The sequence below is a fragment of the Lagopus muta genome, chromosome 13 (genome assembly GCF_023343835.1).
Source record: "Lagopus muta isolate bLagMut1 chromosome 13, bLagMut1 primary, whole genome shotgun sequence".
NCBI classification, from domain to species: Eukaryota; Metazoa; Chordata; class Aves; order Galliformes; family Phasianidae; genus Lagopus; species Lagopus muta.
Window position 1 is genome coordinate 18,959,512 of NC_064445.1, and position 72,089 is coordinate 19,031,600.

Below are 72,089 nucleotides of genomic sequence, written 5' to 3' on the forward strand. Positions count from 1 at the left end.
ACAATTCCATGGTCTCCCTGCCCAAGACGGTCCCCAACCTTCACTTCTCCCACCAGTCCTTCTCTCTTAGCAAAACCCAGGTCTAGTAGGGCACCACCCCTCGTAGGCTCTCCTACCAGTTGCATAAGGAAGCTATCTTCCACGCAGTCTAGAAACTTCCTGGACTGCTTCCTCTGCGCTATATCATATTTCCAACATTTATCAGGGAAATTGAAGTCTCCCATCAGAACAAATGCTGGCGATTGCGTGACTTCTGCAAGCTGCTCATAGAATGCCTCATCCAACTCTTTATCTGATTAGGCAGTCTATAACAGTCCCCCACCAAGATGTCCCACCTACAGGCCTTCCCCCTGGTCCTTACCCATAGACACTCCACTCTGTCATTCCCAACCCAAAGCTCTTCGACATCAAAACGGTCTTTAATATATATATCTAAATACACCACCACCCTTCTTCCCTTGTCTATCCCTTCTGAAGAGCTCGTAGCCATCTATCTCAGCACTCCAGTCATGGGAGTGGTCCCACCATGTTTCCGTAATAGCAACAAGGTCATAATTAGCCTGACTCACAATCACTTCCAACTCTTCCTGCTTGTTGCTCGTGCTGTGTGCATCGGTATAGATGCACTTCAGTCAAGTCATCTGCCTCACCCCCAGTTCAAGCATTGATCCCCTAGGCTCATCTCTTGAGAGGCCTGTTTTGTCCCCCTCCTCCTTTGTAGCTAGTTTAAAGCTCTTTCAATAAGCCCCGCTAGTTCCTGCACCAGTATTCGCTGTCCCCTTTGAGATAGGTGGGTTCCACAGGCTGACAACAGGCCAAGGGCCAAGTAAACTGCCCCATGATCAAATAACTGAAAGTTTCTGGCTCGACACTAGCCTCTGAGCCAATTATTCATTGCCTGTGCTTTCCGATCCTGCTCAGTGTCCCTTACTGCACCTGAAGGTATAAAGCAGAAGATCACTTAAGCTCCTGCTCCTTGAACTAAACGCCCTAAACTCCTGAATTTTTTTATCATTGTTCATAGGCTTGTCTGAGCAGTTTCATCACTTCCCAACTGAACTATGAATAATGGAAAGTAGTCAGATGACCTAACCATATTAGGGAGTTTCCTGGTTATGTCCCTGACCCGAGCCCCAGGAAGGCAGCACACTTCCCAACGGTCAGGGTCAGGTGTGCATATGGGGCCCTCTGTTCTTCTGAGAAGGGAGTCACCCACCACAACCACCCTTCTTTCTTTCCTGTCAGAGGCAGTCTCAAGGCGTGGGTGTGACCACCTCACCCTAGGCTCTCTCCTAGGCAGATCCTCCATCACCTCTCCACTCACCTCCCCTTCAACTTCCAGTAACTGGAACCCGTTACTAAGAGGGAGCTGGGGAAGTGGGCTGGGCAGGCAGGGGTGTCTCCTGTGACACCAAGTTGAGACTCTCTTCCAACCTTCCCCATCAGTCAGGTCTGTCTGACTGTGACTGGGCAGAGGGTCCACCACCTTTCTGGGGTTTTTTTCCCAGAACTCTTCCCTCTGGTGAGGCAGTGAGTTATTCCACCAGTCAATCTCCCGCTCACACTCCCTGATGGTCCTAAGTCTCTGCACCTAATCCTTGAGATCCAGCACCAGGATTTCCTATCTTTTCTATTTCCTACCTTCCCTTCTCAATGTCCCTAAATGACTAGGATTTGTAATAAACTGGTTGGGCTAACATTTGACCCATTGTGTCTTAATTTTGCCATCCGATATACATATATTAAAGGAACCAACTTTCCCTCCTATAAATTGGAGTGAGACACAAATTCTGTCAAAAAACTTTATAAACACTTAGCAGCATCGACCTTACTTCCAGTGGGTCATTAGGATTCATGTCCATCCTCCTCTTGGTGGAGGACAATGGATCAAAGAAACAACATACGTGCTTGTGCTAGAACAAAAATCCATCCCTTTTAATCTTTTCTCAGAGACTGAAAGCTGCAGTTCAAATCTTGTCAATGTCAGCCAAGCATTGATCTTCTAGAGGTTGAAGTAATAGCACTCAGGTACTACTAATTCAGCTTTCCTAGTAGCTCAGTTTTCTTTCTTTCTAGCATTTAAAAATCTCCAAATACAGTATTTTTCCATCATAAAGAAAATAAGTTAGACAAGTATAAATAATGAGTGCCCATGCACTTCTCTACAATGACGAAAGTAATAGAAAGTACTTGGGCTTCTGTGTCTTCATCTACACCCCTTTACACAAAGACATTTCAAAAAGAATTTCTTCACATTCCTAGAGCTCATTCCATCAGAAATGATTCATGGAGCTCTGCAGAGCTCTCTCTGGTACCCCATTAGGTAATACAACAGAAAGCACACTTGAATGATATTGATATTCATAGCCATGGATGTCTGCTGCAGAAAGCCTACTGGAAATTGAGAGTTCATGCTAATGAGCTCTTCTGTGCTATCCCTTAAGGGAACTTCAGGTCTGATTTAAGTGTGCTATACATTTCAGAGACAGAATGCATAGCATATGTCCTAATCTTAAGTACATAGCTTCCATTGGCCATTGTTTCCTTAGTCATGTTAGTGCATAAAATCAATGAAAGTGATATTTTGTATTAAGTATTGATTCACATACAAATTCAGTATTTAATTTTCTGCAGTACTCAGGTTTTCCCAGATAGAACACTAAGTTATACCACCTACTAACAAATTGATGTGAATATGTCTGCTTTCACAGATAAGTAGTAGATTACAATTGATCAGGTATACCTTCTACTTTCTGCTAACAGAAATGAAAATCCTCAAAAATAATTTCGCTATAATGCTTGCCTTACACTGGCAAAGTACACTTGGAAATTTCATAGCTATGCTGGATTTTAATCTTTACAAGTAAAATTCATCCTACTTGAGTGAACCTAACAGAAAATCTAAGTTTAAAAAAAATGGAATTAAAAGCTTGGGTAATAATTTTGAACTTCACCCCAGGTTACTGATATTTTATCAAAATCTGTGGAAGTTAAATAATCCATATAACTCTTAAAAACATGTAACTGTAAAAACTTCGCTTTTATTATAAATTCTAATACGCGCTACAGATGTTTCTAAACAGATTATTGCAGATCCCTGGAAACAAAGTAGAAATTGCTAAGTTGAGGAAAAAAAAAAAAAAAGAAAAGAAAAAAGAAAAGAATAAGGCCAGTTTATTAAGCAAATCTTAAACACGGTTGTTGATTTGTGTTTGTTTTTGTTTTTTTTTTTTCATCTCCATAATGTCTGAACAATTCAATTCACATAACTTTATTTTAAATACAGGGCTTTTTTACCTCTTCCTTCTTCCTACATACCAGCTCCTCAGAATGCAGTAAATATGAATTATATTCTTTACTCAAACTTGCATGTGGAAGCAGTGCATATGTACCTATTATACTGTAATGTCACAGTAATCCAAGCTCACAGCCTTTGATTCTGTGTTTCTGGTTGTGCCTGTTGTCTCTTATTTTCTCACTGGGCGCCACTGATTAAAGTGGCTCCATCTTCTCTTCTCCTTTCATTAGATATTTATGCACATAGAAAAAATCCCCCAGGCATCCTCTTCTCTAGGCTGAACAGTATGAACTCCCTCAGTCTCTCCTGTGACATGTTCCAGTCCCTTAATCATCTTAATGGCTTTTTGCCACTCTGTTATATACAGTCCCAAGTTCAAATTCAACCCATTTTCTCTATCAAGTTTGTCATGACATTCTTGTTCAATTATTCCCAAGAGTGAACTAAAACTGTCCCTATCAGCATCTTCTATCTTCATTGCCTTCATTTACTGTTTTGCCTTTTTATAATCATATGTTCCCATACACACAGTTTTGATTGCATTAGGCTCTCTGGCTTCAAGGTCACTGATGAAAAAGGCAGTAAACTGTTTCAGCTGTCTAGAATGATAACAGAGAAAGGGTGCAGCATCAGATGCACAGACTCAGATATGAGTCCTTTTTCCCCCTTTTTGTTTATTCACAAATTATTACCATACTATAAAAGAATAACACTAAATATATTAATAACATAATCATTATAACTCAATCAAGGCCTTGATCAACAATACCCTGAAGGTAAGAAAAGAGACAAGGCAAACATAGTATAATGACAAGAAATACACTTAAACCCATTAAAAAGAACAAACACATGTTTGGCCTGCAGCCTGTTTTTGCAACCTGGAAAAGAATCCCTGAAGGTCCCAGTCTGTATTAGTCTATAACTGGTTAGAAAAATACTTCAACTTTCGTATACTCTGATATACTGATTTTGAATCATCACTAAAATTTGTACAATAAATGCTTTTAGAGTGTTCACAACCATGCCTCTGGGCTAATAGAAAATTAATCCTTGCACAACTTTATGAAGTTGCATGTCAGATAAGATCAAAATTAGTGCTGGAGTATCACTAGGGGCATTACATTTTTAGCTGGCTGTTTAATTTAACTTGCTGAATGTGGCTAGAGTTGAGCAGTACTTTTTCAATATAAATTTGGATCTGAGAGACAGGATGTCTCAGATGAGCAGAGAGGCAAGCAAACTATGCATTCAGAGTAGCACAGAGGGTTGTGAGTCTTAGTCAACATATGCACACTCGCGCGCACACACACACACACACACATAGACATCCATTTTAGACAATCCCATAAGTGAGAAGCAGAAACTCCCTAAGCTAGTGCATTATTACTTATTGACCCTTGAGAAATGGCAAACTGCGGAAAAGGAAAGAGAAGGAACATACTGGTGGTGGATGCGATAGGCAGTGCCAGAAGGGCATCCCCTGCTTCAAAGTGCACTTCTCTCTCATCTATCACAGATTCTCTCCTGCTTTTATTCTTCTTAGGGTCTGAAGAGTTTTTTCCATTTGTAGACCTCATTTATGTGGCCAGTGCATGATACAGAGCCCAAGTGGAACACCTGCCTGCAAAACAGAATAAAGTACCGAAGTTAGCTTTCTTTATGAAACAAGGTATTTGCAGCTATAGCCACAAATATCAGTTCCCTTAAAACTGTCAGAATACTGTTTCATTTCAATATCATTCCTCAATGAGAGGCCCTTAGGTCTGTGACATAGGTGCCAGTTGAAGGGATTAGTGAACTAAAAAGTATGCTGGGCAGTATACCAGAATCCTACAACAGAATCATATGATGAATCAAAGTAATCTAGCACGCGCCTTTGTCTCAAGTGATGCAAGGCCATGTTTTAAAAATCCTGATTAGTGGAATGAAAGAGAGTTACTCATTCTATAATACAGAGTCATCCCTTTGTCCGAGATTCCTTTCGAGGTTTTGTCTTTGCAAATTAAGAAAAGGCTAATTGATAGGCTAATAGCGTCATAATACATCATCACTAATACACTAAAAGAGCTATTCCTGTAGATTCCAGAATTGGTAACATCAAACCCTGTTTAATTCACATTAGATCTACTGCTAAAATAGAAGAAGCACACAAATAATTAGATAATGCCTAATAATCCTAATTCTTGAGATTGCATTTGTAACACAGGAAAATCACCCACTATGTCATACTAATATTGTTATTTGCATTACCACAAGTTACAAGACAATATCAGTAATTAAGGAACACACAATCCCAGTTATTATAAGGGCTGGATGCTTTTCTGGACTTTTCTGCCTTGAGATAAGGCCAAACATATAATGCTGGAACCCATGTAGGGCCAGTCCCCACAACCCCAAAGTTTTCAATGATAAGGGACCTTCCCAATGTCCCATGGCCATATTTTGAATGCTAACCATTTGCTGTTCCTCCCTGGGGAGGCCCCAAATGATGATCCACATTAGTTGTATATCTATGATCATGATTCAAAAAATTCAGCACAAGCAAAATTTTACATTATCTCTCTTGTGGTGTGTCTCCTGTATTCCCCCTTTTTTTGTGTATTAAGAATAGATTTCAATGTTTGATAAGTACGCTCAATGAAAGCTTGTCCAGGGGAAGAGTGAGGAATGCCTGTAATATGTCTAACCCCCCATTCTTGGAGGGGGCCAAGAAGTTCGAGTGGCCGTAGAAGTATAAGCAGGTCCATTGTCTGTTTTTTTACTATGTGGGATCCCCATATCAGCATGAACAGATAACCAGTGCTTACGGGCATCACAACTGCTTTCACCTGTATGTGCTGTGACAAATACATAAGAAGAACGAGTATTTATTATTACATGTACATATTTTAGATGGCCAAATTTGGGAACATGAGTGACATCTGTCTGCCACAGTTGAAGAGGTGCTATGCCTAGGGGATTTGTCCCTATTTGAGGCAAAGGGACAATTGCCCAACAGTCTGGGCATGTTAGAATAACGTTCCAGGCTTGATCCACTGTCAGTTGAAATTTTTATGCAAGACTCTCCTATTCTAATGGAAAAATTGATGTGAGAGTCATGCTTGCTGAAAAAGCAAAAAAATAGCAAAGGTGACTGTGGCTTGATTAGTCTTGCGGTTGCCCTCAGTTAAAGGACCAGGCAACATAGTGTATGATCGAATATGCATAATAAAACAAGGAAGAGTACAGTGAGAGACATAATGCAAAATTCGCTTGAGCTATGCAAACAAGGCAGGGTTGTTAACTTCCTTAAGAAAAGATCCTTCAACCTGTTGAATGATACCTGTAACATACAAAGACTCAGTTATTATATCAAGCTTTTTTCTGAAAAAAAAAATGGAAAAGCTCAAGCTACCTCAGTGAGTTCTACAATTTGAGGTGATCCATAAATAACATGTACGTCTGACCGCCATTGTGTAGCAGTCGCACGCCAGAGACACTACTGCTCTATGTGTCTTGCCAGAGCCATCTGTAAATACAGTAACAGCATTAAGTATTGAAACGTGTGAAAATAAAATATTAGTAGTAAGGGACAGATCACTCAAATTATGCAGCAACTTATGTTTGGGGGGATGAGTGGAGATTTGTCCAGTATAATCTGCCATAGCAGTTTGTAAAGAGAGCGACTGTGCAAGTATCTGCAAGTACCCAATCTAAACCTTTTTTAGAAGCAGGTATGTAGATGCAATCAGGGTCAAGAGCTCATAGAATTTGTAGACGATGTCAACCTTGCTGCATTAGCATTGCAAATATCTCCACTCGTGACGTAATGGTTTTTGAAAATATATGCAGTAAGAATAGCCATTCAAGGATAATGAGAGGATCTTTTCTTGAGGTATCCCATTGATATAACAAGCTATATGGCTGATAGCAGTTTGATATTATTATAAGATATACTGGAAGTTATAAACAAACATGATGGCTATATCAATGTTGCAATGATGTTTTTACAGAGTCTAAGCATTGTAGCTTTAAACGTTGTAGCTTTTCTGGAGTTAATTCACTTTTAGAAGTTAGATCTGGGCCTCCTTCGAGTAGCTGGAATGGAGGGTGCAATTCTTGAGTAGTAATACCCAAAAACAGTCACAACCAGTTCCTAATAATTTTTGCAGATCATTTAATGTCTGTACGTGAGGTTCTATTTTGAGGATTTGTGGCTGAATGATGTGAGATGCAGCATTTCCGTGGAGAAATGAGTTGCATCTTTTCTTCTGCTATTTCAAATCATCAGATTGGACTGCCTGTTGGATGAGCAATATACTGTCCTTTTGACCCTCTTCTTGTTCTGCTGCTATTAATATATCGTCCATGTAATGATGCATAAGAACATGAGGTCTAGCTTTTCGTACTGATTGTAATGCATTTGCTACAATCAACTGACATACTGTTGGATTATTAAGCATTCCTTGTGGCAACACAGTCCAATGATACTGCTGAGCAGGGCTTTGTTGTTGATGGAGGGCACTGAGAAAGCAAATTGTGGTGCATCTTTTGGATGAAGTTGAATGGTAAAAAATCAGTCTTTAAAATCAATGACTGCTGTAGTCCAATTCGAAGTTAACATTGAAGATGAAGGAAGATCAGACTGCAACACCCTCACGGGCTCAATTACTGCATTGACAGTGCACAGGTCCTGTAAAAGCTTCCACTTTCCACTCTTCTTGAGGGCAACAAAGACTGGAATATTCCAAGGGCTGGTATAGTCACTTTGTGACCAACAGCTAGCTGTTCTCGAACTAGCTCACACAAATGCAACAACTTTTCCTTTGTTAAAGGCCACTGATCTACCCAAATAGGTTGTTCTGTATTCTAAGCTAGGGGTATAGGTTGCTGCTGATCAATGGCCCTCACTGAAGATTTGTCTGTAAAATCATGCCCCACCAACTTAAAAGATCATGACTCCACAAAGTACAGGGAACTGGCAAGATGTAAGGAGCAGTATGAACAGCGCAACCATCAGGCCCTTCAAAAGATAAAATTTGGGCACTTTGTTTGGGTTGCTGCAAGCCCCCAATTCCTACAGTAGCAGAATGAGTCTTTTAGTGGCCATTCAGAGGACAATTCATTTGATTTAATGATGGTAACATCAGCTCTGATATCCACTAGGCCTTATAACTGTTGGCCATTTACTGAGCATGGTTATGGTTTGTCTTTTGCCACTTGTGTAGTCCATAGTTTATATTGGCAGTCTCTCTTTCATTGTAGACCCCTCCTGCACCAGGAACAGGGTCGAGCACAAGAATTCTTATTTGCTTGCTTAGGCTTTTTACGGTCCCTTTGTGCACGACCAGGTTCCCTACAGTAGTAACACTTCATTTCTTTAGCTGTCCCTGCATCGAGTCAGGCTGCCAGCACGTCTGCTAACAAGGCCATTTTGTGACTTTCTGTGCCCACATCTTGACAGGTTTTAATCATGTCAGTAATTACCAAATTTGCATTCTTCAAGGATTGTAAAACCTTTCAACAGTCCACATTTGCATTTTCTATTGCTAATTGCTTAAGCAAATCATCCAGGCGGCTTGATTTTCTACTTATTTCTATTTTGTAAATGGTCAAGAAATTTAATGTAGGTCTCGGCAGCCTCCTGCTTAATTGATGTAAATGAGGCATTAGATGAATTAGAATCAGGTATCCAATGGATAGCTTGCAACACGGAAGTGTTCACTTGCTCAAGGCATTGCCTATCTATCTGTGCCTGGGCCTGATGTGTTGCTGGATCCCCTCCCCCATGAGTTCCTCCATGCCAATACAATTTAAATTATTCAAATTATTTATAGCCTGGATGATAGTCTGCTCTTTGTATTCTGTCATAAACAAGGTGTATTGCATGGGAGACAAGGTCGTTTGTAACAAAGTTTTCCAATCATGAGGGGCCATAACATAACTGTCACCAATCGCAACCGAAAGATTATATGTAAAGGCACACTGAATTCCATAATCTCTCACTGGCTTCCTTAGCTCCGTCACTGCCTCATAAGGCAGGGATTCCCATTGAGGGGGGGGTGGGAGGGCGATTGCGTAATACAACACAGGAAAGGCTTGCAACGTATCAGCATCACCCCACGATATTTCTTTTCTGCACTACTCTAAAACACTGTAAAATGGTGTAGAAAATTTTTTTTTTCCTGCTCCCTTCAAATTATCATCCTCTGGATCTACAGGACCAAGATCAAAAAGATCCTCTGTTTCCTGTGCCTCCTTGTCGTTAACCAAGTTAAATGCGGCCAGAAGAGACGCAACAGCAGGCAACATGGTTGGGGCAGAGATGAGAGCATCATGGCAAGCGTCGGGGTCGGAGCGGAGGACAGCAGCGCAGTTGCAATTTCTCTCCTTGCTGGTTGGAGCGGGCCAGAGCCATGGATTGAATTTGGGCAGGGTCTGCTTTCTGCACAAGAGGCAGCGGTGCGGGTGGGAGGGAGGGCAATGGGATATTTCAGAAGAAATTCTTCCTTGTTGAATTTGTTTAGGCTCTTCCATTATTTGGTGCTTAACAGTAAAAGTTTAGCAGCCATTCTGTCTTTAGTAATAGAAACCTCCCAGAGTTTTGTACCAATATTTGTCCCAAATCTCTCCATCAAGAGAGAAATTTAGAGACATTTTTGCTTATCCATTTAAGAAAAGTAGCTAATGCTGAAGTAGGTAGAGGCTGATTCTGAAACTTGAAAACAATCAGTAATACTTTGAGATTTACTTGTTGCTCTTTCATTAGTGAACTCCCCATAGTTCCCAACTGCTCACCTTCTGTCTTGCAGAACACCGCGGGCACCAAACAATCTCTCCCCAGTTCAGTCATGCGGTGCTGCTGATCCAGGCTCGCTCAGCCTTGGCTTGATTTGCTCCACACAGTACATGCACCATTTGCAGCATCTGATGCATGGACTCAGATGTTTAATCATTTATTACAAGCTCTCACATTGCCTATATACCTTCACAAGTTTCCTTTTTCTTAGTTTTCCCATCTCCCCTTACAAAGTTCCCATCCACCTTTACATGTCGACAGAATATTCTACAAACACTCCTTAACCGTGCATGGAGATACTTATCCAATCAGAGCCATGAGCCATTCCTTTTGCTTTTTCTCTTCTTCTAGAGGTGTCCTTGGTTCTCATGTTGTTTATCTTGCTCTACAGCTGCTGCTCTGAATAGTTTTTCTTATATTCCCACAGAAGGACTTCTCCATTCCTTTATTTTAATTTCAATAATAATTAGACTGCAATATTTTGGGGACATTACATGCAACAGAGGTACTATCTTAAGAGTGATTACTTGTTGTCAATTTGATCACTTGAAGATGTTGCTTGTCGCTTTTTTTAAGCAGCCTCAGCACTTGATTCCCATAGAGCAAAATGCTGAACTTGCACAGTCCGAAAAATATGCAACCAATTAGGCTAAAATATTGCAGGAAAATTAATAAGTCCCTTGAGTTATAATGTCCATATGTGCCCATATGCTTCTTTCAGAATAAATATTTTTATGAGCTTACCAAATCTGTTCTTTCCTTACTTTAAAATCTTGATATTTAATAGTACCATGTTAATTCAATTTCTTTCTACCGTGTTTGCAGGAGTACTTATACCCTCTGAACTGCACAATCTACTGGGAACTTCCTTGACTTACACATTTGCATATGGGTAGCTGAGGGAGAATATCTACCCTCCTAGGTCATTACATTAAGTTTTGATATCTATTCATTCAAGTGGTTTTACATCTTGGTTTCTCCCTCAGGAGTAGTAGTGCTGTCTATCTGTTTTTATCTGTTTTTTAATTATCACTTGAGTAGTGAAAAATACTCCAGTAATGTCTTTGCTTTCACGGATTTTGGGAGTTGTCCACTGGCAACTGAGTAGTGCTGGGTAAGGAAGGAAAACCAAGTTTTTTACTTCTAATAAGCAAGATATTCTACCGTGTGTAGTACAGTATCACAACAACAGCTATAGTCACAGACAAAAACACCTACTTCATGCCACAATAGGGCTTATGATACTAGTATAGGGAAAGAACAAACAGGTATAGAGAGAAGCGATCATAAGAGTCATCTCTGTCTTATTGTAATGAATTCCAGTTCTTACTTCAGATACACTGCCGAAGTAATTTGTCCTGCTCTTTATACTTCAAAAGTAAACTGGAAAACATGCAGAGACATGATGTTGAAAGATCTGGGTGTTTGAAATATTTTTAAGTAGAAGAAATTTTACCTTTCTGTTTCTGACTGTGAGAAACATGAGAACATATGCTCAAGATAAAAATTTTTAATCAGGTAAAGATCTCCGTGAAGAGCAGTTTACTCATTATTGCCACACACCCCTTAATGACAAGGGAGAAATTGCACACCTGATCAATGAAATCCATTCCATTATATACCTTGAGTATGGAGCAGGTAAAGCCTCTCCTGGCACTCATTGGTTAAGTGCTTAGGCTCACCATCTTCCAGCACTGTTGCTACATTTCCATACAATGTCTGTTACCACCCCATTGTTTTTAGGTATGTTCTGTATTTTTTATGGCAACAGGTGGACATAACATTTCAACAGTCTGCAAACTAGTTGTGTTCTGTACCAGACTCTCCTCTACCCTATATAATTACCTTATATAGTGTCTGTGACAATTCTATCCATGTTGGAGTGCCCCAGTCTCAACTTAACTCTGTTCAGCAGCTTTCTTTGTGAAAAACAACTTACCCAATGCTACATACAGAAATACTGGAAATTTCCACTGCAAAAACACAATCTACTTCTTACATGATTTCTGGCTTCTGATACTGCAAGGAAATGCATCTGATGCACACTGCTTTAACTTAGTAAAAAGATGAGCTCAGTAAATGAGTACACATTCCTTTGTATTATGCACACAAAATAGGCATATATATACATTTCGTTGTGTGCTTCATTAATTTTAATTCATAGTAACAGCTATTTAATCTTAAAAGAAACAAATACATGCACCTTAGTCTTAAACAATTAACTTTACAACAAGGAATAGGGTTTAACTACTAAGAATAGCACAACAAGATCATCTTGTGGTTTCATTTGCTTCTCCAAATTATCTGCAATGTTTAATGCCTTACTATATCCAAGTTTCCTTCCTAAAATACCTTTGTGCTGAAGCAGTAAGTTATCTGAAAAGTACTAAGTAAATCCAATTCTGTTTCATCAGACAAAAATGCAGAAAGATTAAATTAAATGAGTTCTATGTTGCAAAAGAGAAGCAAGAAGAATTTACAATAAACAGAACAATAAATACGTAAAATTGTATGTAAACTTTCCGACATATTAGGTCTCCCTCCTACCACCACTCACTGTTCTGCATGTCCATGAAATAAAGCCAGACTTTTCCTTTTAAAATTCATTTTAAAATTGTTTTTCTACTATGTTCTATGCAGTGAATATGATTTTGCCTGTTTTGCTTCTGTCTCTTTTTTTCTTTTGCCTCAGAGATAAAAGACAATGGCATCTGCATTAATACTGAGATAAGAAAGTCAACACAACCTAATACAAAATTGTGACAGTAATGAAAAAACAGGCGACATTTCAGTCTAACATTTTGTGACATTTACTAGCATTTGAGATTAAAAATGTGTTGAACAAAGATTTTTCAAAACTTGGGCCCCAATCAGAATTTATTTATACTGGATTACCCATGTACCATTTAACTGAGATTCTGGAGTAAATGATATGACCAGAGCTAACTTCCTAGTCGATGATTCTCAAACTGTGGCTGACCCACTTTTGTTCTAAACAAATAATGCCCAGTGTCATATCTCATAAGCATTTGTGGAAGCTAAGGATTAATACAACAGTATAGTCTATATGCAGCTGAATGCAGCTTCAGGATATATCCTGAAAAATGAAACAAAGCCATATGCAAAAGACTGACACTCTTACCTGAAAGAACTGAAAGCAGAAATTTAATGCTAACATAATTTGAAAGATGAAAATCATTCTTCCTGCTTTCTTTCCACAGATGTTTGGGTGAGTTCAAAGTCTTGATCCTAATTTTTATGTGCTCCACTTTTTTATTTTTCAGATTCTTGACTCTTTTCAAGCCCTTTACAGAATTGACATAGTTTTGAAACTAGGAAACCACGGCCATTTGAAAAGGAAATCAGAGTAGAAGGAGTAGAGGTAAATCTGCAGTGAGATATTCTCCTAAAAACTCCATTCCTTGCAAATATTTCCATCTTCTGCATGAACTTTAATATGTGTTTCACTAACATGCCCTTGTCTTAATTAAAAAAAAAAAAAAGGTAGATATAATTCAGAATGTTCTATGATTCTATGATTCTATATATTAAAAGATCTATTTACCAACATAAGTCCTCCTTGGTCATATAAAACATGTAAGATTACTTATGGATACAACCACTAGTACCTCCAAAATCAACTCTAGAAAATTAATTTTCATATGTAATATAAGTGAATATGCATGTTCTGCAGTGTTTGCTACAGTACCCAAGACATTCTACAGTCTCAGTCAAGGCCTTTGGAAACAAATATCCAGCTTGACAAACCTAGTTTCTGCCTCAGAAAGACCTGAGGTTATTGAGATGTACCAGAACTAATGAAACTGGGACAGTAACTCAAGGCAGCAAAACAAAGCATAAAACTAAATCCAAACAAAAATCTCTTCAGAATCAAAGCATAGGACAATGTTGGTAACTATAAAGATAATATATAATCTTTTATAATTGGATGTATTTTTATTTTTCTTCCCACTATATTTTAAAACTGACTCACTGCAGGCTCAAGATAATAGAAGCCTGCAGAGTAAGCAATCCTAATACCACCCCTGCCCTCTCTAATCCACATTTCTTATAATTAAGGTACAAATCATACAAAAAAATCTTCACAAAAGCCTCTATTGTTCTATATTGGCTTCCTTTTATATTCTGACACTACAGATGTTTCCTTATTTACATACATACAAGACAAAGAGATGATCCAAAACTGCCAGTATGGCTTCACCAAGGGCAGATTTTGCCTGACCAATCTGATGGCCTTCTATGATGGAGGGACACCATTGGTGGACAAGGTCATCTACCTATACTTCTGCAAAATCTTAGACATGGTCCCTCACCACATCCTTCTCTCTAAATTAGAGAGGTATGGACTTGAAGAATGGACTGTTTAATGGATTAAGAATTCATTGGATAGTCACAGCCAATGGGTTGTGATCAATGCCTGGATGGTGGCCGGCCACAAGTGGTGTACCTGAGAGGTCAGTCTTGGGACCAGCGCTCTTCAACATCTTTATCAGTGACGTAGATTATGGCATGGAGTGCAAATTTGACACCAAACTGAATGGTGTGGGCAATACACTGGAGGAAGGGAAGCATCCAGAGGGACCTGGACAGGCTGGAGAAGTGGGTCCATGAAAACCTAATGAGGTTCAATAGGGCCAAGTGCAAGGTGCTGCCCTTGGGCTGGGGATATCCCAGGTATTTATACAAACTGGGGGAAGGTCTCCTTGAAAGTAGCAATGTGGAGAAGGACTTGGGGGGTCCTGGTGGACGAGAAGCTGGACATGAGCCAGCAGTGTGTGCTTGCAGTCCAGAAGGCCAGCTGTGTTCTGTGCTGCATTAAAAAAGGGGTGGCCAGCAGGGACAGGGAGGTGATCGTCCCCCTCTGCTCAGCTCTTCTGTACTCTGCTCTGGAGTAATGTTTCTAGGCCTGGGGCTCCCAAGTTGCCCAGAGAAGTTGTGGATGCCCCATCCCTGGAGGCATTCAAGGCCAGACTGGATATGGCTCTGGGCTGCCTGGTCTAGTCGATAGTGACTCTGCACATAGCAGAGGTTTTAAACTAGATAATCTCTGAGGTCCTTTTCAACCTAGGCCATTCTATGTTTCTATGATTATTTGTCATCAGAGAGACTGTTAAAATGTAGGAACTGACATGATCAAGTAAATGTATGAATGAACAGAAGATAAATCTTTTGACTAGTTCATATTATTAAATATTGTCCAATATGCTTCCCACAATAAATACATGGAAGAGAAAACACAGCTTAGAAAAGTATTAAATACCCAAATATCACACTGTCTATATGATATTTTAAAACAGTAATAGGCAAGGATAGACTGCCATCAGAAAACTGCAATCACTTGCAGAGAGTATGTTATAAATAGAACATACCAGCCTTTAATTTTAGAACTCCTTCAATTAGAAAATGAAAATATTTTAATCAGAAATTGAGTTTTTAAAAAAACAACACCTCAAACAGAAAATGAAATTAAATTTTTAATTCAATTTTGGCCAAATTATTTTTGAAAGGAACATTTCCAAATGTTTTTTCCACAATGAGCCACTGAATGGAGGAGTCCATAAAGCTGCACTCTGTAACTACAAATATTTTGATGCTACTTTGTGTTCTAGTGTGTTGCTATGTTTATTACTTATGCTTTATATTGACGTGCAGAAGTCAAACTCTAGCCACAGAGTAGTATTGAGCAGGTATGTTTAATAAGAACAGTACACATGCCAGATGCAGAGGGGGTATTTCCACCTAGTCTGCATACCAGAGGGCAAGAAAGGCGCATATTTAAAGAGCAAACTGCTCACATAACGCATTAGATGTCCAAGAAAAGGCTGGGTTATCAGAATGAGTCCCCAAAATGATTGACATCCCCCTCTCATCCCAAGTCTCAGCTCTTTTACACATGTGTATCTCTTGGTGATCTTTCCGATGAAGATTGTTTTCTTATTTTCTTGGACTTTGGTTAGGATGGAGGATACTTGGCTGGCTCTGGTTGGTTGTCTCATTGACCACAACTCCGTTCACCAATCCGCTGCTTCTTTGTTAATTTGTGGTTTGCCGTTTTAGTCTTTTGTCTCACATTCCAGAGATAGGGGAGCTAATGATGTTCTTTGAAAAGACAGGAGATCAGCTTTCTGCACTAAGTCTGTAGAAAAGCATCTGTTATCAGCAGCTGGAACATGGCTTAGCAAAATCAAATCTGCAGCTGATTTTTTCAACACCTCATCCTAACTTACTTTCCTTAATTCAATATAACTAAATGTTATTTGAGGCAATATTCTTTTCTTCTAAGTAGAAATATTCAGAAACCTGGAGATCTGATCCCTGCTGACATCAAGGACAGAAATAATTGCACTAAGTGTAAGAAAAGGACTCTCAAGTTCCTAACTGCTGTTCACAGCTATTGAAAAGATTCTCTGAAAGATACTGCTAAATATTTTCCTTCTGGAATAGTAATTCCAAACTACAAAGCATTCCCTCATGTTGCCTCTTCAGTAAATGAGTAAAAGCAAATACATGAGTTTGTCCCACAAATATTAATGTGAAAATATTTTTTCAGAACAAGTTAATAGTTTCAAGCTCTCATACAAAACTGCTGAATGCATAAAACAGTAGAGACAATTTTGTCAGTGTTATTATAGTAGTAAGATACAAGATTCTTAGATCTGTTCTTACTATCACGGAGTTATCTCTAGATCTGTGTCCTTGAAGGGACAGCAGGCCCACAGACCCAGAAAAGAAGGGAAGAGAGAAAAAAAAGTGTTAATGGTTTGCAGGCCAGTCTGGCCCAGCCCCATGACTAATGAAGCAGGGGACTCACAGACCCACATCCGGGAGAATGGAAAAGGGTGAAGGGTAGGGAGACAGTAGATGGGCCTGAAAAAAAAGAGATCTGAAAAAAAAAAGATCTGAGGAGGAATGTTAATTTACTAAATATGATCTCAGAATACAAGATAACACAATACAACATGATACAATTGGAACTGAGGCCAACAAGTCAAACAAAATGAGTGAGTGTGTCCAAAACTGAGGCCTTACTCTCTTGACTTCAGGGGGACCATGTGCTTCTCTGCCATGAACAAAGAGAGAGAGACTTGTGACTTGCCAGGAGCTTTAACATTTCTTCCTCTGGGAAAATTCCACTCTTCCCCTCCCCTCTGAGAACAAAACACACAAAGAAGGCAGTCCATGGAACCAGAACATTAACTCTTTAACTCCCACTTTACATGATGTTCTGATATGGAATACTCACAACAAAAATCACAAAACCACGACACTGATTCAGATGGATAAAAGTTACGAAATAGTTGTGGCTAGAAGAGATCTCTGGAGATTATCTTGTCCAACCCTTGTAAAAATGACCCTGTTGTATTTACAGGAAACAGAATCCTTCTATGTTCTTACTTAAGATGCTATGAAAGTTTAAGTATCATTATATTCAGGAGAAAGAATGTTGTGTTTGTTTTTTAATCCAAGCACAGATCTTGGGATCTGAGACCCAATTCAAAGTTCCCAATTAGCTCTTTTATATATAACTCCTTTTCACACATTGTCATGAATAAGAAAAAATTACCGTGAGGGAGAAGAATGCTGATACAGAACAGAAAATTCCAACGTATCTTCTGAGACAACAACTGATAACTAGAAAAGATGAAAACACATAGTCTAGAACAAGATAGGAGGAAAGAGATAGGGTAACATGGGTTCTAGCAATTGTACATAAAGTGAAACAGTGACTAAAATACCCCTGTGGTGACAAAACTGAGAGACAAATGGCTGCTCCATGGAGGTGGTATTTGTGTGGTATTTGGTGGTATTTGTGATATAACAGTGTACACATATGTAATTGGCCACAGATACAGGACTTAAGATGGTCTATCAGACCTCAGTCATTTATTTTCTGTTTCAGTTTGACAGCCTTTGTATTTACTTTTAAGCAAGTATTTTTGCTGCCCAGTGAAGCATAAACAAGCAGAAAAGTTTGTTAATATGTTATTTGCGCAACTACAGGAATCTCACTGGGAGATATCACAGATGTTCTGGGTTTTCATAGCAAGGTTTTGCTAATGGGATACCTGTGGGTGTTGCCTCTGTGAGCAGAGCCCAGAAGCTATTCCATGTCAGATCAAAGCCAGCTCCAGCAGCTTCGTAAGGGACCTGCTAATGGTCAGAACTGAGCCATGAGTGATACTGGCTGTGCCTCTAGGAGGGCAGATTTAAGAAAAGCAAATAACACTGTGTAACAGCAGCTGAGAGAAAGGAGTGAGAAATGTGAGAGAAGCAGCCCTGCAAACACCAAGTTCTGTGCCAAAGGAGGGCAGGAGGTGCTCCAGGCAGAGAGCAGAATCTCCCTGCAGCCCAGGAGGGGCCCATGGTGAAGCAGGCTGTCCCCCTGCAGACCACATGAAGCAGATCTCCACGTGTAGCTATGCAGGAGCCCATGGTGCAACAGATAAATGTGTTTTGGAGAAGGCTGCAGCCCGTGGAGCCCCTGCAGAAGCAGGCCCTCTGGTGGAGCTGCCACGTGTGGAGTGCCTGCTGCCTGTAGTGCAGCAGAAGGGCTGGGGGAGCTGCAGCCCATGGGGCCCCACGTTGAAGCAGTGAGCACCTGTAGGTTGGGCTCCATAGTATGGAGCCATGCTGGAGCAATGCTTGGAGAGCTGCAGCCCATGGTAAGCCCTCACAGGATCAATTTAGGAAGGACAGCATCCCGTGGGAGGGTCTCACTGGGAATGTGGGTGGAGAATGACCGCGAAGAAGCAGCAGAGACGGGGTGTCATGGACTGACCACAACCCTCATTTCCTGTTCCCTCGTGGGGGGGATGGGTTAGAGTGCAGATTAGGGGAAAAGTGTTTTGAGTCTGGTTTCAGTTCTCACTGCTTTAGATTTTTTCTAATGGGCAATACATTTCATTACTTTCCCTACATTGAGTCAGTTCTGCCTATGACAGCAATTAGTGAGCAATCCCCTTGTTCTTATCTCAACTCTTGAGATCTTTTTCATCATATTTTATTCACATCTTCCTTTGAGGAGGAATGAGAGAACAATTGTGGTAGAGTTTAGCTGTCAGAGTGAAACCACCAAAAGGTTAAGCCAGCATGACTTTATCTTGCAGCCAAGTCACTTTTCCAGCAGCTTGTCCAGACCCAGAAGGTTTTCCAGCAGAGTGCATGCTGCAGAAGGCACATGATTATTCTGCTAGAGTGTGAATCTGCCAAGCCAGAATTCTGTCACTTTATCAAGTAAGAGTTTGTGAGGAAGCTGTGTGAATTAATCAGGGAGTCGGACAGCAGCTTGTCTAAATAGCTAAGGAATAGTAATGAGTTATTGTGTCCTCAGCTCTGTATCTCTTTTTCTCCAAAGAGCTATTGGCACCAAATAGTGCTTGGGTGTTTATTTTCCACTCAAATGAAAATGTAAAGATAAAACCAGGATATTTCAATTCCTTTTATTTATTACACTGGGAGCAACAGAATTACATAAAAAGGAAAATATTACTTTTTAAAAATCCCTGAGAGACCCCAGTAGAGAAATCTGGTTTACAACTGTGGAAAGTTCAAGGTGCTTTATTCTGAAAAGTGGCAAGCTTGTGGTACAGTGGAGACTGCACAAAGATTTTCTGAAATCTCCAGCATGGCACTGGGCAAACAGGAAACTGGACATATTTGGACACAAGTACTTAATGGTCACTAATAGAGCAACTATGGTGCAGCATGTTGGTTATTAACATGTGTGTCATATTCTTGCATTTCACATCCACACTCAACATACTAACATATAGTAAGATCAGAGTTAATATCTACAGAGAAGTGTAATATCTACACAAGCACCAAAGGAAGCCTAATAATAAGTGATGTTGGCCAAAATTATCAGGAAACTTTTATCAAAATCTTTAAAAGTATTTTCCTAACTACTAACACACTTTAAAATTACAATTATTCTCAATTTTTATACCTAAGCACGTGCATAGTTTTGTCCACAAACACAAGTACAAGTCTACTCCAGAATACTAATACGTGGAGAGGAATGAGATAGATAAGAACTATCAGAATATGTTCCCACAGAGCAGGATCAGTGCATATGACTTGTTTTTACATTCATGTAGCTACCAAGACTACTCACTCTACACTTAAACTGCATCTATTCTGTCAGTGCTGTAATGCGTGCAATGCTCTATTAAAAATCTCACTACTTTCTGAGGGTAAAAAAAGTGAAAAAATGTTATATTATCTGTAGTAACTTAAGAAGGTTCAGTTTGAAAAATACAAGCTGATAACAGTCATATTTTGGTCTCTGTCTTACTTCTGAATATTTTCAAGAAGCTTTTATAAGACCTTTTCCCTAAAATAAATAGTATACAGATTGCAATCCCCAAGACAAACACCTAAATTTGCATTAGCTGAGAATAATCATATCATAGAATCATAGAATGGACTGGGTTGGAAAGGACCACAGTAATCATCTAGTTTCAACCCCCCTGCTATGTGCAGGGTTGCCAATCAGCAGACCAGGCTGCCCAGAGCCACATCCAGCCTGGCCCTGAATGCCTCCAGGGATGGGGCATCCACAACCTCCTTGGGCAGCCTGTTCCAGTGCCTCACCACCCTCTGTGGTGGTAATTCACAGAATCTCATATTTATCACACTACCCCCAGTGGCTCTGAGGATTAATCATTGTCTTTATAAAACCTAAAGAATTGGAGAATACTGGTACATTCTCTATTCACTAGATATGGGGAGATAAAGTTACAGTTCTCACTTACCTAAACTTCAGGCAAAACGGAAGCCTTGGTTATTGATGTTAACACATTTGTGATTGATGTTACCATGTGTTGCATGTTGATTTTAAAATTTGTTATTGTTGTTACCACATAAGCAACACTAGAGGAAAACTTCTCAACAAGCTTCCTGAGAGAATTTGAATGTTCATGTAATTTGTAATGTTTTTTTTGTTTGTTGTTGTTGTGATTTTTTGTTTGGTTTTGTTTGTTTTTAATCAGTGATACAGCTAAGTGCAGGGGGTTTCTTTCCTTCTTTCTTTAAAGCTTTAGTACATCTGATATTTTGTTCTTGCTTAACTCATCTGTAATATGTTACTCACAACGTATTTTGTTGGTTTTTTTTGTTCTGTGTGACTTTTGTTTGTTTTTAGAAAGACATGTAATATGTTGACTCAGACTGCTTCACTACTGCTCAGCCTCTTGCTTGGTCTTTTCATCTTATCTACAATTTAGACAGCTGAAACTCAAAAAAGAGCCAACATAAGAGAATGGAAGTCAGGAGGTGGTTCTGTCATGCTCATATTGATGTGACTGTTGTTTTGAAAATTACCCGTGAGCCTGGCAGCTGCACATAACTTGTTTCCTCAAAAAGAAAACAATTAGCAAGACAGATTCCAGTAGGCAGTTATTTGGCATATGATTTTCTTCCCCTCTGATGTCTTGGGCTTTTACAAGGACTAAGAATTACCCATGTGGTAAACAATTGGATTTACTTAAGAGTTAACCCCTTCTGGTACATGTGAGAGAAAGTACATGTGCAGAACAGAGCTAACAACCCTAAACAGGACCCTGGTAGGGGACAAGAAGGTAAGACTATATTGTCAATCCATTTGGAAAAGTAGATTTTAGGGAGAGGATTACAAAGAATTACAAAGATTTTAGGTAAAGGATTAGCTTGGCTGCTTAATGGTGCATGGACATGGTCTATCACCTTCACAGAAGTTTATGTCTAAAACCATCAATCTATGTTTGGTTGCTAGGATTGGTTTATCAGGCAGGCTAAATAAATAGATAAAGTTATTCCACAGTGGTATTCACTAAGGAGTGGGAACATATCTATCTCTTTACAGACTACTCCAAAACTTTCCCTTAGGAGGAGGCACAAATATCCCCAAACACATATTACCATCTCGTTGTTTTTCCAGGATAATTGTTTTCTGGGTGGTTGTTTTTTCAGTTTTGGGTTTTGCGTGTGTGTGTTTAATTTGTTGGAAGAACCAGAGATAATGTGTTACACAAAAGATGGAGTAACCATCAATTGCCCTCTGAAAGCCAGAATCTTGGTATAAAGGCAAGAGAACTAGCTGAGAGCATATAATTGCAGAATCATCTCCATTTGGTCCAGTATCTGTACATACCTGTGAGATGACACTATCTTGATAACAATACCTCAAATAAAGGAAGCATGGGATTGTGTGCTGTTATCATGACTAATTTGTTTTACTTTCTTACGATCAACTCCTGATCTCTACTATTCCCAGTACCAAAACTTCTGGTTTTGCAGATTTTCTGTTAGAGTAAAATAATGATTTCTCACTGATTTGTACTGATCTGAGTTGTGGAATGATTGGCTAAGAAGACACCAGGCTCTTCTTTTATTACTGAAGTAGAAGTGAAGAGCAGAATATCTGCAAAACAAGGATTACAGACATGATCGAAGTGTGAGTGAGAAGTAAAACACACTTTTTCCCATATCAGATCCCTACAAATCTGATCGGAAGATCAGATTAGAAGAAGAGTACCAGCTGAGTTTGAACAAATAACAGATTTTGTTAGCTTCTATTATCTGAAGCTGGAAAAAAATTGATAGCTAAAATAATATAAAGTAATATATAAAGTAATATATAAAGTAATATAATACCGATGAATTATGTTTCTAGATTCAATAGTATCTCCAGCACTAAAAATATTAATACAAAATAATGAAGGGGATAGCTGTACTTCAGCGTTTTTCTTAGTAATATCTCAGGGTTGTTTATTGATTTTATTGGCTTACATTATTAAATTACATTCATTCCAACTAGAAATTAATTAAAATAATCAGTCAATGTAAAATAAGATCAGCACTACCAGTGACAGACTGAATAGGCAGATAAGTTGATCACAGAAAGAAATAAGGATATATCAATCAGAAGTTTAGACCCAACAGAAAAAAAATTAGGTCAACTTATTTTTTGTTCTTAATTACATACCCACTGTGGGGAATAGAAATCTTGATGACTATTTCTAGACTGCATAATTATAATTCTCAAATCTCAGTGATCATGTCAAAACTTTAAGCAGAACAAATAGTGAAAACTAGGCATGCTGAGATGTTGAGCCACCAAATTACATTAATAAAGGCATAGCTTAATGAAATCCTTTACTAATTCCACCAAATTAAAATATGGAGAGCATTGAAATACTTTAAAAATAAATCTTCCACATTAATTAAACAGCCTTACAATAGATCAGTCTAGGCTGCTGCATAACCTTAAGATTGTACTGATAAAATAGGTTGGTTGTAAACTGACTGCAATTTTTTTCTAACTTAGTTAAACTATTATTTACTGAAAATTGTGCACAGTCCTATGCTAACTAATATCCTTAAATTAAGGATTGTTTTTCTTGCTGCCATTCTGTCACACCACTGAAAACATGGTAACATTCTTAATAAACTTTTCAATTTAATAACCCATTTCTGAGTCTGTCTCTGCTATGTTTAGGTCATATTTTGGCCTCATTAAGCAAGAATAGGCTGAATTTTCAGTAATGATCACTAGGAGTCACTCAACTTTCTGCACAAACTAACTTTTTTCACTTTTCTGTACCTTAGCTCTTCTGTCTGAAAATATATATATTGGTTTTTGCATTTTATTTAATTAAATTCATGTGTTGGTGGAGAGTACTCTATGGACTGTATGCTAGCTACTTAGGTTAAAATCTACTACTTGTGCTATACTGCTTCCCTACAAATGCTGCTTCCAGCAACAGCTTCTGGCCACTATGCAAAGATTTGTGCCACTGGAAGGAGATGGGCAGCAAAAAAGGCCACATTTTCTAATGATCTCTCCATAATCCTACAGATACAAGGTGTAAAAATAAGTTGATGTTGATTAAGAAGGACACTTTCTTGGTATAGCTGACAGGTAATTTATTCACTAGACAGTGAAACTTGAGGAACATATCTACCTGAAAACATACAGTAAATAACTGCAATGCACGCTGAAGAACATTTCAGCCCTTGTGTTTTAAACTAAAATGTAAAATGCTACACACAAACCTGGCAATAAAATTTTGCTCAAAATGCCATAAAATAGACTCATCAGATGCATTTTCATTAGCTACCAAATACTGCATTAGTTCATCTAAGTATATAAGGAATTTACAAATCAAACGAGAAAAATAAAAGAAAATAAATTTTCTTCAATTACCTGCAATTAAAGAGAAGATAGGAGAAAATGGAATGGCTTTAAAATTTTAAGAGGGTGGATTAAGGTTAGATGTTAGGAAGAAACTTTCTGCTCAGAGGATAGTGAGGCACTGGCATAGGCTGCCCATAAAAGTTGTTGATCCCTGGAGGTGCACAAGACCAAGCTCAATGGGGCCCTGGGCAGCCTGATCTGGTGGGTGGTAACCAGCTCACGACAGAGGGTTGGAGCTTGATTATCATAACTGTAGAATAGAATCATAGAATCCTTAGAGTTGAAAAAGACCTTTGATGACCATCTAGTTCAACAACCCTGCAATGATCAAGGACACACACAGCTAGATTGGGTTGCTTGGGGAGCATTCAGCCACTCCTTGGAAGTCTCCAAGGGGCAGGAATCAACCACATCTCTAGGCAGCCTGTGCCAGTTACTCACTTTTCTCTTCTATTCAACCTAAATCTACCCTCTTTGACCTTGAAGCCATTTCTCCTTGTTCTACCACCACAGACTCTGCTAAAGAGTCTGTCTCCTTCTTCTAGACCCTGAGCTAACTCCCCTTTAGATGCTGAAACACCACTACCAGGTCACCTCACAACCTTCCCTTCTCTATGCTGCAGAAGACACAGTTCTCTCAGCCTGTCCTCACAGGGAAGTGTTACACTCCTCAGATCATTTTTGTAGCTCTCCTCTGGATGTGGTCCAATAGATCCCTGTCTCTCCTGTGCAGAGGACTCCACATCTGGATGCAGCACTCCAGCTGAGGTCCCATAGAGCAGAGCAGAGGGGCAGATCCCTTCCCTCATCCTGCTTGCTATGCTTCTTTTGATGCACCCAGGTTCCAGTTAGCTTTCTGCACTGTGAAGGCACAGTGCTGGCTCATGTCCAGCCTCCCATCCATCAGTATCCCCAGGTTCTTTTTTGCAGGGCTGCTCTCAATTCTTTCCTCCCCAGCTTCTATTGGTAGTGAGGGCTGCCATGACCCAGGTGCAAGATCTTGCATTTGGATTTGTTGAACCTCTGTTTCTGTCCACTGTTCAAGCCTGTCTAGTTTCCTCTGAATGACATCCCATCCCTCTGCCCCACCGAGCCTTGTCACATGGTTAGGAGACATATCCTTTCCCATTTGTTTGGTTTTTTATTCTTTTTTATTTATTATCTCAATCGAGCAGCAACTCCTCCTTCACACTTCTCTGCAGTCTCCTGCAGGAGCGCCCTGTTGTGTGACAAAAGACCCTCAACCCACAACACTGTGTAGTGTCACAGATGCCATGATTTGTAAGGACACACCACTATCTGTAGTTATCTTAATTCATGTGACATTCCTTCTGCAGAAAAAATATATGTAAATATATATATGTAGATTAATTTTGTATAATATAAATTTATAAATACATACATAACATATACATATGCACATATATCTATAAACACATATAATAAATAATACATATATAAATATATGCAAAATATTTTTCATGGTCACTTAAGAATTTTTTTAAGTTCCTAAGATTCTAACATTACAGTTCTTCAGAAAACTTTTTCCTAGCCAAATCAAGCTACAAATTACAAGAAGCTGTTATCAGAAATTTCCCTTTAAAAATCTTAAATAAGTTGCAAGCCCAAAGTATCTTTTGTTTGTTTGTTTGTTTGTTTGTTTGTTTTTCCAATTAGCTTTTTTATTTTTGTTACATGGTTGTCTGAATTCTTATTGCAATATTAAAAAAGTATACGTAAAGTGAGGTTTTTTGGAAAAGAAATGTCAAAAAAGACATGAATCTACCAATCTCTTGAAGGTAGAGGAAAATATTAGATCTTTAACTTCAAGATGACATAATAAATTCTTAAGGAAATTCATTTATTTATTTGAATATAGAAAAAGGCTTTAAAGTTTACAGATTAGATTCTTTTGCATTTTCAAGACTCTGAGCTAATCCCTTCATGAGAAGTGAAAGAAGCAGCTTCAAAGCACCTTCAAAGCAGCTCTCTGCAGTAAGGTTTTTTTTTCTTGGCAGATTTTGACTTATTACAATGCCCACAATGAAGATTGATTAATAAGATCGACAGCTTTTCTTAACTCGGGAAATTGCAGCCAACCCATTTTCTAGATATACTTTACTTATTTACTTTATTACATTAGATTTTATACGGTTAGGACAAAGTATACTGAAGATGTTATAAATGCAGTAGAACTATGTGCACAGAACTACTGTTTCTATAACAACAAAATCACAAAAAATGTAGGCTTTTCTCTTTGTAAATATACTCCTGAGAGTGTGTTGATCAATAAATCATCTTAGATGAATGCAAGGAATAAAGTATCATTTGTGTGGCATTAGCAGATAGCACACAGAATTTAAATGATCATTTCTTAAAAGCTTATAAGGAATATCACAATTAGAGTGCATGGAAGAAACTCAGTAAGTAAATACATATATACATAAATACTAATGCATAAATTAAGTATTAGCACAACTAAATAGTAGTTTCTCTCTGACTGAACCCTCCAAGTTCAATTACATTTCATAGTAAACTATATCCATCTGAAGATTGCCAAAGAGATTAGAAAGATTCAGATTCATAAAAAGCACCTTCTACAGCAGAGAAAATTAGAGGAGTTCCCCCTTTTTCCTTTTTTTTTTTTTTTTTCCCTGGGGCGTGGGTCCATGTGTCCCCCTGCCCTACTACTCATGGAACCAGGCCAAACCAACCTATAAAAAATTAACAGTACCACTCAATAGAATGACTAGCAGTGTAAGACAGGTTTACAGGTTTACACTCGTTAATCGGTATTATCTTTTCAAGAAAGATATGAACTTGACCCAATTAAATTGAATTATATTTGTCAGGGGCCATGCTTACAGAATCATAGAATCATAGAACCATAGAATGCTCAGGTTGGAAAAGACCTGCAAGATCATCCAGTCCAACCGTCCTCCCATCACCACTGCTACCACAAGCACTAAACCAGATCTTGCAGCTCCTCATCCAGACGCCTCTTGAACACTGCCAGAGACGGAGACTCCACCACCTCCCTGGGCAGCCATTACAGTGCCTGACCACTCTCTGAGAGAACAAGTTCTTCCTCATGTCTAACCTAAACCTCCTCTGGTACAACTTGTGTCCATGTCCTCAGGGAGGAAGAGGCCAAACTCCTCTTCACCACAACCTCCCACCAGGTAGATATGGAGAGCAGTGAGGTCTCCCCTGAGCCTCCTCTTCTCCAGACTAAACAACCCCAGCTCCCTCAGCCACTCCTCATAAAACTTGTGCTCCAGACCCCTCACCAGCTTCATTGCCCTTCTCTGGACATGTTCCAGGGCCTCAATGTCTTTTTTGTAGTGAGGGGCCCAAAACCGAACACAGTACTCAAGGTGCGGCCTCACCACTCACTGCTGAGTACAGGGGGTGCTGACCTCCCTGCTCCTGCTGGCCACACTATCACAGAATCACAGAATCACAGAATGGCCAGGGTTGGAAGGGACCTCAAGAATCATGAATCTCCAACCCCCCTTGTCCTTGAACAACTCTAGGGATGGGGCACTCTATTTCTAATGCAGGCCAGGATGCCATTGGCCCTTTGGCCACCTGGGCACACTGCTGGCTCATGTTCAGCCGAGCATCAACCAACACCCCCAGGTCCCTTTCCTCTTCACAATCATCCAACCATTCATCCCCAATCCTGTAACGCTGCATGGGGTTGCTGTGGCCAAAGTGCGGGACCCGGCACTTGGCCTTGTTGAACCTCAGCCTGTTCACCTCAACCCAGCGATCCAGCTTATCCAGATCCCTCTGAAGGGCCTCTCTACCCCCAGGCAGATTGACACTACTTCCCAACTTGGTGTCATCTGCAAACTTAATCCCTTCATCTGCAAGCACTCAATCCCTTAATCTAGGTCATCAGTAAAGATATTAAACAAGATGGGCCCCAGTACCAGCCCCTGGAGGACACCACTTGTAATGGGTCACCAGCTGGACTTAGCTCCATTAACCACTACCTGCTGGGCACGGCCTTATAGCCAGTTCCTTACCCAAAGAAAGTATAACTGTCCAGACTACAGGCAGCCAGTTTCGCCAGGAGGATACAGTGAGACACAGTGTCAAAGGCTTTGCTGAAGTCTAGGTAGACTGCATCAACAGCCTTTCCCTCATCTGCCAGACTGGTTACCTACTCGTAGAAGGAGATGAGGCTGGTCAAGCACGACCTGCCTTTCATGAACCCATGCTGGCTGGGCCTGATCCCCTGGATGCCACTTGCCAGAATGGATTCAAAATGAGAAAAGTTTCATTATGCACATATAGAATTGCTCAGTAATTACTCTCAGGATGTCCTCCATTTTACATTTAGTTCAGAAATCACTAAAAGAAAGAGAAGAAGGATCTGATCATATTTATTGTCTAGATTAAGTCTGGAGTATTAATAGGTAGACTATTGGTTTTGGATAAGTAGTTATTGTTTTTATTTGCAATGAATTTTGAAACATGCAGTTACAGTGAATTACCACTTTAATAAATCACTGTACACAGTGAAGAGAGCCAGCCTATGAGCTGCAAATGGCTTAGCATTGCTCTTTTCTGATTTCATAAATATGAACAAGGATCTTGGTTAGATGTAAATGAAATCTTTCAACTTCAAATTTCACTGAGTTTTATATCTGCAGAGTGCAAATAAAGCTCAGATGCCCTAAATAATTTATCTTCAGATTGGTTCTTAACTCTGAAGATTTCTACAAAAAGATAAACCACTAAAGAAACTCAAAGAGTATGAGATAAGATCATACATGGCAGCAGCATTTAAATTTGTAACTGGTCTGATAAGGAGAAAAAAGAGAAACATCAGCATCAGCTGAACTAAAGCTCTGAAGAGTTAAGAAAAATAAAACAAAAAGATAACAATATCAATGCTGAATGTTTAATTTGCAATAGTTTGCTTTTTAGAACTTAGAAATAATTTTTAATTCACTGGATGTGATGCATTAGGAAAAAAAGGATGCTTCACCCCTTCATGCTGTGTTCTTGAATTTATTACTTTTAAAAAAATAGCATCCATCATTTTCTATCTGCACTTAATAAGAAAATAAAAGAATCAGGAAGAAAGGACCATATCAGAAACAAGCCCTTCACGTGTGTGTTCAACAGAACGTAGCAAGACAGTTTGAGAATTAGTTTGTAGAATCACAGAATCATAGAATGAATCAGAGAAACATAGAATGGCCTAGGTTGAAAAGGACCTCAAAGATTATCTAGTTTAAAACCTCTGCTATGTGCAGAGTCACTATCGACTAGACCAGGCAGCCCAGAGCCATATCCAGTCTGGCCTTGAATGCCTCCAGGGATGGGGCATCCACAACTTCTCTGGGCAACTTGGGAGCCCCAGGCCTAGAAACATTACTCCAGAGCAGAGTACAGAAGAGCTGAGCAGAGGGGGACGATCACCTCCCTGTCCCTGCTGGCCACCCCTTTTTTAATGCAGCACAGAACACAGCTGGCCTTCTGGACTGCAAGCACACACTGCTGGCTCATGTCCAGCTTCTCGTCCACCAGGACCCCCCAAGTCCTTCTCCACATTGCTACTTTCAAGGAGACCTTCCCCCAGTTTGTATAAATACCTGGGATATCCCCAGCACAAGGGCAGCACCTTGCACTTGGCCCTATTGAACCTCATTAGGTTTTCATGGACCCACTTCTCCAGCCTGTCCAGGTCCCTCTGGATGCTTCCCTTCCTCCAGTGTATTGCTCATGCCGCTCAACTTGGTGTCATCTGCATACTTGCAGATGTTTCCCAGGTCATCCTTTTATCCTTTCCTAAAAATAAGAGGAATATTTCCATTTGTGTCCAGTCACAGGGGATTTCACTGGACAGCCATGATATTTCAAATATGATTGAGAGTGGCTCAGCAACCACATTAGCCATCTCTTTCAGAACCCTAGGATGGATATCATCCACCCCCATGGACCTATGTACATTCAGTTTCATGAGAAGGTCTCAGACTTGTTCCACTGTTACAGTGGGACAGAATCCACTCCACTAACCCACACCTAGAGCTTCACGGTCCTGGCAAACATGGGAAGTCTGACTACCCGTGAAGAATGAGGCAAAGCACTTATTGGGAACCTCAGCTTTTCCCATGTCTGAGGAACCCAGTTCTCCATCCTCATTTACAAGACTGGGAACACTCTCCTTGGCCTGTCTCCTCCTGCCTATGTACCTGTAGAACTCCTTCTTGTTATTTTTCACATCTCTAGCCAAGTGCAGTTCCATCTGTCTTGGCATTCCTGATCTTATTTCTAGACATGCGGCCAGCATCCCTATATTCTTCCCTGGTTACACAACCCCGTTTTCATTTCCTGTACATTTGTCTCTTTTCCCTCAGTTTAAGCTGCAGGTCCTTGCTCAGCCACACAAGCTCATATTGAATATTTCTGTAAGATTTATTATGAAGCCAGAGCAATGAAAAGAAGCAAGAAACTGGGAGGCAGAAGAAAAGGACAAAACATGTATGGTTAGAGTATGAAAAAAAGAATTGAAGGGTTTATATTCTACTTAGACTTTATATTTTCCATTCAAATCAAGCAAAACTATTTTCTACCTCCTCATACAAATACAGACTTTCAGCTTTTAGAAAATATCTGTGGATAGTCGTCTTTTATATAATAATTATTATTACTAAGTATTTATTTGTAGTTTGTTGAGAAGTCAAGTAACTGAGAGACAGTACCTAGAGAATCTTCTGTATCTGTGTAAGGAACAGATAACATTTTGTTCTTTTGACAACTATTCATTTCATTGAAAGTGTAGATGCATATGTCTGTGTAGACATAGGATTTAAGCAAGCAGTGTTTAAAAGAATGTTTGATTGAACGGCATTATGCTATGCGAACTATAACTTGTATCCACTAGGAAAAAAAAAAAGAAAAAAGAAAAAAAAGTTTTCAGAATACAAGGTCAAGCAAAAACAAATATGTATTTTATAGAGATTCATTTTAGATGCTAGAAATAAAACAAATTAGTATTTGAAAGTACAAACTAATAAAAATATGCCTGTAATGTATCAAGTGTGAAACACAGAATGCTCTCCACTGACCTTTGAAGAGTCGCTATACTTGACCTCACATGGCTTCTGGTGAACATGATAAGAGCAGTTCAGGTCATTTCCTCTGGAATAGGTTCTGGTGAGTTCTAGAGTATAACGACTAAAAATCACCAGCCATATGAACAGTACTAGCAAGCTTCTTCAGGAGTGACAACGAAGATTCCCTGTGACTGCAGACTGCAATCCAGAAGAAAGGGGTCCTTAGAATGTGGCTGTGCAGATAAGCTTCTAAAATTCAGTTCAATTGGTACTGAAAATAATAGTTTCCATGTTTTAGCTTGTGAAAATAAACAAGAAAAGGGTAACATATGAAGGCATAAAAAGGTGTCAGGCATCCCAGATTTGAACGTGGCCAGAAGAACTGAAACAGGAAGAGTTTTTTTCCCATGGTAATTGTATCATCTTCTTCTTTTAAAAGGCTTTTTAGGCCAGCCAACTTAGCCCTCACCTTGAGTACCTGCATGTTAGAGATGGGATGAATCAACAGCTGAATTACTCATGCAATCTTCAACAATCTCTCCAACTAATGAAAGTCCTGGCTTTTCTTGCACTTGAAGGAACGTAAGCACATCTACATTATCCCAAAATGTCCTGACATATGTGCCAAGACATATGACTAATGAATGAGAGGAAGCAGCACATTTTTTTCACATTTCTGAGTAGGTCTGTTTTTGATGTCCCCAGACAAAGAAATCAATGTCACTACATAGTGAGCTTTTTTATTTTTACGAGTATCATCAGCAACAGAAGCCTTTCATCCTCACTTTCCAGTAATTTAAATATCATATAACTACTGCTATTCTGTTTGGTGGCTTTCATTGATTAAATGCAGAGTTTTACAGGCATTTGTGTAGGATGAAGATTCCTGGGGCAGGATCTTGCTTTGTTGTTTTGTCTCTCTTTTGATGTTATACCTTTTGTCTCCCACAGTATTACACATAGTTTTTAGCATGTGACACTTCACCCACTGTCACTTCCTCTAAAACATCTGCACCTTCCTGATCTATGGTCACAGTGCCTTGACATATGCTTTTGAGGGTATATGTCACCAGCTTGCAACTACAGTCAGGATTGCAGGAAGGCATCCTCTTCTTGTTCTTACACAATTTGCATGTTTGCAGCTGGTGGTTGGCATTTTGGATTACGGAATTAAAATGACACCAAGGAAAAGATTGAGCTTTACATCTTACAAATGATAGAAAGTGAAAGGATGTGGTGGTTTTAAACATCAGCTTATCTTCCACTTTGAGACTCATTCACTGGTTTCATCATCACAGCAGCTTTTTTTGAGAAAGACTTCTGAATATTTATGGGTCCAGATTCCAACTACAACACCGAGGCAGTTAAACTAATTTCTGACAAATTTAAATGTATTAATCTATTTAATAGTTCTCAAGAATTATTATTTTAAATTTTAACTTCTTATAATGTTAGTCTAAAATAGGATGGAAAATGAACCCAATTATATCATAAAACTGCACTGTCAGTCATTTAAAAAAAAAAAAAAAAAAAGAACCTAATTAAATCCTTTACTTGCACATATTTCCTCCATGTCAAACTCAATCATTAAAGCCTTATCAGTCATTCTTTTCTACTGACACTGAAGAAGTGATCATATTTGTGAAAGAAAAGACATTACAGCATAACTTAAAGGTCTACAATCTATCCATACAACACTACCGGGTATGTGGGCAAGGTTTTAGTAGCAGGGAAGCAGCAGTGGCAGCTTCTGTGAGCAGAATCCAGCAGCTGCCCCATGTCAGAACAGAGCCAGCTCCAGCTGGCTTCAACAAGAACCCAGTGCTACCAGAGCTGAGCCATGATTGATGCTGTTTGCACCTCTGGGAGAAAGGGAAAAACTGCAAACAGAAGCTGGGAGGGGCCTTGCAGCCCCCGAGGTGAGTGCCAAAGGAGGGCAGGAGATGCTCCAGGCAGAGAGCAGAAGCTCCCTGCCACCCAGAAAGGGGGTCCATAGTAGAGCAGGCTGTCTCCTTGCAAACCATAAATACCACATGGAGCAGATCTCCACATACTGGCCACAGAGAAGCCAGCGGTGCAGGAGGAGGACTGAGGGAGCTGCTCATATGGTATGGACTCATATTGGACTCCTGCTTGAAGAGTGCCAGCCTGTGAGGTGCCAAGACAAGGTCATTTGCGGAAGGATGACAACCCATGGGAGGGAACCCACATGCAGCAGGGACAGACAGTGACCATGCAGGAGCAGCAGAGCTGCAGCAATATGGACAGACTACGACCCCCAGTCCCATTTCTCCTGTGTCATTCAGGGTGAAGAGATAGAAAAGAGTAGATGGGAAGAAAGGTAGATTTACTTTGCTTTTAGTTTCTCAGCAGTTTCTCAAGTCTTAGCAGTTTTTCCAAGTCTGTGTTTAGCAGAACTATTCTCACCCCCCAAAAAAGAATATTTTAATTATTAATGGTCTTCAGAATATTTTGTCTCATAATGTAGAGATAGGGGGCCAGAAATTTACAGAGAGTGGTCTCTGTGCCATTATATCTACCATTTATACTGGAGAATGCCTTATTTGAAATTCTACTTTCAGCTTTCATTCCACAAAACAAACAGCAGTGACAGTGATGTGGAAAAAAGATGATGTCCTGGCTAGAAGTGGTAGAAATCAAGAAATAAAACTTCACAGATTCTGAAACACAAGGTTTCCTGAGTACTCTGCACAAAATTCATTTCGTAGCTATAAAAGTATTGGTTAGGTTTGTCAAATGTGAGAGAGCAGATACAAAGTTTACTGGACATTCAAAGTAATCGGTGAGACTTCTCGAACAAGTTGGAAAAGTTCTTTCAAGCCACAGAGATGTTGCCCACTTCTAGCTAGCTGCCAGTCCAGTGCTATTAATATTTAGCAATTAATTGAGTCTTCAGCAATTAATTCAGAGTCTTCAGTAAACTGTCATTTTGTCTGAAGAAGGTTGTTTTTCCCAGATAAGTGGGACATCTGGAGCCTGAGAGCAGAGTCTCAGCATTCCACAAGCTGTGAGGAGATATGCTGTAGTCTCCTGCGGTTGATCATATAGACACCATAATAATTAGAAACTTAGTTAACAGCTAATTTTATATAAATATTTTCTTGACCAAATATGGGACCTACCTAGCACATGACCTGGAAACCCACAACTACTGAAGACTCCCTGCAAGAACCCCGTATTAACCCAGTGTATGCGTAGTATTAGATTTTAACATGTATAGCTATTCTCAAAATAGATGGACTTCATGGAAATTGTATAAATATTCACATATAAATATTCACATATTGAATGTATATCATCTGTGTTCTTTAGCTTCTTGTGTGCATTCTAGTAGGAGTAGATGGGAAAGATAAAAGAAAGAGTCTACTACATTTGCACTTGCAGATGACCATTTACACCAACACTTTTACTAATGCATGAGTCATAAAAAAACAAGGTGTGTGGAATTTTAGTAATGCATATAAACAAATTCTCCTGTACAAATTAGAAATCATCGTATCTGTAAGTGTTATAAATTATTGACTTTTGACCAAAAAGCAGATGCAATGCATTACCTAATGGTAGACTTCAACCGTTATTTTACAGCTATACCCAGATTTAGATCTTGTGTTTAGATTTATTCTTCTGCTAACATATCCTAATATCATAATCAGTTCCTCAGAAAATGCAGTTCAGGGACATCTACAAACACCTAGCTGAGTTATATATTATTATATTATTATATATATTATATAACTGCTGAGTTCTCAGCAGTTATAACCTCACAACTCAATTTATTACAATGAAGATTAAAAGAGAAGTATTTCAACTCCAAAATTTATTGGTTACTATACCTAGGATAGGTTTCTATCACACTAAGGTCAATAAAGACATTTTACACTTGCAAACTGCAAGGAAGTACAACATAATTGCACTTCAGAGTTAAAGCAGTATCAACAAAGAAAGGAATGTGAATCTGTGCTAGCAGAAAATATGTTACAAGCTAAAAAATTGAACACTAAGCTGAAAGCATTATAGAAATTATTTTATATCTACAAATTGCTTCTGATTTATAGCAATGCACAAAATAAGTGAGAAATAGAAACTCAGAACGGAATTTAAATTACTTTTTGTTGAGTTACTGCTTAAAATAGCATTTCATTTAAAGAATATAAGCATTTGGTACATCATAGGTAATACGGATGACCTTTAGAAACGTGATAAATGTTCAGAGGCTTTATACTACCTTCATTAGCAACCAAGAAGTAATTTCAATCAGCTCAGAAAATGCTTTCAGGAACATCTTATGTGAAAGCAGTTTTGCAGGAGATACAACTTAACCCAAAAATGACTGAACCTAAGGCAAAGCGTTTTCAGTTTGAACTAGTTGAAGTAAGCAGATTTACATTAGGTCTTCATCTGGCTCTGGAGATCTCTGAAAAGATGGGTATCATTGCAAAAAGAAACAGAGAAACATGATTCTGTTCACAGGCATCTGGAGTTTCCAGTGAGATTATGTGTTTGTTGGTGTCCTTATTGCATTTATGCATGTGGGAGAACAATTACCTGTTAATTTTGAGATGTAAATGATTCCACAGGCAAAAAACAGTGTAACAAATCCTTCACTTCTCTCAGAAAGTGTTTAGAATTGAAGCAATTACAAAGAAGACTTCTGGGCTCAGATCACCACTGGCAGCTATGATTTAAATTCCAATTTATTATATTTAATTTTAAATTCCTAAAATTCATTTCTTTTTCTTCTGTTCTTTTTGCTTTGTGTAGAGATTTGCTTTAAGTATGTGAAACATCCTTTTACTATTTTGCTATAAAAATTGTCTATTCATTGCTATTTCCTACCAGGAGTGTGAAAACAAAGACAAGCAACTCTGATTACAGTTTTTATAGTTACAGAATGCCCACTAAGAGAAAAAGACAGTCCCTGCCTAAAGGCATTATAAATTGAGTGAATGATAACAACCGTGTAAAAATATAAACTGTGACTTCCATGATAATTGCTGTTTTCTATATTAGAGTACACAAACAAATACATTGTAGTTAGTCTTGAACTGAACTCTCATTGGAGAGTATCCACCAGAAAGCAGAACAGCTTAGATGTGAATGATTCACATGCATCATCAGGAATAATAAGAACTCAATGCACTTTGTCATACTTGACTTCTTCCTCCATAATTTATTTGCTTGCTCTCAACCTACTTCCCCATTGGTACCAAAGGAACAGAGTTTTGAAAATCATTGCTGTATGCTATCTAGCAGTAGATCTAGACACCAGTGGAATAGGAATATACAATGGCAAGAAAATATGCAAAGAGACATAATGTAGCAGTATTTCTTTTGACTAGTTGTAACCACCCACTTTTTTATACCAGTTACACTGGCTTCCTCTTTAGTCAACGAGTCTCTCCTTGAAGAGGAAGAAATGCTCTCTGACATGACTTGTGTATTGTTTTAGGATCACTTAACTTCCTCTCATTCCCTTTGGGTAAGCATGCTCAATTGAAATAACACTAGGCACAGAGACCTTAGTAAAACCTAGGGCAGTCAAGTCTGGGTCCAAAGGCTTTCATTGCCTAGATTCTGTTTGTGAGCCTAGACACTCAACCAATGAGCAAGTGTCAGGAGAGCATTACCTGCGTCAGGTTTAGGGTATATAATGGAATGAATTTCACTGTCTGGTGAGCAATTTCTTCCTTGCCAGTAGGGGAGTGCACCCTCTATTGCAATAATGAATATACTTTGCTGCTATCTTTGCCTAACCTGAAATTTTTGACTCTGAGCGTTTCTCACAGTGCTGATGACCAACTGAGGAGGGGGATAGGAATCACTTGGCGCACAAAAGCAGTGCATAAATCTGATCTACCTGTAGTCTTAGTGACCAGAACTTTTGTGGCTTGGGAAAACAAGCACCTCTATTTCAAGAACAGAAGTCAAGCAAATTTCATTTTCTTTTAGAAAGTTTACTTGCTAAAAATGTCAAATTCTCTTCATTATCAAATATAGCAGTGGAACAATGAAGACTGGGCCTCTGTCAATATGACAAATGCTGAGCAGTGCATCAAGTTAATCTGAGATTTCTCTATTCTCCATTGTACTAGGCTACATGAGAATTGGAAGTTTTAAAAAGAGTTGAACATGTATCTTGATTATAAAAACCTTTACAAAATGCAGGGAAGTACCACAAGCCCTTTGGAGAACAGGTTTACAATTCAAAATGTTTTTCACAAATTGAGAACATATTCCAGGGAAAAAAGAAGTAAGATTAAATAAGATATCAATCAATAAAAACAGATGTAAGTTTTGACACTTGGACAAGAAAAACTACAAGCATACTGGTAGGGAATAGTTCACTAGGCAATGGTAATGCTGAATGAAACACAGGAACTAATGCTTCACAAACTGAAACAGCTCCAAACTATTGAGAAAAAGAACAAGGTTAAAGGGGATGCATAAATGGACATAGTCTGCTGGATATAGGACAAAATCTTCCCATTCAATGTACTGGAACTGTAGTATCAGCTGTGGTTCATTTTGAGACCTATAGTACAAGAAAGATAAGGATCCTGGTGCCTGGTATAATTGTCTTATTCCTCACAGTGGATATTCTATTTATTTTAAAGATATTCAGAATGTTTATATTTTTTCTACAAAATGCAATTGTTAGAAACACTCACTTTCTGAATTATTACTTCATATTTAATACAGAAGTGACCAAAAAGGAATCTTCTGTCATCCTGAAATTTGTTCCTTTTTTAATTAAACATGAAATAACCTTACTGTTATAACCATTTTATGTATGAAATAGAATTAAAAATGCATATGAAAACAGCAAAATATTCATTCAATTTGTTGAACATGTTGAACATGTTGAAATGTTTAATTTCAGCCAAACATTAACTGACTTGGCCTATCTGAGTCACTTTTCTCGCAAAACCATGTCTCTCTTTAGCCAGATTTAGGTTCCCATTACTTATTTTTTGGCTCAGACAAGAGCTAAGGTCAATCAGAAACAAATTATTTCCTGACAATGAATTTTACTAACATAGATTTTTCTTTTGCAGAAACACTGGAGCTGTAGAAAAACCTGTTTAGTAATGAGGAAGCATTTGAAATGATGTAACAGATACTTGGATTCTTCTATTTGAGGAAAAAAAGTCATGATCAGTGTTATTTATCTTCCAAAGCTAGAGGTCTGTCTTTAAATTCTCATGCATGCAGACTATCTCACTTAAGACTCAGATATACCAACACTGCTAGATGTCCTTTTTTGGAAGAAAAAAAATATCCTATTCCGTATCCTCTTTTCATCATCTCACTGCCTCATTAAAACTGAAAAAGTCACAATATGAGTTTGATTCTGAGTATAACAACATAGTTCCTAGGAACACACAATCCCATTCCAGTGAGATTCAGATTTTGCAGCTTTAGCATAAAGGAGAGCTCTGCCATGGATTTTCAAAGGTACATTTGCAGATCAGCTAGTTATAATTTGTACAGCATTTTTAATGCTGAGATGACAGATTAATTAAAAATGTGTATGCTGATTCTAACAAAGTGTATCCTGATCTACAGAGCAAATGAAATCAAAGCAGATTGAGAGGGGCAGAATTTTAACAACTTCTTTGCTGACCCCTACCAGCACCATGCTAATTCTATCAATTCTTACCTTTGACAACTCCTGTTCTGTACACTCCTTGCACAATATGCAGCTCAGAAGGAAATTAAATTTGGCTTCTACATTTAATGCACTGCACTTTTTCAAGTAATAAAGTCCACTCCACAGGAAAAAAAAAAAAAAAAAAAAAAAAAAAAAAAAGATTCATATTATTAAGTATGAATATATTTGATGATATAAAATGTAATGAATTCGTTACAATATTTGTTCATCTGAAAATACCGCTAAGTCAGAGGAACAGACGAGGAAGTCATTTTTCCATTTTTTTTTCAAACACCCAATAGAAATTAAAGAATCTGTTGTAAACTCTGACACTCACATTTGTTTTCAGAAGAAAACTGAAGACAGAAACTGTCTTTTTCTTTAGATGTTAGACCAATTTACCTTTTCAGGGTGTATCTATATCATTCATACCTATTATATCCAAGGTTAATGTTTTCCAAACACTAGATGCCCAGGCTTCCTCTCTGGCATCCTCCTGCTCTATGTGCCACCTCCTCTAGTCCTTCTTGTTGTCTTCCAAGCTCTCCAGGCCAGGGTTCTTGCTGCTACTTTCTCCTTCACACTCCTTAGTCACCCACTCATTTTCTTCCTTAGATTCATGCCCATATTTCTGAGGGGAGGAGAAAAGTCAACTAGCATTTATTTTGTCTCAGATGTAATGATACACAAAAAAAGACCTTCACTTTTGTCTTCATGTTCGGCTGTATCTTCCAAGACTCCTAGAATCCCTTCCAAGTTGGAAGGGATCCGTAAGGACCATCAAATCCAACTACTGGCTCCATGCAGTATTACCCAAAAATCAGATCCCATGTCTGACAGCGGTTCATGTTCAATTTGCTGTTATCCAAGACCCCCAGATTCCTTTCAGTACAACTGCTCTCCAGCATCACATCCCCCAGTCTGCATGAATAGCTAGGGCTACCCCTTCATGTTCCTTTCTTCTCCATGTCCACATGGTATTTCCTTCCTAGTCCTCCCCCTTCGTTTTATCTTGCTCTGTTGCAACTCACCACAGCTGCATCCTACCTTGCTTTGAGCCAGTGTGCCTGATCTTACTGATGGGCTCGCTCCCTGCTCTGTACCAGTGCACTGTGCAAGATTACTGTAACATAGCACCCTTCCCTAGCAAGCAGCACGCACCCACTGGGACAATTCAGTAATCCGTTGGTGATATTACTCTGAGGGCATCACCCTCTGCTGCATCCACTCTATGCAAATTGCTCTCTCTAAGTAGTTGGATCAAAGTAAAAATGGAACATTCGACAACTTTTTAAAGTAAAAGATCAAGAGATCTTTTTCATGGAAATACCCATCTGCATATTGAGTGACAGCTAAAACTAACCAAACAAAAAACAAGAAAAAATCTAAGATACTTAACTTGTTTGTAATCAGACATGTAATCCTAGAGGAAAAAAGTAGTCTGAATTGCTAGTGATATATACATGTTCCCCCTGAGAAAATAAATAAAGCAATGCTATTTTTACATGTGTAAGTATGAAATCTTAAAGAACAGAAAAATCCATCTTTCTGTAAGCATTTGTATGTTTCCTGAAACTGTTTATATCATGAAACTTAGTGCTTTTCTGAAGCAGATGAGTAAAAACAGGTAAGTGTAGCTCATTTTTCCTAGTGATCACAGAACATTCCTTTAATGCACACAGACCTCAGAAAAGTGTGTTTTGAAGACCATCAGACAAATCATACAGACAAAAATACAATTTTAGAAAAAGTGTGCATTGAATAATTTGTAATGGTCTCATCTGCTGCTTGAAAATTGGGCTGTTATTCCTCGGACTTCTTCAATCTATCAAGAACATGAGAGTTTACTAAGGTTATTAGTACATACTGTATATCAGCAAAGTTTGAGTTGCTTCCCCTCATTTACTAAACTCTTATTATTGTCATGGGTCTTAGCCCTAGTCTGTGCTGATGAACTGTCAGAAACTGTCCTACCAAAAGGCCATGACTTGGCCTACAAGAACAAATCAACAGATGAATGCTTTCAGAAATTCTGCTTGGTATGTTTTCTGGGAGCATTTTTATTGCCGTATCGCTTTATGTGTATTTCTCTACTTGTTCTCTACTTGTTCAAATTTAATTTGACCTCTCTAAGCATATAATTCATTTCTATATAGTTCTGAGTCAAGTATCTTCACATGCAAGAAAAAATGGAAAATTGCCTTGCAATGAGAAAATTCTATGTGAGAGAACAAACAAACAAACAAACAAATAAAGCACCCCTAAATATTCTTTGTACCTGTAAGTATATGGAATCTCCTTAAGATATTTCTGTGTCTAGTCACTTAAAATATGCAACATTTTCAGTTACTCAATAAAGACAGATTATTTTTTTTAACTCCCTGGTTAAGGAAGTTGGGAAGGAGAAGGAAAGAATACATCATGTAATTCACTGTATTATTCCTGCAGGCAGACTGTTTTTCCGTAGGTGTGACATAAATTAGAAAAAGTAAATAAACTGAAGTTCTGTATGTTTATATCAAAACTGCTACCATTATGTCAGATTATTTTTCATTATTTCTGCTGTTTCTAATTCAATATGTCGTTCTTTTGATCACTGTTATTTCAAATACTTTGATGGGAATTTCTTTTCTTAAATACCTTTAAAATCTCTGTTTAACTTGATAAAAGTATGGATAAATCCACAATGAGTGTAGGGAACCTGCTTTGGCAGGGGGTTTGGACTCAATGATCTCTGGAGGTCCCTTCCAACCCCTACAATTCTGTGATTCTGTGATTCTGTGAGTGGTTCAGAAAATCCTCATCTCTGTCTCAAAACTATTCATTACTAGAAGGAGCCAGTGCAATTTGATGTTAGTCTCTGACTCAATTCAAAATAAATTATGCAAGCCAAATGAGAAAATTGGGAAGAAAAAAAAAAATTACAACTGTGCAAAGTTCCAGAATATACAAAAATTTAAAACACTTAAAAAACAAAGGCCAAATTATGTAAATCTCCTTTCCACAGAAACTAAGAAACAAATCTATGAGAATATGCAACTCCTCAGGTAACTGTACCTAAAATAAAAGTATGCATACATACCAGTTGCATACAATTGCATACAATTTTCAAATTAAAAAATTTCTATTATAAAATCAACTAGAAAATGTAATTATGAACAATTTCAGCTCAGAAAGTCGCTGAAATGCAGGAGTTTCATAAATTGGTAAAATTAATACTCTATTCAATTTGGTTATCTTGCCATAATAAGATCTCTCAAGGCTTGTCACCAGCAAGTCAGAGACAATGTAGTAGTAACACATCAAGCACAGTGTTGCTGTGGGATTTCCAGTAAGTTCAGGACACTGAAGATGTTAAATGAAAGCAGGCTAGAGAAGATGATGCAAGGGGTGCTATAAGCACTTGTTCACTGACTAACACAGCTTTTCTGGCTTTGAAATAACCCGATCCAATATTTCCCTACTGACAGAGACATATCTTTAAAGCTACCCTAAAGCATTCAAAGGTAACATGAAAACTGCTTTCAGTAAAACTGAGGAAAAGAGCATCAAAACTTCAGACCTCTTCCAAACAAAGCAAACAAGCAAACAGAAAACCCAGAGCAGAATTATAGCCAATGAAATCTCATAATATATAATGTGTTGACAGAGAAGGTATATTAGACAAGAAATCTGAATTTTTCTGCATTGCAATTTCTCCATATATAAAAAAGGACAGTAGTGTTAACTACAGTGGTTATAGGACTTTAAACTTTGCACGCATCCATGTTTTCCAGGAGGTAACACATTTCCATTTCCATACTGGCTGGCTGGGAAAGGCTTTATTTACAATACAGAACAACAATCTTAAAGAGAAGATCAAGTGCTATTCTTAATATTTATGGCAAATGTCGACAATATGACAATTATTTTAACAAAATCCAATATGGGACTTCAGTTCAGTTACTCTTCCTCTGGCTCAGGGCATCTAGCTGACCTGCCTATATAGGAAACCTCATCACCCTCATCTCCATTCATAGTCTTCTTCAAGGAAGAAATGCTGCAGAGTGCATTCCAGCTCCTGCTTGGCGTGAATCACCCTCTGCAGATGCCTCCAATCTTCACATACAGACTAAAGCGAGAACTCCAGATGATTCAGTACGAAACTACATTTAGGTAGGAAGAATCCAGGCAATAAAAGCAAAAGTTATGGGTAATATTCCAAAGTAAAGATCGATTTCATCATCTTTACAACTTTCTTTATTCCTAAATAGTATTGATACTTGTTTTACTGCACAAATGTAAGCTTCTCTTCCACTAACATTATATGAGGGCGGCTCCAAAAATAATTCCTCTTATTTCATTATGTTGGCCTGTTATGTCAGTAGCAGATGTTGCTGCTTGTCAGTAGAGACTGAACCTTCTTGCCAATGTTCTGTTACATTTTCTTGCCATGTGACAGGAAGCAGTAGAGGCAGTCTGACAGAATGGTCTCTGACATGGAAATGCATCTAAAGCAAAGGTGTATCATTGAATTCCTCCATCCAGAAACGTCACCCACTGTCATTCACTGATGTTTGCTGGACATTTATTGAGACAGAATAGTGGATGTAGTACAGTAAGGTGGTGCGTTTCAGTAGTGGCGACCGTGACAGTGGGTCACTCCACTGTGTAGATGTTTATGAGCGTTAACTGCAGGCTTTTGTTCATTGCTGGAGAAAATGCACAGTGATGGCTCTGCTGAAAGTTCGTGTTTAGTAACAGAATTTGCTCTATCAAATAGTGTTATTGTGGTATTTGTATCTATTGTAGTTTCTATGGAAACAAATAGGAGGCATTACTTCAGGAGCAACAACCTTCCACAGGAACACAGATTTGTGTGTGACAATCCATGCACTGAAAACTCCATTTTAAGGATGGTTTTTGCCTCAGTTTTACCATTTTTTGAGCGCATCTCTTAAAGCAAAACATTTGCACAATTTTAAGTAAAATGCACTTTGAGGACTTGGAAAATTGCCTTAAGATTACTGTGCCATGTAATAAAGGTTAGAATTTTCATTGTTATGTAGAATGACCCTAAGCATAGGCCATTAGAGAATCTGCAATGCCAGGTTAATAATGTTTTCCTGAAGAAGCCAGTTTCTTCAGATTGCCGTGATAACCACTGTAAGTCAGAGTCACATAAGAACTTTTTTTTAAACTATATATAGAAATAATTAAACAAACAAACAAACAAACAAAAACATAGATGCAGTTGCTCTAATTGGCATACCATTGGTTGTTCTTACTATTAACATACAACTCTTTTCTGAGGCTAGAGTTGGAAAAGATAAAAATATGTCTAAGGACATTTTATCTAAACAACTAAAAATAGCTTTCAAATGATTTTCAAACACCAGTAAGAAATTTGTATTTTCTCCCTCCATCACCTCTCTATTTTCTTGGGTCTTATTATTTGTCTATTCCAGAAAGAGAGACTTCCTCTACCTAAATGTTAAAGAAAACACATTTTGTTTTATCAACTTCTTCATTTCCTTCAAAAAACTTCAGTGGTGCCGAGGAATTCACATACATTTTCCATCCAGTGGAGGCCAGTTAAATCCACTGACCTGACAATTTTTCAGCTATAACCATAAAACCTCTCAAGTTTTAGCAACGCAAGGAAGGAGAAATGAGTTTTAATCACAGTATTTTCCAGTAAGATGTTATACTTAGAGATTTTATGAGAAGGAATAATTTAAGGGGAAAAAAAAAGAGGGAGAGAAAATGAAATCACACTTCAATTTTTTCCTAATTCATGGTGTTTTAAAGATACCTGCGGGCACATGATGTCTATAATGACATTATAAGCATAATTGTCAATACAGCATATATTTAAAGAGTACTCACAGCTTCTTCTGATTCTATAAGAAGTCTGGCAGACAGAAGAAGGAGCAGGATGAGCTTTCCGACCTTACTAAATACGATTAATTGTACTATTATGAAGATATGAATATTATTCACCTTTAGTTCATCTCTCCTTTCACAAATTGCTGATATATCTACATTCAGTTTTTAGTCTGTGTCATTAAAGAAACAGGATTTTTTTGTAAAGTGACTTATCCATCTTCAGTTCTTTTATTTGTGAATGTGATCAAGCAGAAACCTAGAAATTTTTCATCACACCCTCTGTATGCCTGATTTCATTAGCTGATTACAAAATTGTTAAAGAGAAATTTACTTTTTAGTGACTTTTTTAGGACAAATAGCAACTGATTGGCTGACTGGAAAGAAGAAGGCACTGAAGAGAATTTATAGTGGCCTTCCTGTACCTAGCAAAGGTAAGTACGGGTAACAAAAGCTTACAGGAAAGCTGGAGAGGGACTGCTTATAAAGTGTGCAGCAACAGGAGGAGGGGAAATGGTCTTAAATGGGAACAGAGTAGATTTAGGATAGATATTAGGAAGAAATTCTTTGCTGTGAGACACTGGAGCAGGTTGCCCTGAGAGGTTGTGGATGCCCGCATCCTAAAAGCATCCAAGGCCAGGCTGGATGGGATTTCAAGCAACCTGGTCTAATGGAATTTGTTCCTGCCTATAGCAGGGGGTTGGAACTAGATGATCTTAAATGTCCCTTCCAACACAATTCATTCTATGATTCTATGATTCTAATTCATAATTCCAAGGAGGATCTGACTGAATAATCAAAACTTCAGTTTTCCTTAGAGATTTATACAAGACTTACAGGTAACAAAACACTTCAGTTATACAAACAGATTTCAAGTCATAGGAAATACTTCCTTATCTGGATAAGCAATTCCACTAAGTTTTCAGAAATTTGACAAGGTATTACTGGTTTTCCAAGAAAAAATATGGAGAAAGTATGTTTTCAGCCGGTATTTTTCCCATGTTGTCAGGTTTTTTGAGAAAATAAGGACTTAACTGAAGGCATTGCCTTGAAGAAACTACTTCTGAATGTAACAACAATAGTTGCTATTTTCTTCTTCAGGGTTAATACATCTTGTCAGTAGTGTTATGTCTTTTCCAAACCTTATGAATTGTAGGGCAAAGTCTATTAGCCAGAGGTCATAAATAATAGAAAATATGATTAGAAGGGATTCTGACTATATATCTATAATGGATATAAGTTGATGCCTAGAACAAATAATACTAGACGTTTCAAAAAAACTCATAGACCCCAAAGTGGATACAAACTGGCTCCATACAAACTGATTTCTAGAAATTATTCCTGGGGAGCTAGGTTAACATCCATGTCATCCTTTTCCTTCATAGAATACAGTTCACAGGGATACATTAACAATCATATATTAACAGAGTTTAAGGAAGTCTAGGGCCAGAAAATAGCCCAATGGATTTCAGATCTTTTACAAGGATGTAAAAAAAACTTCCTCTAGCCAATTACATTGTCTTTTTTTCTCTGCAACATCTTGATTTTGTCATACCTAAACTAATTTCCAGATTTGCAAATGTTCATGGTTTACTTTAGTGAACATCCAATAGAAAATTTCATACAGTTAATTAGTTCTCCATTAAATATATATATATCTTGTTCTCATGTTTGATACAAAATAAACTGAGACTTTTTTGCCTCAAGAGTCACAGAATCACACAGAATCACAGAATCACCCGGGTTGGAAGGGACCCCAAGGATCATGTAGTTCCAACCCCCCTGCCTAGCAGGGCCACCAAACATACACATTCAGATCAGGTTGCCCAGGACCCCATCCAACCTGGCCTTAAACACGTCCAAGGACGGGGCATCCACAACCTCCCTGGGCAGCCCGTTCCAGGGCCTAACCACTCTCCTAGTAAAGAACTTCCCCCTAACATCTAACCTAAATCTTCCCTCCTTCAACTTAAAACCATTTCCCCTAGTCCTGCTGTTGTCAGCCCTTTTGAAGAGTTTATTCCCCTCCTGGGTGTAGGTTCCCTTCAGGTATTGATAGGCTGCAATGAGGTCACCCCGCAGCCTTCTCTTCTCCAGGCTGAACAAGCCCAACTCCCTCAGCCTGTCCTCATAGGGGAGGTGCTCCAGCCCCTTGATCATCTTAGTCGCCCTCCTCTGGACCCTTTCCAAAATCTCAATGTCTTTCTTGTACTGAGGGCTCCACACCTGGACACAGTACTCCAGATGGGGCCTCACAAGAGCCGTGTAGAGAGGGACAATCACCTTCCTGTCCCTGCTGGCCACCCCTCTCCTGATGGAGCCCAGGATCCCATTTGCCTTTTGAGCTGCCAGAGCGCACTGCTGGCTCATATTCAGTCTCTCGTCCATCAGGACCCCCAGGTCCTTCTCTGCCGAGCTGCTCTCAAGTACCACTCCTCCCAGCCTGTACAGGTGCCTGGGGTTCTTCCGGCCCAAATGCAAAACCTTGCACTTTGCCGTGTTGAACCTCATCAGGTTCACCCGAGCCCAGCCCTCCAGCCTGTCGAGGTCCCTCTGAATGGCATCCCTTCCTTCCACCGTATCAACCGCACCACTCAGCTTGGTGTCGTCAGCAAACTTGCTGAGGGTGCACTCAATTCCCTCATCGATGTCATTAATAAAGATGTTAAAGAGCACCGGTCCCAAGACAGACCCTTGGGGGACACCACTTGTTACCGGCCTCCACCTGGACATAGAGCCATTGACCACCACCCTCTGTCTGCGGCCTTTCAACCAATTGCTTATCCATCGGGTCGTCCACCCATCAAATCCACTTCCCTCCAATTTGGAGATGAGGATGTGGTGGGGGACCATGTCAAAGGCCTTGCTCAGGTCCAGGTAAATGACATCGGTCGCCTTCCCTTCGTCCACCAATGCCGTCACTCCATCATAGAAGGCCACAAGATTAGTTAGGCATGACCTTCCTTTGGTGAAGCCGTGCTGGCTGTCTCGGATCACATGCTCATTCTTTATGTGACCGAGCATGTTGTCCAGGAGGATCTGTTCCATGATCTTCCCAGGCACGGAGGTGAGACTCACCGGCCTGTAGTTCCCCGGGTCCTCCCTGCTCCCCTTCTTGTATATGGGAGTGACGTGACCCTTCCTCCAGTCGTCCGGGACCTCACCTGACAGCCACGACTTCTCAAATATGATGGAGAGCGGCTCGGCAACCACCTCGGCCAGCTCCTTCAGGACCCTGGGATGCATGCCATCCGGCCCCATAGACTTGTATTCATTCAGTCTAAGGAGGCACTCTCGGACTTGCTCTGCCCTTACAGTGGGGAGGGATTTATCTCCTCGGTCCCCACATAGAGGTTTGGGGATGCAGGGTTCAGGGACGTGAAAAAGACTAGAATCCTGGCCACCAGTGAAGACCGAGGTGAAGAACTCATTCAGCACCTCGGCTTTCTCTTCATCTGTTGAAGCCAGTTCTCCTTTTAAATTTACCAAAGTAGGTACGCCCGTTTTGGCCTGTCTCATCTGGGCAATGTACCTGTAGAAGGTTTTCTTATTGTTTTTCACGTCCCTTGCCAAGTTCAGTTCTGCCTGCGCCTTGGCTTCCCTGATCCCACGTCTGCATGTCCGGACGGCATTCCTGTACTCTTCCCAGGTGACACAGCCTTGTTTCCAGAGCTTGTACACCCCTTTCTTCGCCCTCAGTTCTCTCAGCAGGTCCTTGCTGAGCCATGCCGGTTTCCTACCTCGCCTGCCCACTTTCTTATTCAGCGGAATGGAGACCTCTTGTGCTTCCAGGAGGGCCTCTTTGAAGAGCCGCCAGCTCTCCTCAACATCCATGTCTTTGAGGGCAGCGCGCCAGGGGATCTTGGCCAGCAATCCATTGAGTAGCTTGAAGTCTGCTCTTCTGAAGTTCAGTGTCCTGGTCCTGCTCTTTGCCAGGCCCACATCGCTTGAGATCACAAACTCAACCAGGGCGTGGTCGCTGGAGCCCAGGCAGCCTCCAACCTTGACGCCTTTGATGATCTCCTCAGCGTTGGTGAGCAGCAGGTCCAGCAACGCTTCACCTCTGGTCGGTCTGTCTAATACCTGAACCAGAAAGCTATCATCAATGGATTCCAAGAGCCTTCTGGAGCTCTTGCAGCTCGCCGTGTGGTTTTCCCAGCAGATGTCCGGATGGTTGAAGTCCCCCACCAGGACAAGAGCCCGTGAGCCAGACATCTCACGCATCTGGAGCAAGAAAGCCTCGTCGACAGCCTCCCCTTGATCAGGTGGTCTGTAGTATACCCCTAACACCAGCTGACCTATATTTGTCCCATCTCTAATCCTAACCCACAGGCTCTCAACCTGTTCCTGACTGCTTCTCGTAGGGAGCTCCTCACAGTTTATCCAATCTCTGACATAGAGAGCAACTCCCCCACCCCTCCTACCTCGCCTATCTCTCCTAAAGAGTCTATAGCCGTCGATGGCAGTATCCCAATTGTGGGAGTCATCCCACCATGTTTCTGTGATAGCAACAAGGTCATAACTTCCCGAGTGCATCACAGTTTCCAGTTCCTCCTGCTTGTTACTCAGGCTGCGTGCGTTGGTATAAAGGCACTTCAGCCGGGCTATCCGTCTCGCCACTTTTCCCTTTATAAGGGATCTAGGATCCCCTAGAACAGCAGCATCCCCAGCATCCCCCTGCCCTAGTCCTTCCCTATGCACTCTGCCGTCATTGCCCATGGAGTTTGGTATAAGCCCTCGAATGACCCGTTCAATTCCAGTAGCCCTTATTGTGTCCCCTTCCCCCTTCATTCCTAGTTTAAAGACCTGTCAATGAGTCCCGCTAATTCTTCAGCTAAGATCCTCTTACCCCTCAGGGACAGGCTGCATGCATCAGCAGCCATCATGCCAGGTGCAGTGTAAATTGCCCCATGGTCAAAAAAGCCGAAATTCTTGCGCCTGCACCAGCTCTTAAGCCATCTATTGAAGAGTTGGGTATTTTGGATCCTCCCTGTACCTTTCCCTGACACCACGGGCATAGAGGAAAAGACCACCTGCACCCCAGCTCCTTCAAGTATTCGCCCCATTCCCCTGAAGTCTTTCTTGATAGACCTCAGGCTTTCCTTATCAACTTCCTCGCCGCCAGCGAGGAAGAGTCATAAGCCATTGTTCATTTTTTTCTGCCCTCGACTGCAATATATGACAGTGAGGAGATGGTGCATTTCAGCAGTGGCAACAGTGTCATGAAAGACAAGTCACATTCCAGATGGCCATGCACAGCTGTCCCATCATGAAATAAAGAGTGTCTCGATTAGCTCATCTGTGCAAATCAGATAATGGGGTGAATACGTTGAAAAATATTATTAATAGCTGAGAATTTGCTATATCAAATGGCATTATTGTGATCTTTGTATCTGTTGTACTTTTCAGGGAAATAAATAGGAGTCATTACTTTCAGAGAGATCTACATACATGTCTTTAGAGAATTGTGCCTAATGTAAACATCAAAAATGTGAAAACTGCAACAGTTTCCCTCCTTTCATTCAGACGCAATAGTGCAATGAATTGTAAAGAAGCTGTGTTAGGAAAAACCATAATCCATATATATAATCCATATATCCGTATAAATAAGACTTAGATCAAAATGAGAGACTTATTGTACATAGTCAATAATGCAGCTTTTTGTCCTACTATTCACTTTTCCCCCGACCTGCATATTCAATTATTTCTTAATCAGTGAATGTTTTTCTCCTTTTCATATGTTATTTGCTAACTTTGTAGCAAATATTAGAAATATTAATGTGTTTTATCCCATTCTCTGGAAATTTCACGAGTATATTTCAGTTGTGATGGTTTCATTGTGAATGTGAGTAATGGAGTTGCCTGGGAACTATTGTTTTTTTCCCTTAATTGAAATAATTTGGCATGGAAACAGAAAACAGAGATTTTATTTGCTAAAAAAAAAAAAAAAAAAGTAAACTTACCTAAACTGATTATCCTTTTCAGACTAATATGAAATATTAAATGCACAGATGTGTCATTAAATGCAAGGCAGAAACAAGCCAGTACCTAACTGATATTGCTATCCATATTACACTTGCAGATTTTAAATCCTTTTCCACAAATGGAATTACAATGACTCCAAGACAAAAAACATTTTTTCATAGCCAGCTATAAGTTGACAGCATTTAGAAACAATATGACTATACAACTAGCTGTACCCAGAATAGAAGGAATAGAAACAACTGAACAGTTCTGTTCAAGATATATGAATGTCAAATGTCTTGCTAGCAACAACTGCTGCAACTGCTGTGTGCTCATGTGTAGAGAAAGCACATTCCTTTATTTTTTTTTCCAATTTCAGTTGTTTTGCCACAAGGAAAAATGAAAGCAAACTCAAAAAAAGAATGAAAGTGGAATCTTCTCCCATGCCCAAGACGTTAACCTTATCCTTCCCTTCCCTTCCCTTCCCTTCCCTTCCCTTCCCTTCCCTTCCCTTCCCTTCCCTTCCCTTCCCTTCCCTTCCCTTCCCTTCCCTTCCCTTCCCTTCCCTTCCCTTCCCTTGCCTTCTGTTTCTAGAAATCTGTGTTCTGAGTTAGAAAGACAGAGATAATAAATCTGGATGGTATGTATGCAGGGGAAGTTATTTTTCAGATTGCGAAAGTGGTACTGAGACTTCTCTAACCATGTTTTGTTGAAGCAATTTCCAGTAATACATTAAATTGAAATTCAATTACAAAACAAATTAATCTCAGCTAATAAGAAGATTGGCTGGGCTAGCAAGATGATATAAAGGGAATACAGATTTACCAAACACCAAGCAGACCTTGTGATGGGAAAAGACTTGTTTCTAAATTATTACACTTGAAAATCTAGGTGGCATTTAAGAAAGCAAAGCAACACTGAAAACTATTTTCAAATTTTTCAAGGTAAACTCCAAACTGAGAGAACAACTAAGAGGGCCATGAAGGCTATCAAAGGTCTGGCGTACCTCTGTTATGAAGATAGGATGAAGGAGCTGGGCTTGTTCAGTCTGAAGAAGAGAAGGCTTCAGGGAGACCTCATTGTGGCCTTCCAGTACTTGAAAGGATCTTATAAACAGGAGAGACAGCAACTGTTTCGCAATCTGATAGTAATAGGACAAGGAGGAATGGCTTTAAAAGAAGTGAGATTTCGGTCAGAGATTAGGCAGAAATTCATTACTCAGAGGGAGGTGAGGTACTGGCACTACTGCCCGGAGAAGCTGTGGATGCCCCATCCATGGAGGTGTTTGAGGTTGGACTGGCTGGGGACCTAAGCAATCTGATCTTCCGGTTTGGCAATGCTGCCTGTGGCAAGGAGTTGGTACTGGGTGAACTTTAAGGTCATTCCCAACCCAAATGATTCTGTGATTCTATGAACAACATTAGGTTGATTTGTTATGGCAGTGAGAGATATCAGTAAACAAATATTAAATAGATCTCCATAATCTCAATGATGTGTGTTAATGCTTGTTTATGCACAAAAGACATTTCACATATAATCTTCAGTTTTGAGAAGCAGGAAAAGCTACATGTATAAGAGACACAACGCATGTAGAGAAACAAAAATATTTCAGTATAAGGTGCATACAAGTTTTCTGGGCTTAGAACACAGACAGTTCTGTATGAAATTGTTTTTCAAATGAAATATATTTACTGTAAAAAAGAAAAAATCCCAATAAATTGTTTTTTGAAAATGTATTGGCCCAAAATAAGGAAGTTTACAATATGAGGGAAAAATAAAAAGGGATTTCTAGTTCCTCTTAGAAGCTGTAATTTGTTCTTTGCATCCTATTCTCTTCTGGAGAGGTGATCTTCAGCAGAACAACAGTCCTGGGTGCGTAGCTTCGGACTGATGTCACAGAGGTCAACATCTGGTAACAGAGACTATGGACAAAAATAACTGACATTTCCTATGATGTTTTCAAGTTCTAGTTGCCCAAATTCTCAGACCACATGTACATGTAGGTACAACTCACTTCGGCTCATACTAATCTCACACTACACTTGTACCAGAATAAGTAATTATGAGGAAAAAAATAATACCACTCCAAACAGAGGTTCACAGATTGACATGATAGTTCTGTCTTGTCTCTGTCTGGTTCGTATACTGATGTCATGGTTTTATGACTTTTGGCTATCAGTATTCCACACCATAACATCATGTAATGCACTGGGGGGGGGGGGTTGACTTCTGCCGAATGTTCATCCGACGGAGAAGAACTACATTTCCCCAGGAGGCTTTGCAGTCAGCAAGGAAATATAACTCTGTGCAAGGTCACCTGAGTTCTTCTTCTTTGCCTGCTCTTCACCGTCTGCGCTTCGCCATCTGCGCTTCGCCGTCTGCTTTTCTTCAGTCACTCAACTGGACTGCACTTCTCACCTCAGCGTTGTGGTGAGGTCTATCTACCATCCAGACAGACTCTCTCTCTCTCTCTCTCACTGTATTTTTTGCTAATACTATATTTAGTAAATCATTTGTTCCACCTCAGATTATTGCTGTTGTTTTCAAGTACTTTGGGGTCCCCTGTTTCCACTTTCCCGGAGGTGCGGATTTGCAGATCCCTTCACCCTGCTGGCCACGGAACCGGGCCGAACCAGCCCGTAAACCACTGACAACTGAATATAAAAACATACTCCACGACAACTGATATATAAATTTTTCTATTTGGACAACAACTAGAGTCAAAAAGTCATGTGAAAAGAACAGGTAAATTAGAATCATAGAAAGGTTAATGTTGGAAGGACCTTTAAGATCATCTGGTTTCAATCCCTCTGCTACAGGCAGGAACAACTCCCTCTGAACCAGATCGCTGAAAGCCCCATCCAGCCCGGCCTTGTATGCTTCTAGGCTGGGGATATTCACAGCCTCTCTGGGTAACCTGCTCCAGTGTCTCACTACCCTCACAGTAAAGAATTTCTTCCTAATATCTGGTCTAAATCTACCCTCTTCCCCTCATTCTGTCACTACATGCCCTTATAAAAAGCCCCTCCCTTCTTAGCTTTCCTGTAGACCACCTTCAGGCCTTGGGAGGCCACTATAAGGTCCTCCCTGAGCCTTCTCTTCTACTGGCCTCAACTCTCTCAGTCTGCTCTCGTAGGGGAGGTGCTCCAGCCATCTGATCATCTTTGTGGCCCACCACTGTACTCACTCCATCAGCTTAATTACATTCCTGTGTTGGGGGCCATTTGTGGAAATGAGGCACACACTCAGATTGTGAATGATGCAAATCGTTTATTACAAGTTCTCACAATACTTATATAAATTCACAAGTTTCCTTTTCTAGTTTTCCCATCCACCCCGACAACTTTCCCATCTGCCTTTACATGCCAAAGTACTACACAAACACTCATTAACCATGCATACAGGCGCTCATCCAATCAGAGCCATGGGCCATTTCTTTTGCTTCTCTTCTTGTAGAGATATCCTTGGTTCTCAGCCTTGCTTTCTCATGCTGTTTATCTTGCTTCACAGCATCTGTTCTGAATAGTCTTTCTTGTGTCCAGAACTGGACACAGTATTTCAGGTGGAGCTGAGTAGAGGGGCAGATCTCATTGTATTCGCGTGGCCAGTGCGTGATACAGAGCCCAAGCAGAATACCTGCTCATTAAATAAAACAAACGACTAAAGCTATCTCTCTCTACAAACAAAACACGCAGGAAGTATTTGCAGTCACAGCTACTTATTCCCATGATTTCTTGCTAACCAAAGCAAGAACGCTGCCCTCCTCACTTCCCTACATATCGCTGACTGAATCCACATTGCCCAAGTCGTTATTAACTTGAACAACAAGTACTTGTTCTATCACTTTGTTAATCATAACAGGCTTCAAAGACATGTTTGTTCCCATGTGAAGCAGTTTTGTGAATTCAACTTCATGGCTGCGAATGCTGAAGCCATCGTGTGTGTACTGGTGCTGCACAGTCCCTGTTTTGCTGCACACATCTATCATTTGCAGAAATGCAGAGATAGATAAACGGCGAAGCACCTTTTGGCAAGCATTGTTTGCATTTTCTATTGTGAGCTTTTGTAACAGTATCTCTTGTGCTTCCTCATTCCTGATTTGCTTGTCAAGGCTATCTTTCAGCTTAACAATAAACTGCATGTGGAACTCAATAGGACCCTATATAATGCTGGTAAATACTTTCTGTGGTTTTGAAGCATCTAGGACTTTCAAAAAAGCACTAAAGGGCAATTCCTTAAACTGCTCCAAAGCTTAGGCAGGCAGCTGCACTTCGGCTGTCATAGTAGCAAAAGCACGTTCCCTACCAGCGCATTTACCCCAATCACCAGCAAAGGATCTCCTTGCCTTCTCTCCAAATTCTCATCTTTTTTTTGCTGGGCTGATTCCCTCCAATATGCCATCCACACCATATACTGAGTAATTGTCACAATCAGTTGTGCCATGGCTTTACAGTCATGCAGGCAGAGTATAGCTCTTCACTACTAAGCTCAGCAGATTAATCGTATACGGGGATCCTAACCTGAGGTCAAAAATCGTTTTCCTGAGTTCCTTTACTATTTGAAAACTTACTCCCTCCCACCTGGGGCGTGTATTTGACTCGTATATCACAGGGCATGCGAGCGCTGAAAGCAAGTGATGGGCCATTTCAAGATGTCCACTTGATTCTGTGTCCTTTTGGATGGCTCGCCACATACCGGGGGGAAACCATCCTTGTCTTTAAGCAAATTACACGCAGGCGGCAGAAGGAGAGTAGAAGGCAGCAGTGCCGGGCCGGCAGGCGGACCCGCCGAGCGACGGGAGTGGGCGGATGCAGCGTCATGGGGCGGTGCAGCGTCGCGGCGAGCGGCAGCGGCGCGGCGAGCGATGGGTGCGGCGGGGGCGGAGCGGGACGTGACGATCCGGAGCTGGATGCGGCCGCTGGGATGTGGGCGCCTCGCAGCGGCGGCGACGCCGCTCTCCGGGGGCCGCGATTTTTCTTCTCCCCGGCCGGGGGAGGGGTTGGAGTCGCGGATCGGGTCCAGGCAGGAGCTGCTTCTCGAACCGACGGGCCGAGGCGGGGATGGCGGGGAGTGAGATGGGAACAGTCGGAAGAATTTGTCCTTGTCGAATTTGTGTGAGCGCTTCCGATATTTGGCGCCGAAAAAGTAAAAGTTTAGCAGCTCTTTTATCTGCAGGAAAGGATCGGGCTGTTTCTCCTGGTCCACGGGCCCGGGGATCCAGCGAATTCTCCGACCCATCCCATTATTTAAGGTCACGCCTAATGACAGAGGCGCAGTAGATTCTATCGAGTCTGCCGAACCCCAGTGTTTCTTTCAAGTCTCAAAAACAGTTCTCCACGGCCCTAAAAGGCTTTGTTCTATCTGAGCAAGTAGCAGCATCACAGATTCTTACACCAATTTTGTCCCAAACCACCCCACCAAAAGAAAAGCCAGGTTTCCGAAACTCAGGGACTTCTTTGCTCAGCCATTTAAGAAAAGTAGCTAATGCTGAGGTAGATACAGTTTGATTCTGAAACTTTAAAATTCTCCATAATACTTCAAGATTTACTCATCACTTCTTTGTTAGTGAGCTCTCCACAGTTCCCCAAATCCACTTCAGTATTAAGGGGTCGCTCAGAACACCATCCCTTTTCACACGATGCTTCTACAGAATATCCTCCGTCATGTGGTAAACTGCTTTAGGTTCCTTGGACATTTCCCCATCCATAATTCCCCACTGCCCCCTAGAGATGACACTGCCATACAGTCAATCCTGCTTCCTTTCAGCAGCCTGAAGCTCAGTGGGACTTGCCACTGCTCAGCCAAATAAAGTGATTGAAGTCCCTGATACAAGGCGCCATTTGTGGAAATGAGGCACACACTCAGATTGTGAATGATGCAAATCGTTTATTACAAGTTCTCACAATACTTATATAAATTCACAAGTTTCCTTTTCTAGTTTTCCCATCCACCCCGACAACTTTCCCATCTGCCTTTACATGCCAAAGTACTACACAAACACTCATTAACCATGCATACAGGCGCTCATCCAATCAGAGCCATGGGCCATTTCTTTTGCTTCTCTTCTTGTAGAGATATCCTTGGTTCTCAGCCTTGCTTTCTCATGCTGTTTATCTTGCTTCACAGCATCTGTTCTGAATAGTCTTTCTTGTATTCCCACAGCGGCCCCAGAACTGGACACAGTATTTCAGGTGGAGTCACAAAGGAGCAGAGTAGAGGGGCAGAATCACCTCCCTTGACTTACTGGTCACACTTCTCTTGCTATAATACAGGATATGGTTGGCTTTCTGGGCTGCAAGAACACAATGCTAGCTCATGTTAGGTCTTTCATCAACTGGCACACCCAAATCCTTCTCCTCAGGGCTGCTCTCAAGCCACTTTCAACCCAACCTGTAGCTTTGCTTGGAATTGCACTGTCCCAACTACAAGATCTTGCACTTGGCCCTGTTGAACTTCATGAGGTTGGTATGGGCTCTCAAGCCTGTCCAGCTCCCTCTGGATGGCATCCATTTTCTCTTGCATGTCAACTGCACCACTCAGCTCAGTGTCATCTGCAAACTTGCATTTAATCCCTGTTGTCTACTGTCCATGTTGTCTACAAAGTTGTTAACTCTCACCATTCCCAGCACCGACCCCTGAGGAACACGTCTCCATTTGGACGCAGAGCAGTTGACTAACTATAGGATTGTGACCATCCAGTCAGTGGTGTATCCATCAAATCCATTCTTCTCCAATGTGACAACCAGGATGTCATGTGAGACAATGTCAAACGCTTTGCACAAGTCTGGGTAGATGATGTCGTCAGCTGCTCTTCCTTTATCCTCTGAGCAGTAACTCTTTCATAAAAGGCCACCGAGTTTGTCAAGCATGATTTGCCTTTAGTGAATATTGCTTACCATCAATCACCTCATCTTTACTTTTCATGTGCCTTAATAGGGCCTTCAGGAGGATCTCCTCCTTTCTCTTGCTACGCACAGACTGGACTGTAGTTCCTTAGATTTTTTTTTCCCCTTCTTGAAAATTGGGGTTATTAATTTGTTATGAATTATTATAATTCTTAACAGTTTCATTTTAAAAAGTCTAATGAACATTAGTCCTTTTTTTGAATAAATTTATCTAACATTTTTCTGAAGAATTCACCATTTTTTAGGAACAGCTGACAGATCATACCAACAGTAAAATAATTTGGGAATCTCCTATCACAATAGCTTTCTGACATTAAATTCAATTTTTGAAGGAATCAAAATTCTCAAGAAAGGTGTTGATTGTCCTGTGGAAATGAATAAAAGTGAAGTATTTTGCTCAGAGTTTAACTGATTAAGATATTCTGAGAACAGAGCTGCCTCAAAATATCTCACTTAACTTAGAACAACAAAGTATCAAACACCATTTTGTTATATTACTCTTAACATGTACTGTAATTCTGCCTCCCTTTTTTTAGCTTGATATAGCTAAAGACATTGTAAAACATTTTCTCTGAAGTGCTGCACCCTCTTCCTTAAAACCAAATTCTGCTGTGTTTCATGGAACTGTGTGTTACAGATGCATTAAAAGAAATTGGATCCTGTTAGATTATGAGGGAAAACCTTAACTAGATCTAAATTCTCATCAAGGATTAATTGTATTATGATAAAAGAGCATTAGTGTACTTCTATTGCTGGGATTAATTTAAATGAAATGTCTTCGCTCAATCAGCATTACTAATAGTTTACAAATAACAGAGTATTTCAGTTGGACTAGCTGATTTTGGAGTTCTTTTCTAGCCTTGGTGATTCTACTATTTAATTTTATACAGAAAATATATAATTCAGTATTTCCATATGAATTTTTTTTCCATTTTCTTTTATTTTAGAAAATAGTCCTAGTTTTGCATTTCTTTAAGCCAATGGTTGTGATATTTGCAGCATAGGCGTTTGAAATAATATCATATCTGGTAGCTTCTAGTACTGCTCCATAATGATTGGAGAACTATCAGATATACATTACAGACAGCAGATATTAATATATAGATATAAAATATGAAATCTGAAGTACCCACTTACAGCAGTTGGTTTTACCTGAATTTACCAGCATGAAAATATCTAGTCTACGAGCACTGTCTAAACCAGGCACGGCCAACCTTGGCCCAGCATAGTCTGCCATGCAGCCACCCCCTGCCCTACTCCATCAGAAGCCCTTACCCTCCAAGCAGCCTGGCCTGGCCCTGGCCCTGCATCCATTGCTCACAACAACCAAACATCAGTGTGCACTTGGCACTGTCTGGGCTGAAATCAGGACATGGGCAGAGCGCATGCTAACTAAAGTTATGGAAAATAATTGTATGCATTTTGATACACTGACTAAGCACAGTCCTGTGAACAGCAACAAAGATGCACCCTTGCTTTCCATAGCTGAACTATCTCTTTTTCTTGTTCTTCTTACTTTGAATTAAGTGGCAGTTTCTCTTCAATGACAACTAAAGGCGATATCCTACAAAGCTAGCTGTATCCACTCATTTAGTTGCTAAGTCACCCACCACTCAGGGATCATAGAATCATAGAATCATTGAATCACAAGGTTGGAAACGACCTATAAGATCATCTAGTCCAACCGTCTCCTCATCACCATTACTACCACTAGCACTACAATGCAACTACTCCACTTCTTCTTCTGTGTTCCTTAGGCACTACAGCATGCAGCTGCACTTGTGCTAAGATTTTCTGTTGTCTCTCTCCCACATTCCTTCTCCTTCCCCTGATTCATCACTGGCACTTGCTATTATTTTTTATTTATTATTTATTTTTTATTATTTTATTATTTTTTATTGCTGAATTTTAGTCATTTCTTTTTATAAGATGATCTTTGCTGAGCCATACTGCACAACAGCAGTTGAGCTCTTTGCATCTCAGTTCAGCACTACTTTGGGCTATTTTTTTTTATGAGAGCAGCCTGACTTTCCTCTCTGTGTTAGTATTTTCTAATCATGCTGGTATAATGAGGGTTAGATCAATTTTATGTGAAAATATAATATTTTAGTGTGAAAATAAAGTTAGTAAGACAAAGGCACCATTTCAGTGCTATGAGGGAAATTTTTCTGGCACTTGTCTTATTCTGTTTCTTTTATTCTCAAAATTTGAGTGATACTCCTAAGATGCGGAGTGTTAGTGATCTCATGCCATTTTATCCTCTGCCCAAAAGGAACTAAATCAGTCAGTCAAAACTATAAAGGATTCTTTACACAGATTCTTCTTCACACAGCTATGAGCTAAACTCAAATGTCACTTAATTCACTAAAACCCCAGAATTACATCCAAATTTAATTGCCAGAAAAATGTAAATTCCCATGCTTCCAGCCTCTTTTGTTTAACTGCTTCCTTTTAAAACCATGAAGTAAATTTTTCAGGTTTTTAAAGGGTTAAAATCATAGAATCATAGAATCACCAAGGTTGGAAAAGACCTAAAAGATCATCCATTCCAACCGTTCACCCACTACCAATAGCTCCCACTAAACCATGTCCCTCAACACAACATCCAGCCTTTCCTTGAACACCCCCAGGCTCGGTGACTCCACCACCTCCCTGGGCAGTCCATTCCAGTGCCTGACCGCCCTTTCTGAAAAGTAATACTTCCTAACGTCCAGCCTGAATCTCCCCTGCCGTAGCTTGAAGCCATTCCCTCTGGTCCTATCACTAATTACACGAGAGAAGAGGCCGACCCTCAGCTCACTACAACCTCCCTTCAGGTAGTTATAGAGAGCAATGAGGTCTCCCCTGAGCTCCTCTTCTCCAGGCTGAACATTCCCAGCTCCTTCAGCCTCTCCTCATATGGCCTGTGTTCCAGACCCCTCACCAGCTTTGTTGCCCTCCTTTGAACACGTTCCAGGGCCTCAATATCTTTCTTGCAGTGAGGGGCCCAAAACTGGACACAGTACTCGAGGTGCGGCCTCACCAGTGCTGAATATAGGGGAACAATCACCTCTCTGCTCCTGCTTGCAACACTGTTTCTGATGCAAGCCAGGATGCCATTGGCCTTCTTGGCCACCTGGGCACACTGTCGGCTCATGTTCAGCCGAGCATCAATCAATACCCCCAGGTCCATTTCCTCTACGCAGTCCTCCAGCCACACCGCTCCAAGCCTGTAGCATCGCCTGGGGTTGTTGTAGCTGAAGTGCAGGACCCGGCATTTGGCCTTGTTGAAACTCATCCCATTGGCTTCAGCCCAGCTCTCCAGCCTGTCCAGGTCACTCTGCAGGGCCTCGCTACCCCCAGGCAGATCCACACTTCCAACCAATTTGATGTCATCTGCGAATTTACTGAGGGTGCACTCGATGCCCTCATCGAGGTCATCAATCAAGATATTGAAGAGGACAGGCCCAGCACCGACCCCTGGGGAACACCACTCACGACCGGTCGCCAGCTGGATTTGACTCCATTCACCACCACTCTCTGTGCCCGGCCCTCCAACCAGCTCCTCACCCAGCCAAGAGTGTACCCATCCAAGCCTCGGGCTGCCAGCTTCTGCAGGAGAATGCTGTGGGAGACAGTGTCAAAGGCTTTGCTGAAGTCTAGGTAGACCACATCAACAGCCTTTCCCTCATCCACCAGATGGGTCACTAGATCATAGAAGGAGATCAGGTTGGTCAAGCAGGACCTGCCCTTCTCAAACCCATGCTGGCTAGGCCTGATCCCCCGGTCACCCCGCACATGCTGCATGATCTCCCTCAAGACGATCTGCTCCATAACCTTCTCTGGCACCGAGGTCAGGCTAACAGGCCTGTAGTTCCCCGGATCCTCCTTACAACCTTTCTTGTAAATGGGAGTCACACTGGCAAGCCTCCAGTCTTCTGGGACCTCACCAGTCAACAAGGAGCGCTGACAGATGATGGAAAGCGGCTCGGCTATCACCTCCGCCAGTTCCCTCAGCACTCTTGGGTGGATCTCATCTGGCCCCATCGACTTGTGACAGTCCAGTTGGAGCAGTAGGTCTCTGACTGTCAGATTGGCAATCAAAACCCTAGGTATGGCTCTTGACTCCTGAAATGGGTTTTGAAATCTCAGAGACAAGGATTCCAGCAGTCAGTTTCGTGAAACTGGTCATATTCTTAGTTAAGCAGGTTACTATTTCAGCATGACAGTCAAGAAGGTGGATATCACCTGCACTCACTACTACTTGAACTGTATTAAGTGTCCAGATATGAAAAATTTCTCTATAATTGATTGGAAATATGCAACAAACTGTGATTAGCCATCTACCTAACACAGCAGAATTCAAATATTCAATAGGAAAATCTCTTAGGGAAGAAGAATCATGTTTTTGATATTTTCTAAAATAAAACACAAATAAATAAATATATATGATACATAATATATGTGTTATATACAAAGAAAAATCAATTGCATATTAACACATGTAATTTTGTAATTTATGAATTGAATGTGTGTGATTTTTCTGAATAGAAGAGGAAGTTTTGCTGTGAAGGCACTGTTGAAAACTTAGATCTTCATGACTTTTCTAACATATTCCTATCTTAAATACCAGTGTCTAAAGAATCCTTTCAAAATAAAGATTTTAACTAAAACTCTTAACTTAGTCTAAGACGTTAGTTTCACTATGGTACTAGAGTGCTTTCCTAAGCCTTGTTAGACTACTCCTTCCCTACTTCCTTTATTGCTCACTAACAGCTAAGTTTTTCTATATTCTGAGAGGCAAGTTAATGAACTGTGAATACAAGAAAGACAGCTGTGCAGTTTTACTACTGCCTGTTAATTATTCTTCAGTAAGAGTGGAAACTAAGATATTAGGGAAATATTCCAACAACTAAAAGAAAAAAAAAAAAGATAATCTAAAACTTCATGAATATTCATGGATATACAATAAAAAAAAATAAAAAATAAAGCTAAAGAAATTGTCCCTACTAAGCAAGACAGTAAAAATTTCATGCAGACATACGTTGTCATGATTTAATGATTTTTGGTTATTGGTATTCCACATCATCACATCATGTAGTGCACTGGGAGCTAAAGAGTCAGTGCTCCAGTTCTTATAAGACAAATGCCATCCACAATACATTTTCTCCTCCCTTTTGATCTCGGCAGTGTATGAGCTCCCTAGATCATCTCGCCTCACTATCAAAGTAAGGCCTTCAGCTTTCAGACACTCTCATTTAATATGATTTTTTATCTTCAATTCTAATTATATTGTATTATATTGTATTATAGTGTGTTATCTTGCATTTCAATATCTTATTTAGTGAATTAGTTTGTTTCTCCTCAGATCATTGCCACTGTGGTTTTTTTTAGGCCCATCTCTCTACCCTTTTCTTTTTTTTTTCCCTTTTCGGGTGTGGGTCCGTAGGTTTCCTCCCCGGTAGTCACTGAACCGGGCTGAATCAGCCTGTAAACACTGACATATGTCTACAGAAATGTGTTTGTATCAGTAAACTCTCAAATTTGGGGTGTTTGTTGCTAAATAATCATTCTGTTTTTGCATACAGAAAACAACTGGAAATAATTTGGTATAATTAGGAGCAGCTTAAATAATATTTCAGTCATGGTGATAAACAGTTGTTCTTATTTAAGGATCTTATTTAAGGATTCTAAAAGTTTTTCAAAGCATGACTTTTCTACTTTTTTTGCTGCAAGATCAACCTATTTTTCTTGACTTGTATTCTCATTATATGGAATATCTGATGCCTAAAGGAACTCTACTCATCATCGTTTTTCAAGCCACCATTAGTGAGCTCTAAACTAAAAAGTTCAGGCACATTACACAATTTTCATTGTTTTTATTCAATGATTTAGTAGTTCTGCTTATATTCATCTGCTTGCTTAGGTCTTCCTAACCAGCAAAAAAATTTATGCCTCTAGCATCCAGGTCTTTGCTCAAGCCACTGTGATAATCCCAAACCAGCATCTCTTTCCTGAATTGTGTGGTCTGATGGGTATTATACCTTTTGGATTTGTTCTTATAGCATGCAATAAGGTCAATAAAAAAGTATAGTACTTCTCTCCTATGTTCAATCTGATTTTGAAGATACGCTTTAAATTAATGTCCTGCTAGGCTTGAAACAGTGACTTATAATTGGATTTCATGTGAACCACAGTTAGGGCCTGACCTTGAAGCTATCTGATAGTTTGGCCTGAGTTTCAACTCATGCTTCTGTTATGGTGTTGTAAATAAGTGATTTCTTGGACTTGTCTCTTCTATGTCCAGTGTCCCAGCTGCGTAACAAAAATGCGAGTCTATAAGTTCATTTTTCAATTCTTCATCTTCCATTCTTGTCTGTTTTCCAATGAATGTTTAATGAAACACGCATTCAGTAGCAAATTACACTGGCAATCAGACTTAGTCTGAAGTCACTGGAAACTTCCTGTGTCTGTCACACACAATGGTTGAAGGAGGAAGGGGAAGGGACCTCTGGAGATCACAGAATCACAGAATCATAGAATGGCCTGGGTTGAAAAAGATCACAATGATCACACGATATGTGCAGGGTTACCAGATCAGGCTGCCCCGAGCCACATCCAGCCTGGCCTTGAATGCCTCCAGGGATGGGGCATCCACAGCCTCCTTGGGCAACCTGTTCCAGTGCCTCATCACCCTCTGATGAAAAACTTCCTCCTAATATCCAACCTAAACCTCCTCTGTCTCAGTTTGAAACCATTCCCCTTTGTCCTATCACCATCCACCCTCACAAACAGCTGTTCCCCCTCCTGTTTATACGAATGTGTATGTTTGGTGGCCCTGCTAGGCAGGGGGGTTGGAACTACATGATCCTTGGGGTCCCTTCCAACCCGGGTGATTCTGTGATTCTGTGATTCTGTGATTCTGTTTATACGCTCCCTTCAAGCACTGGAAGATTACAATGAGGTCTCCCCGCAGCCTTCTCCAAGCTAAACAAGCCCAGTTCCCTCAACCTTTCCTCACAGCAGAGCTGCTCCAGCCCTCTGCTCATCTCAGTGCCCCTCTGAAACCGCTCCCAGAGCTCCACGTCCTTCCTGTGCTGGGGGCCCCAGGCCGGGACGCAACGCTGCAGATGGGGCCTCACAAGAGTCGAGCAGAGGGGGACGATCACATCCCTCTTCCTGCTGGCCACCCCTTTTTTAATGCAGCACAGAACACAGCTGGCCTTCTGGACTGCAAGCACACACTGCTGGCTCATGTCCAGCTTCTCGTCCACCAGGACCCCCAAGTCCTTCTCCGCAGGGCTGCTCTCAAGGAGATCTTCCTCCAGTTTGTATAAATACCTGGGATTGCCCTGACCCAAGTGCAGCACCTCCACTTGGCCTTATTGAACCTCATTAGGTTTTCATGGGACCACTTCTCCAGCCTGTTCGGGTCACTCTGGATGCCTCCCCTTACCTCCAATGTATCAACTGCACCACTCAGCTTAGTGTTATCCACAAAGTTGCTGAGTTGCACTTGATGCCATCATCTATCACTGATAAAGATGTTGAAGAGCACCGGTCCCAAGACCGACCCCTGAAGGACATCGCCTGTGATTGGCCTCCACCCACACATAGAACCATTAATCACAACACTCTGTTGCAATCAGTGCAACAAGCCAACTAATTCCTAATCCATCAAACAGTCCATTCTTCAAATCCACACCTCTCCAATTTAGAGAGAAGGATGTTGCAGCATCTGATGCACGGACTCAGATGTGAACAATCAAATGGTTTATTACAAGTTTTCACATCACTTATATACCTTCACAAGTTTTCTTTTCCTAGCTTTCCCTACCACCCCTACAACTTTCCCTTCCACCTTTACATGACAACAGTGCATATGTATACCTTCAGCAAAGCCTTTGACATAGTCTCTCACAGTATCCTTCTGCGGAAACTGGCTGCCCGTAGCTTGGACAGTTTTACCCTCTGTTGGATAAGGAACTGGCTGGAGGGCCGTGCTAAATGGGTGGTGGTCAATAATCTTAAGTCTATCTGGCGTCTGGTTTCAAGTGGTGTCCCCCAGGGGTCAGTGCTGGGGCCCATCCTGCTTAATATCTTCATTGACGACTTAGATGAAGGGATTGAGTGTACCCTGAGTAAGTTTGCAGATGACACCAAGTTGGGAGGTGGTGTTGATCTGCCTGAGGGTAGGGAGACCCTGCAGAGGGATCTAGATAAGCTGGATCACTGGGCTGAGGTGAATGGGATGACGTTTAACAAGGCTAAGTGTCAGGTCCTGCACTTTGGGAACAATAACCCATGCAGCGCTACAGGATTGGGGATGAGTGGTTGGATGACTGTGAAGAGGAAAGGGATCTGGGGGTGTTGGTTGATGCTCGGCTGAACATGAGCCGACAGTGTGCCCAGGTGGCCAAGAGGGCCAATGACATCCTGGCCTGCATTAGAAATAGTGAGGCCAGCAGAAGCAGGGAGGTAATCATCCCCCTGTACTCAGCACTGGTGAGGCCGCACCTCGAGTACTGTGTTCAGTTTTGGGCCCTTCACTACAAGAAAGACATTGAGGCCTTGGAACGTGTCCAGAGAAGGGCAACGAAACTGGTGAGGGGTCTGGAGCACAAGTCTTATGAGGAGCAGCTGAGGGAGCTGGGATTGTTCAGTGTGGAGAAGAGGAGGCTCAGGGGAGACCTCATTGCACTCTACAACTTCCTGAAGGGAGGTTGTGATGAAAAAGGATCTGGCCTCTTCTCCCAGGCACATAGTAGGACCCGAGGAAACAGCCAGAAGTTGTACCAGAGGAGGTTTAGGTTGGATATTAGGAGAAACTTTTTCTCTCAGAGGGTGGTCAGGCACTGGAATGGCTGCCCAGGGAGGTGGTGGAGTCGCCGTCCCTGGCAGTGTTCAACAGGCGCCTGGACGAGGAGCTATGAGAGATGGTTTAGTAGCTTGTGGCACTGATAGGAATTGGAGGGTGGTTGGACTAGATGATCTTGCAGGTCGTTTCCAACCTTGTGATTCTGTGATTTTTTTCATGGACTGAATCCTGTATGTGCAATTTCTTAATCTTTCAGAGAGTGCAAAAAAACTTAAATGGCAAGACAAAATATCAGTCTTTTGTCACTCTTAGTGACAAAAGTTAGTGGAAGCTGTATTATGAGAGTGCTTTAACAATGGATGCTATTACACTTCTTTTTATTTTATTCCTGCATTGGGTGCTTTCCCATTTTTTATGTCTTAAAAGAACCACTGTCTACCAGAAGATTCTGATATTCCATTAGGAAGAGCTATGTAGTGTTATTAAGTTCTTGTAGTCTTAGTTATTCTTCTTTCATAATTTGTCAATAAGAAAACTGAGAAAGCAAAAAGGAAAGTAATAATCTAGTAAACTCATAACTTCATTTTCTAATGCATCTTTCTATCTTTTTTTTTTTCCATCATCTTACAATCCTCTGAGTGGTTGTATATATTATAGTTACACAGATTAATCTATTGAAACTAACATTTGCAAGTACATGTATTAACCTTGCTCTCTAGAATTCTTATATAACAGAAGTTAGACTAAAGATCAGTTATGGCTGAAACCGGGCTGATGCTGTACTGGGAGGATTTATTTCTTGTTATCCTTTGCTTCCAATGTATTATTCTTGAGTATTAAGGTGAAAATAAAAATAAGCATACAAATAAATATGTAACTAAAAAACAAAATAAATTTAGCACAAATAAAGATAAATAAAATAATTTAAATAATAAAAAACAGTTTTAAAAATGCAGTTGCTTTAACTTTGATTTCAGACAAAGATTATAGGTTACAACATTTTTAAAGCTTCCAAAACTAGTCAGTATTTGCCTCGGTTATGGCAAAGTGCATCATAATACAGCAGCCCCTTATGTTCTATTTCATAGATTCTTGGATACAGTGCAATGCCACAATGTATTCTGAAAACATGACAGAGATGATTTCAAGAGTGATTTTTCAAAGAAACAGAAGAAAGCAGTAGTTGACACAGGTCAGAAAGAGCAACAGAATCTGAGGTTAGCTGCAGTCTACCAGGTGGTGAAGGAAACTGAAAAGACTAAATTTGTAGCACTACTGATAGGGGAGCTTGAGCACTGCAGGGGAGTACACTGAACACAAAAGGCTCTTTTTCACGAAAATACCAAGGCTCTTGCCTTCCAGTTTCTGCCCTGCTCTCCCTTTCTTGGAAGTTTCCACCTTACCCTAATTGTTGAAGCTTATCTCTCTGCAGAGCCGGAATTGTGCAGAACTGAAGGATTTATAGCTAGAGACATTAAGTTAAAGCAGAAGTTATTTTAGATACCTCCTGTTGTACACTGCAAGTTGTGACAGCTCAGGCACGGTTAGAAAGGAATACAAATAAACTCACAGATGTCTGCCATTCATAGGATCAGTTAAGTTGCCATCTCCCAGAGTTGGTTTCAGAGCCACTTAAGAGAATAACGTAGGATAGATGGAGTAACAGAAGTTCATTTTAAAGCTCATTAGGCACACTTCAATCTTAGCTACAGGAGGTTGAACCAATTGTTATCTTGTTTGAATACTAAGTAAAAGTTAAGCATGATTTAGAATTGATTTTATGTTTTTAATGTCCTTTACTCTGCATTTTGTATATAGACATTTTCAGTATTGCATATTTGATTCACTTATTTTTCTTGAAAAGCAAGTGTGCCTGAAGAAGTTTGGTCTGTCTTCGTAAAGTTAATAGATCAAATGAGAGAATTAAATATCTCAAGGGAAATGATCCCCAGAGGATGCCTAAAAAAGCAGGACCAGCAACTCCATATCCGAACTAGAACAGCAAGAGTAAAGCACTTTAGCAGATGTCTTCAGCATCTGCTTGTTTGGGAAGTAAAGTTCTCCAAGAAAAAAACTCAACGTAAATTCATCTTTATACACTTTTATACAAAATCACTAGATTTTGTATAGATTTAGAGATTTGTATAAGGTTAAAGATAAGGAAAACCTCAAATATATCCTTACTAGCTTTTGCTCTGTCAATAGATTCAGAAGTTAGAAAATTGTATGTTGTTACCACTTACACCAAGCAGAGAAAAGGATATAATGTTGCCCCTTCAACTTGATAAAAGGAAAGCAATCAATGCATTACAATTACAGTGCACTTAAGTTCAAAGCGTGTCACACAATTTAAATTATGCACCGAATCTTAAACATGCGTGCCAGAATTGCAAAAGGAAACATCACCAGCTTTTCGGACATTTTATATAAAATGTCTACTACTAATGAACCAACAAAATTAAACAAAAATGGTCCCAGGGATGGAATACCACCCTACAAGGACAGGCTACGAGAGCTAAGGCTGTGCAGCCTAGAGAAGAGAAGGCTCCAGGAAGGCCTGAGATTTGCCTTCTCAACGGCGCTGTAACAAAGGAGGGAACAGGCTCTTCAGATTCTTCATAAGGAAGAAGTTTTCTATGATAAGAACCATTCTATGATTCTATAGTAATGGTGGTGAGGCCTTGGAACACAGACACTGAGGGATCCCAGAGCCCTGAGGACTGGGCATCAGGGCCTTGGGATGGATGTGATGAAGGGCACCATTCCTGGCCTGTTTGTTCCAGGGGCACCCAGGCATTGCCACTCCCCAGACCTTCCCTTGTGCTTTGTGGGGCTGTGCAGAGGAGGGGAGGATCACAAGGTGCCCTATGGATGGCCCAGGGTCACTGTGCAGATTGGACAGGGGCTGTGGCTGCTGTCCCCAGGGGACCCAGATCCTGCCCTGGGCTGATACCAGCCCTTCTCCTACCTGAAATTCTGGGGCACAAACCCTGCCTATTTGGTAGACAGTATGTTTTGCTCATTGTAGTGTAAAGATTTGCTTTGGATTTAATCAAGCCCAGAATTCAGACAGCATGACTGCATCTGACTTCCCTGAGATGCTACCGTAGCTGAAGAGATGAAGAAGTAGACAGTAACCTGCAGACCAAGTAGTACTGGCTGATGTTGGTCAGGACGAACTCTTACTGCTGCACTGTGATGATGACAGGACTAGAGATGATCTGCAAGTCCAGCTCATGCATGGGAGCCAGGCATGGACACTGCAGAAGCACAGAGGTGTTAGGGAACAGCTAAGGCATCAAAGAACATCAAAAAACACTGAAAAGGATGACAAAGCTGCAGCCAGGAAGCTTGGGATTTCAATGAGCAGCAGCCAGGATGCTATTTGCTACCATACAAAATAGTAGGTCTCTCCCTGCAGACACCCCAAAGCCATACAACATGGGAACAAACCCAGAGCTCTGCTGCACACAGCCAAAAGCCATTTCACTGCAAGTTGAAGTGCCTTGCAGTTTTTTTTATTGATCCCAGTCCCCGTGAATGACCCAGAACAGAGTCAAGGTGTTGATTGAGTATTAATGTGCCTTTACTCATTAAAAGACAGAAGAGCAAGAGAGGTCCAGAGTAAAGAAGGGATTCCCCTGAGAATGGAAAGACTGGTTCAGAGCTTTTGGTGCCTGGGACTAGCCATCTGAATCTAAGTTTTCCTCCAGAAAGTTCAGCTTCTCCTCAGCAATGCTGACCTGCTCCTCATGGAGGTGCTGCTGTCCAGGCACTCAGACTCTGCTTGAGATGGGCTGCACTGGAAAGACACTGGGTCACAATCCAGGCTAACAACTGTGATGTCTGGCGGACTCAGGTCAACATCATCAGCAGAACCAGGAGAAATGAGGGCAGGAACATGGATGAGTTCCTTCACAGAAACACCAAGGTTGGAAAAGACCTACAAGATCATCCAGTCCACCTATCACCAATAGTTCTCACTAAACCATATTCCTCAATACAAAATCCAAATGTTCCTTGAAAACCTCTGGGGTTGGTGACTCCACCTCCCTGGGCAGCCCATTCCAGTGCCTTCTTCCTTATCCCCATTGCTGTTGTCTTGTGGAAGGCTGTCATCAGAACTGCAGCGATTCATGCTTCCTAAGAGCATTGAAGTTAGCACACAGTGCATCATTGCTGGGCCTCGGTTTTCCAGATCAAAACTGCTTAGATTCACCTAGGAAAGAGCAATACACAGGGGTGAGTGTCAAACTTTCACTGTCCATGGACACAATGGCTTCATGTTGTTTTTCAAGTTGGCTTCAAGCAGCATGCAAGACGCTCACCTGGTGAGCTCGAAATGTAAAAAGAATGGAGTTAGCAATAGCTGCTAATTATGTGTGCTCAAACTCTTTTTAATGCTGTTATCAGGTTTAATTTAGCCTGAAACTAAGCTGCTTGCAAAAGCAAAACTAGTTGAAGAATTCTGTGGTTCTGAGTCTTTATGAGGAATCGTTTTCCTTCCAAGGCTGCCTTTTTCACCGTAGAAAAGAAAGGGGGGGGATGGTAAGGCACGCAAGACAATAATGTCAGATATACAGAATCCTTAGAAGAAAAACTAAGATCTGAAAAGTGTTGCCCTGTTAGCACTGCCCAACAGGAATGGGTAAGCTGCTTCATTAACAAGTCTTGCTATTACTGTGTGGGTAACAGGCAACTGCTCTGCTGCTCATCTGCAACCAGTAATGTTACACTGCCTTGGCTTAAACCCGCATTTTGCCTTACCATCAACAGTGTGCAGAGGGGTAAGTGATTCTTTGCTTTTAGCTGAGCCAAGAGTCCCATTGTCTCCTTGTCCCCACTAGGAAAACAAAACCAGACAGTGACAAGCTGAATTATGAAAATGGTTGACATTCGGTAATGGATTGCTGGTTAAGTGATTGAGACTGAAAAGCATGATAAGCACATGATTTCCCAGTCTGAAAGCAACATTCTAATAGCACTACCGAATGCCCACAAACGTGCACTGCCAGTCTGCTTTGCACTGAGCCAACCCCGGGGGCTGCCTTGCTGACAGCAGCTCCGCATGAGAGAGGTACATGGTGCACAAGCAGATAAAGGCACCAGTGGGTAAGAAATGCCCTTTCTATCCCTAGTGACAGCCTGGCTGAGGTTACAAGGAGAAGCAGACCGTTGCCCTCATGCTGCTGTCAGTGAGCCCTGCACTTGTGCAAGAGCAGCAGTGCCTGTGCTTGCCCTGCATGTGACTCTTACACATCTGGAACATCACGGCACTGTGCTGCCCAGGCAAGCAAGCTCAGCGTGGCATTGCCACACAGGTGCTCCTCAGCGCTGCACTTGTTCTCTTTCAAGGAACTGCAGATCTCAGCAGACAAACTACAACCCACGCATCAGAAAAATAACTAGTTTCTGCTCTTCTCAAGTCCTTGGCAGAAATGTAGGGCCAACTACCTTGTCTTAATATTTGCTTTGGGCACTCAGTAGCAGCTTTACATCTGATAGATATTTTTCTGATGCAGTTTCACCATCTAGTC